Source organism: Ictalurus punctatus, chromosome 20, assembly GCF_001660625.3.
Source record: "Ictalurus punctatus breed USDA103 chromosome 20, Coco_2.0, whole genome shotgun sequence".
Classification (NCBI taxonomy): domain Eukaryota; kingdom Metazoa; phylum Chordata; class Actinopteri; order Siluriformes; family Ictaluridae; genus Ictalurus; species Ictalurus punctatus.
The window spans coordinates 11,548,652-11,620,740 of record NC_030435.2 but is presented as its reverse complement, the minus strand read 5'-3'; the positions used below and the strand labels follow the sequence as shown (position 1 = coordinate 11,620,740).

At 38.3% G+C, this 72,089-nt stretch overlaps 1 protein-coding gene and 1 long non-coding RNA gene across 5 annotated transcripts; one reads left to right on the top strand and one right to left on the bottom strand.

Annotated features, from left to right (window-relative positions):
* The first annotated feature begins 1,925 nt into the window (after positions 1-1,925).
* LOC108261054 (uncharacterized) lies at positions 1,926-3,674 on the top strand. Its single transcript, XR_001811312.3, has 3 exons — positions 1,926-2,599; positions 2,849-3,052; positions 3,338-3,674. It is a non-coding gene; the product is annotated as an uncharacterized LOC108261054 (long non-coding RNA).
* An 8,238-nt stretch (positions 3,675-11,912) lies between these two features.
* On the bottom strand, positions 11,913-58,852 carry lig1 (ligase I, DNA, ATP-dependent). Of its 4 annotated transcripts, XM_053673764.1 has the most exons (27): positions 58,694-58,851; positions 57,109-57,168; positions 56,672-56,846; positions 56,418-56,568; positions 56,084-56,218; positions 53,517-53,771; positions 53,318-53,432; positions 52,983-53,078; positions 51,158-51,214; positions 50,253-50,311; positions 44,012-44,125; positions 43,685-43,851; positions 42,232-42,308; positions 37,775-37,866; positions 34,339-34,438; positions 33,941-34,026; positions 31,018-31,133; positions 30,618-30,713; positions 30,110-30,220; positions 26,627-26,698; positions 25,561-25,705; positions 24,586-24,668; positions 21,084-21,236; positions 18,785-18,838; positions 18,436-18,579; positions 17,847-17,939; positions 11,913-12,168 (listed from the first exon to the last, which is right to left on the bottom strand). In XM_053673764.1, the coding sequence occupies exons 1-27, from the start codon at positions 58,708-58,710 to the stop codon at positions 12,094-12,096; spliced, it is 2,898 nt and encodes a 965-aa protein (XP_053529739.1). In that variant the 5' UTR covers positions 58,711-58,851; the 3' UTR covers positions 11,913-12,093. The 4 variants fall into 4 exon arrangements, 3 of the variants coding, with proteins under 3 accessions (XP_053529739.1, XP_053529740.1, XP_017317369.1); XM_053673765.1 differs by lacking the exon at positions 18,785-18,838 and having other exon boundaries at positions 58,694-58,852; XM_017461880.2 differs by lacking the exon at positions 51,158-51,214.
* Positions 58,853-72,089: the final 13,237 nt, after the last annotated feature.

Below are 72,089 nucleotides of genomic sequence, written 5' to 3'. Positions count from 1 at the left end.
TCACACAGCAGTTATTGCTACCAAAGAAATTATAATACACACAGTCACACCCGACTCACAGAAAGTCTGTACTAGATTCAAAACATTCAAAAAAATAATAAAAATCTCACAATGTTCTGTGTCACCCAGCTCAATCTGAAGAGCGCACACACACACACATTTTTTTTTCCTTCCACACAGACAGCAGGCCTGCCTGCACAGATAAGAACAGATAGGAACACACACACCACTCCTTTTTATAAACAACGCCCGCAAACTCACATACACATATTATATTCACACACTATTACACATATTTATTTTATTACATACACACAATTGTGGTCTCAGAGTATAAAGCGCCTTCACACCAGCTCCATATGTATGAAGCTTACAGTCATATAAATTAAATGCAACTTTCTCCAAAACTCATTTTTTTAAAGCTTATCCAACACACACACCTCCTTATGTATGTAGCTCATGTTCAGAACACTAATGAATACATTTTTCCCTGTCTCCAAACCTAAATTTCAGAGCTTATCGCACATGCATGCACGCTCTCACACCATACTCATATTATAAGCACACACATTTGTTATTACACATTCCATTCATACACCGGACACGCTGTTTTGCACGACCGGACCTGGGCCCAGGATTTATACCCCTCTCTATCCAGACCTGGACTGACTCAATCCAGTGGTATTAGGGGTCTCCCACCAATGCAGCCGCCACTTCTAGTCTAGTAGCCGGTATCTGGGGTTTGAGGCCTTATATCCACCTGCTTCCTATCCAGCCCTGGAATTTTTAACCAGCGGTATTGCAGGACTTTCACTCACACAACACATACAATTTCATTAAACAGTCTTATGAACCTTATTCATAGCCCCTATACAATTACACTTGGTTCACACTTCTCTTACCTCTTCTCACTCACCCAAGGTTCTTTTGGAGACGAACTTTATTCTTTCTTCCCACCCCGGGGCTTCCCAATCGTAACAACAGACCACTAAAACAGAGCTTTGAAATAACAGGTGTCTGCAATGCCTTCGTTCTACACGGCCTATCTGTTGCTTAGAGAGTGAAGTCCCACGGGAGAGATTACAGACATATAGATCTTAGCCCAGTCCCAATCAGAAGATTGAGGGTTCGAGTCCCATCTGGGTTGCCAAATGCTGGCTCAAATTTAGCCTATTACTCAAAAACACTTAAAATTCAACATAGAAGCAAATACTTACATCTATCTCCGAACCCAGTTGGAGATAGAAAAAAAAAAACACCAGCCATGAGTGAGAAGAAGCAAGGGTCCAGATTTATTGGTTCCGTTCCACCACACGAGATCCACACCCGGAGCTCAAGCTCCAGTATTTATACTGTATTTACACAGTAGATAACCAATATATTTCAGAAAGACTATGATATCAATACCAATAGGGTTAAAAAAGAGCTCATCTACATTACCATTAGGTTTTGAAAAGGGCTTATCAAATTTACCATTGGGCTCTTAAAAAGGATTTTCCAAGTTACCATTAGGTTTCTGAAAATGGACTTTCAAATTTACCATTAGGCTCTGAAAATGGGCTTTCCAAGTTACCATTAGGTTCAAAAGTGGAGAGACAAAACAATTTAGAGAGACCTTGGTCTCACTAATATCTCGCGGGGCGGGGGCAGCTTGACTCAGCTACCCTTATAAATGGCTCCTCATGGTTTTCTCTTAAAATTAAGGCCTTCCTTGCGAGACAAGAATCTTCACCATCTGAATTATGAGTAAGTTACATTTTTCTGTATTTCTAGTTTATAATTTATTTTCATATTTGCTCTATATCTCTATTTTATATATAGTTATACTGCTTACAAAATGGTTTACTGTACTTCCTACTTCATAATATCATTATATTACCCTTTTACTATCCTACATATCCTACTACTCTTTATTTTTATATTTTATTATTCTAAGATATTCCCCTTATAATATCTTAATACTCCTTTTTATTATTCTTATAAAGTTATAATGTTATGTGTGTGAGAGAGAGAGAGACAGAGAGTGTGTTTGTGTGTGTTATGTCTACATGCCCGCCCTTGACTGTACGAGAGTGTGTGTGTGTGTGTTAGCACTCCTCAGCTCTTATACTTCTTTTTGACTTTTTGACTAATAAACCATAGTGTGTTACTCTTAAAAGATCTTAAAGTGTGAATCCAATTCGTCAATAGCCGCTTAATACCGCTTCTGTGTGTCTAGGTGCCCGTCGTCATTTCTTCTTCTCCCCTTTACTGGATACTAGGTCTCCCTCATGTTTATTTCATGTCATTTTTATCCACAACAATACACAGGTGAAATCAACATATGTAAAGCACTCCTAACTACACAAAGCAACAGCAATGATCTGCCACAGGATGGAGTCTTAAGTACATCACCCGAAACGTGCAGCCAACCTATCCTATTGCACAAGGCAGGAGCAGGCGTGGACAAGATGTGATCATCCAGTGGCAAGTCGGAACGTGACACATGCAGGCCTAAAGAAGGAGGAGGAGACAAAAGACACCCATTCCACCACCGACATAGACACACGAATGGCACATAGAGCAAACAGAAATACACTGGAGAACGTAACACAGATATGTAATATTCAATCATTTTCCTTAATAAGCAAATGAAAGTATAATATTTTTGTCTCATTTATTTAAATGGGTTCTGTTTGTCTACTTTTAGGACTTCTGATGATGTTTTAGGTTATATTTATGAAGATGTACAGAAAATTCTAAAGGGTTCAGAAACTTTCAAGCACCAATGTATGTTGTTTGTCTGTACCACCTAACTTGTTTGCTGATATAGTCTTTTGTTTGTTCTTTTACTAATTCCTTTATTTAGGTTCCCCTAGCTGAGAGAAATATCTTCGCCCCAGTAGACACCTACCAGAGGTTAAACAGAGGAAGAATGATTACCTTTGCTCAGGAGCTTGTTGTTTTAGTCTTCTCAAGGAAACTCTGAAAGAATCCACTCTCAAAGGAAATTCTTTGCCAGATGACCCACCAAAAAAGCAACTGGATAAGGAAAAGGTACATGCCTTAACAGGTAAAGATGTGACCTTATTTGTATTTTCCATGTCTTCATTGCAGCAATACCAACATAGTTACAGTGAACATATATAATATGTGTAGCAAGGCACATACTGCTGAAACGCTTCCATTTCATAGCAGACTAAGATTTCTTAAGTATTAAGTACTCTTAAATGTTAGTATTTTAAGGATGTGATGAAATAATATTATAGATGTTGTGGCTTTCTTTTGTTCGTGCAAACCAAAGCAAATGTTGTCTGGGTGGTATGAACTGAAACCTCTCATTTGTTTTCGCTAACAGATGCCGTCATGACGGAATTTCTAGACACAACTCCAGCTGATGAGTGGAATTGCCTATGGCACAAATGTAACAACGGGCAATTTGCAAATAAAAGAAAGATTTAATTTATGGAATATTTACTATTTCAGTAACATTTTTTTTGTTGAAAATCTTCTGTTGACCTGTTGTGATTACTGTACATGTATTGGAGCACTGTATTGCTTGCATATTTAATGCATCTGCATATTTGTTGAGCCCATAAATGTTTGTTTTTTTTTTTATGGTGAATGTGAGTCATACAAAAAACTATTAGAATTCATAATCATAAAGTGAACTATTAAAATAATGACTACTGTTACCTTTTCAGTAATTTAAGCACATTTTGAAATGGTGAAAGAAATTATGAAAGAAATTTAAATACTAGGCACATTGACAGAAGTTTTATATTTTATTTTATTTAGTGTATTCCTAATACACTCCAGTGCACCTAATACACACTTCTCATTATGGGAAGACCACAAAGTAATCACAATCTTCTTTATGCTGCACCTGCATGGTGGTGCAGCGAGTAAAGAGAGTATATAACTGGCCAAGATTTGAATCCAGATGTTAATCATGTTTCTTGGATCCACAACAAATAATGTCTCACAGTTGTTCCCAAGAAAAGTGAATCACTGGTATACTAGGGGGTTTCTATGAAATGTCAGTGGAAAGCAAATGTTAAATTCTGTGTGTTGATCACTGAAAGTGGACTATAAATATGACAGAAATATAACATAAATATTAATATATTTCCAATGCTCTCAAGGTATTGAAAGAGCAGCCATAGCATGGATGAGGTGCATTTTAATGTCACTTGAAATTAAATAAAATTGCAACCTAAGCAGATTATTACTATATCATTAGTGAATTTTTAATGCCCTGACTTTGCAATTCTAAAGCAGTGCCAATATTCATAAAGGATATTTTATTGTTACTATAAGCAGGCAAGAATTATGCAATTAGCACACTTCAAGTGTAACTGGTATGCCATTGCAATATGAAAGACATTTATTTCAATGATACCTAAAATACAATAGAAGCTTGAGTTAAAGTTACTTCCTATATCATTGCAAGTAATTTGCAGTATGTCTTCAGCATACTATTTCTATATACCTAGTGCAGCTCTAACTCACTCAAAGTGATATTTAAATCAGTTAAAGCCAAAATGTGTTTTAATGTCACTATAAGTAAAAGGATAGTATAACATTACTGTATGTTCAACACTCTTACAGTGTAACTGAGTTGCAATTGTAATGTCACCAAAATACATTTGAAGTTCACATTGAGTAAATGTACATTGCAAAAAATTAAATACAAGTGTACTTATGTATGCTTGGAATAGTTCTATTTTAGCACAACCAAGTATACCTAACACATTTTTAGTTGAACCACAGCACTGCTTTCGGACAACTAAAGTGCATTAAGTACAAAATTATTTGTTCCAATTTAGCATTCTTTAGGTATGTCAGTTTATAGTGCGCCACCAATATATTTAAGTATAATGAAGAATCCAAGAATAAAGTGTGCTTAAGTATATTATTTTTTCACTAGGGTTAACATCCACAGTAAACCCATGGCGGCTCATAAAAGACCAATTATACACTCAGGTACTGTGGCACAATTCCATCAGTGCTTTATAAGTCAAAAGTAGTATTTTATAATCAGTGCAACCTTTTACTGTGAACCAGTGCAATATGGATAATATGGGGGTCATGTGGTCATATTTTCTGGTTCTGATAAGAACTCTAGCTGCTGCATTCTGGACTAACTGGAGCTTGTTTATGCGCCTACTGGAACATCCAGACAACAACGCATTACAATAATACAACCTAGCTAACAAAAGCATGAACTGGTTTTTCTGCATCATTTAGTTACATTATATTTCTTATCTTAGGTATATTTCTGAGATGAAAGAGGGATATCCTAGTAATATTATGTACATGAGCTTCAAATGACCGACTGGAGTCAATAATCACATCAAGGTCTTTTCCTGATGCACATGATGCCACTGAAAGGCCATCCAGAGTTACAATGTAATTAGAAAGTTACTCAGCACCTAGTTTCTAATGTCCTTTACACATTGCTCAACTTTATTAAGCTGGAGCTTCATTTATCAAGCATGCATATGCATAGTTTTGTGCATAAACTGTGCATGTTCCTATGCATTGAATGGGATTGATCAAGTTTATCTTATGAATGAGGATGTGCATATATTTCCCACTCATGTGCATATGTTTCACACTCATGAACATGCATATGCAAGAACCTAGTTGTAGAAAAGTGTAATAGCAGGCAACTGACTATGCAGAGCTTTTATATTGCGTACTGTCTTACAGTGCATCCGGAAAGTATTCACAGCGCTTCACTTTTTCCATATTTTGTTATGTTACAGCCTTATTCCAAAATGAATTAAATTAATTATTTTCCTCAAAATTCTACAAACAATACCCCATAATGACAACGTGAAAGAAGTTTGTTTGAAATCTTTACAAATTTATTAAAAATAAAAAACAAAAAAAGCACATTTACATAAGAATTCACAGCATTTGCTCAATACGAAGCACCTTTGGCACCATTTACAGCCTCAAGTCTTTTTGAGAATCATACTACAAGCTTGGCACACCTATTTTTGGGCAGTTTCTTCCATTCTTCTTTGCAGGACCTCTCAAGCTCCATCAGGTTGGATGGGGAGCGTCAGTGCACAGCCATTTTCAGATCTCTCCAGAGATGTTCAATTGGGTTCAAGTCTGGGCTCTGGCTGGGCCACTCAAGGACATTAAAAGAGTTGTCCTGTAGCCACTCCTTTGTTACCTTGGCTGTGTGCTTAGGGTCGTTGTCCTGTTGGAAGATGAACCTTTGCCCCGGTCTGAGGTCCAGTGTGCTCTGGAGCAGGTTTTCATCAAGGATGTCTCTGTACATTGCTGCATTCATCTTTCCCTCGATCCTGACTAGTCTCGCAGTTCCTGCCGCTGAAAAACATCCCCACAGAATGATGCTGCCACCACCATGCTTCACTGTAGGGATGGTATGTCAGAGTGACCATCAGGTTTTTGGTCACTTCCCTGACTAAGGCCCTTCTCCCCCGATCGCTCAGTTTGGCCGGGCGGCCAGCTCTAGGAAGAGTCCTGCTGTTTCCAAACTTCTTCCATTTACGGATAATGGAAGTCACTGTGCTCATTGGGACCTTCAATGCTGCAGAAATGTTTCTGTACCCTTCCCCAGATCTGTGCCTCAATACAATCCTGTCTCGGAGGTCTACAGACAGTTCCTTGGACTTCATGGCTTGGTTTGTTCTCTGACATGCATTGTTAACTGTGGGACCTTATATAGAAGGGTGTGTGCCTTTTCAAATTATGTCCAATCAACTGAATTTACCACAGGTAGACTCCAATCAAGTTGTAGAAACATCTCAAGGATGATCATTGGAAACAGGATGCACCTGAGCTCAATATTGAGTGTCATGGCAAAGGCTGTGAATACTTATGTAAATGTGCTTTTGTGGTTTTTTATTTTTAATAAATTTGCAAAGATTTCAAACAAAGTTCTTTCATGTTGTTATTATTGGGCATTGTTTGTAGAATTTTGAGGAAAATAATTAATTTAATCCATTTTGGAATAAGGCTGTAACATAAGGAAATGTGGAAAAAGTGAAGCGCTGTGAATACTTTCCGGATGCACTGTATCTTATCAACAAAACTGAGAGAGTGATTACTTATTTCAGTGTTCACAAGATGCAGACAGATTAATGTAAAGTAAAACTGCATTAAAAGAACATTTAATGATCTATTGGGATTATGCCTTGCTTGAAGATATGGCTCATGCAGTTTAGTGGAGGGAATGTGTTTTTAGTAGTGGTCAACCAATATATCGCCAATACCGATATATTGGCCAATATTTGGCATTTTTTAATGATCAGCATTGGCTGATATGTGAGAAGCCAAACATTTGACGCCATATAGCGCATAAGCAGATTCTTCCTTAATCTGGCTAAAAAACATCCACTTAGACGTGAAGCAAGTGTCTGACAGACAGTAAAATGACCAGTCATCATTCACTTTTTAACGTGATGTTACATGATGTTACACACAACAACACTTACACAAACATGCAACAAATTCTTATACAAACAGTACCGTAAGATGTCATATGCACAGCCTAGCAGTAGTGAACAAGCTCATGGTGAGACCCACAGGGACACAGACGTGCAATAAACAAATTCAAACAAAAATAAATACATTTTACCTCACAGTCACAAATCCCGTGACTGGTTCTTCTTCAGACACGTGCATTGTCATAGGCAACTTTAAACAAGACACTGTTTTAATCCGGACTCAAAAGCCTGTTTACCCCCAAAGAAAAGCTGGTTCGGGTGAGCTGGATGAGACCAGAACATTGTATGCAGTATAAGGACAGAAGTTTAAATTCATAGATTTTAAATCCATGTTCACTGTATTGAATTGCCCATAATTAAGGTAATATCATGTGTAGTGTACCTGTTCATGTGTTCTGGTATTTTTTGATGCTAAGCTACATGCTGCTAACTAAGCATGTAATGGTGAAAATATACAACTTTTGAATGCGGGCTTGTATTATTTTTCAAAGAGATAGACAAGCAAAACACAACAGGCATAAATCTTTATTATTCAAATAATGTTCCATAAAATACAATACATAAAAAACATGGAATTGCACATACTATTTTGTCTTTAATTAATGACCATTGGTCAGATTTGATCATTAAATATAAATGTTATCTATAACCTGCTACTGGATTAAAGCAACACTAATTATTTATATGATCGGAAAATCAAATTATACATAAGTTTTGAATTAAAATTGTTTTTTTTTTAATTCTGCACTTTTTAAATTTTAAAGCTGCACTTATTTGTTTTTATGTGTACAAATTTCTTCAGAGAGTATTACATAAATATTATGTATAATAAGTGTTAATTTAGCTTCACCAATTTTCTGAAAGTCTCATTTACTGTTATTAAATTTGTATTATATTGGCCTCATAGTGGCCAATTGGCATCCCTGCATTCTAGATATCAGTATATATATATATATATATATATATATATATATATATATATATATATATATATATATATATATATATATATATATATATATATATATAATATTAATGGGTATAGAAAACACTCCTTGAATTTGATGTGTAGAATTAAACAAAAAGGATGTGTACCAAAAAGGGTGTGACTGTCTGTGTGAGTGCTTTTCCTTTTAATTGTCGTGATGTCATTGATTTGTGTAATTTCTTGTTTTGGATCCTCCTCTTCCCTTTTGCATTATGGATGAATGGGAGAGGTAGGATTTTATTTAGCTCTGATTAATCTAATTTCATCTTTATTTAAATCATCATTTATATACTTATTTACTCATTTTAATTTGTATGTATATGGCTACTTTATTTATCTATGTGATTACTTTTGTTGTTTTACCATTTTTTTTAGTGATTTTTTTTATGTTTTGTTTCAACATGTGCTCCCCCCACCCTTTTGCATTATGGATGAATGGGAGAGAGAGAGGAATGGGAGGGAGAGAGAGAGAGAGAGAGAGAGAGAGAGAGAGAGAGAGAGAGAGAGTGGAGAGATTAAATGAGAAGTTGACCCAGTTGCCGTCTGCCTGTTTCTCTCTGGATTAAATAAAACACAACGCAGACTACAACCATTTACATATATATATGTATATATATATATATACATATACATACATATATATATATATATATATATATATATATATATATATATATATATATATATATATATAAATATAAATATGTATATATATATACATATATATACATATAAATATATGTGTGTGTGTGTGTATATATATATATATATATATATATATATATATATATATATATATAAATTTATTATTAGGCGAACTACTCATGAAAGTGCCGTTTTTGTTATCTTCTACTTCATGCAACAGTATCTTCTTTACTTCATTGTTGGGGAAGTTAATCATTTTGTCATTTTCCATGTCAGCTGTAACAAGCAGCACTGTGAGCATGCTTCTGTGCTTTTTACAGGGAAGCTGTTTACCGTATATGGTGATTTGAGGGTATTCTTGATGAGTGTGGCTGTGCAAGAGCACATCAATGTGTGGGATTTATCAATGACCACTGCGTACAGCTGTGTGTATTGTACACACACGTGATAATGACCAATTTTCATGTGCATATGGGTGGGTCTTATGCACAAATTTAATACTTGTTTTATGTATGTTTTGATAAATGAGACCCATCTGGCTTTGCTGAAACATATAACTTTGTGTAATCAGCATAACATTGGGTGTTAATACCATGTTTATGAAGAATTGTACCTATAAATGTTGATTTCATTGAACAGGGTTTGCAGTAATCAGGCTTGGTTCCATCTAGTCCAGCTGAACCCCATTTTGAATGCAATTTCATAGATTTGGGGGAATTAATAACTACATGGGCAAATACATTTTCACACAGGCCCAGATGGTATTGGATAACTTTCTTGCTTCAATACATAACATCATAATGTACTCAGGTTGCCATTTGTTTTAATCTTAGATCTTATTTTAATTTCTGAAACAATTTAGTATGATATACACAAAAACATAAGAAATCAGGATGGAGCAAATACTTTTTTTTTACAGCACTGTATTATTTGATGCAGTAGCATGGCACATATTATGACCAAGACACATTTTAAATGTCTAAATTTTAAATTTCAGACTGGGGTAGTGTGACTGTGTTTTCTAGATATAATCCAAATGTAGTATGAAATCAAGAGCGTGTCCACCATTATGAGTGGGTCCTATTAGGTTCTGATTAATCCCTACTAAATCTAGAAATCTGCAAATTCTTGAAGAAACTCAGAATACTGCTCTAGGATTATGTCAAAAATTAATTAGTGGAAACAAATGGGTAGCCTTGTTGTTTGTGAATACGTATGTTATAATAAAGAACTTCAAATGCATCAAATTCATGTCTGGGATTTTGAAACAGATGAAACACTTGTCAAGGTCGTCTTTTATGAATTTCGTTGAATGATTTGCACTTACTATTTCTATTTCATTTCAATGCATGAATTAACATGAAATCAGATTATACTGAATATACAGGCAGCACCTTTGATCTGAAGCCAAGACTGTTAAATATTAGATCTCTTACATCTAATCTAAAGTGCTTATTGTAAATGAACCTAATAATTGTTTTTGAGGCTTACCAGTGTTGTACGGCTTGTGGCAATCCCCCCTTGTTTAGTCTCGTGAGGCCTTCTCTTGATTGTTGACTCACAGATACACCTACTTCCTGGACGGTGTCCTTGATCTTGCCAACTGTTGTGAAGGTGTTTTTCTTCACCAGGAAAGGAATTCTACCACAGTTTTCCATGGCCTTGTTACTGAGCTCACTAATGCATTGTACCAAATGGAAGAATGTACCAAATGGATTCAGCCACCTGTAATTTTTGCTACATCACTGATGGGTTTTGCTTTGATTTTTCAGCCTAATGATGCTTTGCTTCACTGGAAATTACAGCTCTGGGGACTTTATATTGTTGAGTTAACAGCAACAGATTCCAAATTCAAATGCCACACTTGAAATGAACTTTTACCCGTAAGGAACATAATGAGGAAATTACACACTGGTGCTTGGAACAGCTGAGCAGCCAATTGTCCATTTACCTTTGGTCACTTAAAAATGGGACACAACATAAAAAGTATGTAATTTACATTTATTCATTTAGCAGACACTTTTATCCAAATGAGAGATTAAGAGCAAAGCGATATATCAAGCAATACAAGTAGTGCTACCATACAAGATCTCTTAATTGAGTGCTAGAAGTCTCAGAGTAAGTTGTTTTTTTTTTGTTTTTGTTTTTTTAAATGGGTTGGTTACATGTTCATGGAAGAGGTGGGTCTTTAGCTGTTTCTTGTAGACGGTGACCGATTCTGTGGTCCAGGTTAATGTTGGAAGTTCATTCCACCACTGAGGGACAGATAGTGTGAAGGTTCTATTAAGGGACCTTAAGCCACGCCGAATAAGCACTACTAAGCATTGGTCATTGATTGATCACAGACTGTGTGAGGGAATGTAAGCCTTCAGGAGAGGGATTTACAACAATTACGATGAATTACAACACTGTTCACCTGATTTGGATGCAAATACCTTCAAATTAAAAAAAGTCTGCACTTTGAGCACAAATTATTTTATTTCAAATCCAATACACACTGTGGTAGACAGCAAAAATAACCATAACTTTGTCAATGTCCAAATATTTACAGTCCTGACTGTAGATGCCTTATCGAAGCCCTTAATTAAGTAAACTCATTTTGCACCCAGACCATAAGCATGATAAATCATTTACTCTACTTGTACTTTTAATTTAACTTTTTTTATTCTTCACTTGTCATGTAAAGATTTCCATATCTTCAAAAATATTTAGCTTATCATATTAAACCAATTATTTTTTAGTAAAAGAACATTTGCTATGCAGAGAACTGCATAATGTCACAGCTCAAAAAGACCACAGAATAAGGGAAAGCAGTTTATAAAAGTTTTATTTCAGATCTTCATTTTAAACATTATGTCCCTATGTACAATTCTGATTTGTACTTTCATTTAAAATAATTACAGAAACAGAAAAAGGAATCATTAAATGATAGTCTACATTTTGAACAGCTACACAAATCTGAGACTGCAGGAGACAATCAGAAGGCAGGGATCAGTAGTAATCCTCTAGATCAGCCTTATCTCCTTGATTCTGAATCTGCTGCTGCTTTCTGTAGAGATCAGCTATCTGTGTGTGTGTGAGAGAGAGAGAGAGAGAGAGAGAGAGAGAGAGAGAGAGAGAGAGAGAGAGAGAGAGAGAGAGAGAGAGAGAGAGAGAACACAACCGCCAACTGCTGTGACCCAGAAAAACATGGAAATTTTGTTTTGTACTACTGACTGTTAGATACAAAATACAATTGATATATCTCAATTTGAATCAATTATGAAACTGCAAATATTTATAGAGTCTGCTGTTTATTTAGAGTCTTAATGCATTTGCAATGTAAACATTAAAGATGCAAGCAGCGATGAACGTGCCCTTGCACCCGAGTACACGTTGGGGCTGCTCTGCCAGGGGAACGCCATTCCATTTTTTTAAGCATTTATATGTTGTTAGGAGTGTATTAAGACGTAAAACATGTAATTTCCTGTTGCCAGCAGGTGGCGCTATGACTATAACTGAACATTGGCATGTAAATGTACTCAGTTCAGGATTCGCATCAAACGTGAAGTTTGGTACAGATTGAACATTGTATGCTTGCGCAAGAAAAACTTCCTGTTTCATGACATTTATAGCATGCTTTAGCACTTAGCTAAGTGTTGCTAGCACGGTGTAACATGTTTCAAGCATATTGCTAGCATATTTACCATTTGCTGACATATGTTGCTAGAAATACATCAGTGTAAAACATGTTGCCAACGGGTGGTGTTATAATGATAAATGAATATAGGTATGTAGATGTCTTCATGGCAGGATTCATATAAAATATATGAAGTTTGGTGCAGATTGAACATTGTATGTTTGACTTATAACAACTTCCTGTTTCATGGCAAAACAATTTTGTGAGACCGCCACGCCCTGCAGCAAAAACTCAAAGGCTGTGCAATGCCACATCGTCAAGGCCTTTAGATGAGACTGACAGAATATGAGGTAAATCCAATGAAATCTCTAGGAGGAGTTCATCAAAGTACGAGGCCTGGAAATGGCAAAATCTGAACAAAAATTTAAGAGAAAAATCAAAACATCTGACTACCTGTTGAATTTAGGGCATGGGTTCAAGAGACATTTTTGTACATACTGGCAGATTACACGTTTACCGAACTTCGTACATATCTGTGAAACATGGTGTAAGGCGCAAATCATTGAAATTTTGAAGGTGGCGCTATCGAGCCATTTTGCCACGGTCAATTCTGGAATCTCTATCAAATGTAAATTTTCACCAGTTCTGACACGTCTGCAAAGTTTTGTGAGTTTTCGGGTATGTTCAGGCTCTCAAAAATGCGATTCATTTGAGAAAATAATAATAATAATAATTAAAGGTGCAAGCAGCAATAAACGGGCCCTCGCACCCGGGTGCATGTTGGGGTTGCTCTGCCAGGGCAATGCCATTCCATTTTTTAGACTTGTTTTTGAAAATTTTCTTTTGCCACAGATGAATATGAATATTACTATGAATATAACTAAACATTGGCATGTAGATGTCCTCAGGCCAGGATTCTTATCAAATATGTAAAGTTTGTTAGGAGTGTATCACCATGTAAAAAAATTAATTTCTTGTTGACAGCAGGTGGTGCTATGACTATAACTGAATTCTGGCATGTAGATGTCTTCAGGCTATGATTCGATCAAACATGCAGTTTTGGGAAGATTAGGCATTATATGCTTGAGTTATAACAACTTCCTGTTTAATAGCACTTAGCCAAGTGTTGCCATCATGTTTTACCATGTGTCTAGCATGTTTAGAATTTGCTTGCTCATTTGTATGTTGCTAAGAATACATCAGTGTAAAACATGTCACTTTGTGTTGGCAGCAGGTGGCGTTATGACTATAACCAAATATAGGCACGTGGATGTATTTGAAGTTTGGTGCAGATTGAACACTGCATATGTGAGTTAACAACTTCCTGTTTCCTGGCACTAATAGCATGCTTTAGCACTTAGCTAAGTTTTGCTGGCATAGTGTAACATGTTGCTAGCATATTTTAATATGTTGATAGGAGTGTTACATAAGCGTACATGTAGGTGAGAAGTTGCGCAAGGCGTACATCGTTGGAATTTTGTAGGTGGCGTTATTGAGCCATTTTGCCGCACTCAATTCTGGAATCCCTATCAGATGTAAATTTTCAAAGGTTCAGACGTGTGCAAAGTTTCATGAGTTTTGGAGTATGTTTATGCCCTCCAAAATGTGATTCAAATAACGAAGAACAAAGCAGAAGAAAAACAAAGAACAATGCAGAAGAACAACAAGAACAAAAAAAAGAATAACAACCACAAGAACAAAGAAGCAGAAGAAGAAGAAGAAGAACAACAACAACAACAACAACAACAACCAATAGGGCCTCACACATGCGGTACTTGGGCCCTAATAATAATTAAATGCGATGAGCGGGCCCTCGCACCCTGGTGCACATAGGGGCTGCTCTGCCAGGGGAAAGCCATTCAATTATATATTGAATTATATTATATTATGTTTATATTTATATATATATATATATATATATATATGCTTTTGAAATATTTTCCTGGTGCCAGTAGGTGCTGCTATGACTATAATTGAATATTGGCATGTAAAGGAGATGGTAATGTTAACATGCCACAATATAACAAGTAGGCACGAGAAAATTTGAGCTGGACAATTATGACAGAATTTAGGAACACTGTGTGAGCCTAGACACAACAATTTAGTTTCTGATAAACTTCATTTACTATTTTCAGTTAATTTTACAGGTTGTATGCAAAAACAACAACCGTTAACTTTTTCCATGTTGTAAACAGATACAAAAAACCTCAATGTTCTCTCTTTGAAGTCTGTTCCTCTTAAATACATTTAAAAGCTACACTATTCGCCATTTTCCAAATTCTCCAAAGCCAATTCTCAAACTGCGCTGCATATATATCTGAATAATCTCATATAGGATGTGATTGGGTGAGTTAATTTACCTGCCAGATGCAAATCACTTTAGTTTAATAGTGTTCATTAGAGATGCTGCAATCAGGATTTTTACAGCCGATACCGATTTCTTGTCATTTTGATCGACCGATACCAATCCAGATACCAATCTTTTTTTGTTTAAGCTTTAATCAGGAGATCTGTCAAACAGTTAAAAGTAAGCTCTCTGCTCATGGAACTAAAATAATAGAAATAAGAATTATAGCAATGACAATTACTGTTGGTTAATTGATAAACAAGCATAAAATATTTATTTTAAATATCTTAAACAATAAAGAGTCCTAGTTAAAAGTAGACTAATGTAAATATGATCCATAATAGGAAAAAGAAGGCTAAAAGCCTTACAAATAGCCTAAGAAATTCAGATATTTATATTTATTATAATGTCTATTTTTTATATTAAATGATTTATTTATAACTAAGCACATTTTATTTCTTTACATTTTATTGTTTTTTTTTTTGTTGGTTTGTTTATCAGTTGTTCCTTTTAGATCAGTTCCCCCAGTACAGTGTTGCCATGTTTGCTGATAATATTGTTTTTTGGAGACTTAAATCAAAACATGAAAACTGGAGTTTACATTTCTTGTGATATCTGGGAACTGTGAGCTTAAATGAAGTGAATGCACTGTCTAGTAGACTTGGTGAAGAGAGAGCGGCAGCGTACGTTATGTTTAGAGACTGAACAGTTACTGCTCTTGATTATGATTGGTGAGGAATTATTTAATAAAGAAGTTTTAATTACACCCACCTTGTAGCGTTAGCAATATTATTAATTTACTCCACCCTACACTGCTCTGGTTACACAAGCATGTCACAGTTGCAGGTACAGGTCATTTTGGGTGATCAATAAAAGATGGCGCTTTGTGAGATTGGCAAGTTGAGAGAAGCATATGATGTACAGTGTTACTCTTCATCATAATGGCTTCTGTGCAGTATTTGCACACTTGTTTGGTCGATTGAGGTGATGAAAAGCAGTATGAAAGTAACTTTTGTGCAATTTGGACTTCCTGTAGTTTTAATTCCGATTGTATTATACAACTCCGAACAGGTCACTCGCACCAGTGCACCAAAATATTTTTTTCACAGCCGCACAAAGTACTTCTCAGTCACAAATGCAAGGGAAATGGTCCCACTGTAGAGCCCTGATATGTCCTCAGGTCAGGATTCGTATCAAAAATGTGAAGTTTGGTGCAGATTGAATATTGTAAGTTTGAGTCACAACTTCCTGTTTCGTAGCATTAATAGCATGCGTAGCAGTTGTTTGCATGGTGTAACACGTTCCTATAACATGTTTAATATGTGGATAGTAGTGTATCACAGTATAAAACGTGTCAATTCCTGTTGCCAGAAGAGGCCATGATGACTATAACGGAATATCGGCATGTAGATGTTTTCAGGCCCGGACTGTTATCAAACATGTGAAGTTAGGGGCAGATGGGACATTGTATGTTTAATGGCGAAACACTGAAATTTGTGGGACCGCCACGCTCAAGCCGTGGAGCGAAAACTCAATGTCTTCGCAATTGAACATTGCTAAGGCCTTTAGATTAGACTGACCAAATATGATGTCAATCTGAAGAAATCTCTAGGAGTTCGTTAAAGTACCTTGAAATGGCAAAAAGAGAGCAAAAATTGAAGAAAAAATCTAAATAGCTGACTTCATGTTGAGTTTTGGGCATGGGTTCAAGAGACTTTTTTTTAGTAAGTATTGGAATGTTATAAGTGTACCGAATTTCATACATGCAGGGGAAACGTAGTGCAAGGCACATATTGTTGAAATTTTGTAGGTGGCGCTATTCAGCCATTTTGCCATGCTCAATTCTGGAAGCCCTATCAGATAAAATTTTCACCAGATCTGATGTGTGCAAAGTTTTGAGTTATCAGGAATGCTTAGGCCCTCAAAAATGTGATTAATTTCAGAATAGAAGAAGAAGAAACGGAACAGATCCAATAGGGCCTTACACCAACGGTGCTTGGGCCCAAATAATAATAATAATCCTTAGGAAAACAATAAACAAAAAATAAACGGAGCAGATCCAATAGGACCTCGCACCATCAGTGCTCAAGCCCTAATAAAAGACGACAAACCATAAGAAAACATCCAATGTGTGACATGAAGCAGAAACAGATGCACTCAAACGTCTTCCACTAAACATGCTAACAGTTCTGTCAAAGTGCTCAACAACAGTTCATAGAAAAAAACCCCTGTATTTTCAACCTGAAAACATAATGCATCTGTACTTTGGGAGTGTCTTAAGCAGAGTTCACACTGTTCGATTTTGGCCACGATTTGATCGTCTGAGACAAATTTTGAGAATTCTAAAAGATTCCTATAATCCTAGGCCAAAATCTGTGGTCTTTGATTGCTAGTTTGACGTTCAACGTTTGACGCTGCGATCAAAATTTTCCTCTGATTAAATTCTGGCAGTGTCAGAAGATTTGAGGCACAGTCCTGTAGTGTGGCTTCTCCTACTCTGTACGAGTCTTCTTGTTTGCGTCGTTTTTCGCATCTTGACTGTTGTACACTCTGACATTCATGACAACCAAGATCCTACAGTATAACATTGTGTACAGCGGGGATCATGTTTGTACAGTTTGACAAGCAATAGTCACAAAGGACTATTAAAAATAGCAGTGTGCACATGGCTTTAGGGACAGTTTTTTAACCATGTTATGCTGCCCAAAGGGCTCATTACACCAAAATATTTCTGGAATGACTGGAATCCAAATTGTGTTCCAGTGCATTTTCTATTACCTGCGCTCCTGTAGTAGCATCCTCTGGTTTCTTGTCATCTCTGATGCGAAGGAATCGAGGAAAGCGAAGGGAAATCCCTTTATCTGGGTCCACCTAGTGGACAAAATGAGAAATTCAAGTCAATTCTTATTAATACTTGCAATAAAAAAAACACTACAGTGTCAAAAATCGGCTTTGCAAAGATGAAACTGGACACTCGGTTCTCCTCTGGCTAAGTAGGATGACTTGGACAAAAGTACAGACTCTCAGAATTAGGACAGCAAAATATGGACAAAATAGCACATTGTAATATACCTAGGAGTTTATTTAAAATACATGGGTGAACCCTTTAAATGACAAGGTAAAAGTCTGACTTGCATAATATTGAATAAACATTCATGTAGAAGATTTAATATGTAGGATGCTCACAATTTTTTTTGCAAATGAGAATGCAAATTTGCATACTGTAGCAAATTGTAACAATGTATTGTGCAGCCTTGCTAAATCTTTAAATTCTATACTACTAGAGGCTAAAATGCCCTTATAAGTAGTATATACATAAATAAGTAGTAGGTACAGAGTAAGAACACAACTCGTAAGTGAAACTGACCAATCCCATTGCTGCCTTGTAAACCGGAGACAATGACAAATCAGCACATTTCACTTCCCACACTTGCGCAGCATCCAGCCAAACATCTGGCTCTGCTGACTGGTCCACTCTGTAGTAGGGGCGAGGCTTAGGAAGGACGTGCTCCTGAGAAATACACTACTTTATAAGATTGCACTTTTATTACAAATGAACTTTAACTAAGTGGCATTAATAACTGAAGGGTAGTAGCAAATATGTAAATTTGAGATATCTATTAACTTCTCTATTACTTTTATTATGAAGAAAAATTTCTAATTTATGTACAAAAATAAGTTTAGTAAAACAGAAACTGCTGTGAATACTACTGCACCTTTAAGAAATTGTAATGCTGCTCCAGATCTTCATCTTTGAAACCTGTACCTATCTACAAAACCAAAGTTTGTTTAAGACTCCTTAAACACACACACACACCCCTTTCGGATACTTGGAGTGACAGCTTAAAAATTTGGTTAAGTTGACAGTCCCTACAGTCCCCTCTGAAAGTATTGGAGCAGCAAGGCAAATTCTATTCTTTTCACTATACATTGAAGACCTTTTGGTTTGAGATCAAAAGACAACTGATACGATAGATCAGAATTTCAGCTTTCATTTCCTCACATTTACATCTTGATGTGTTAAACTTAGACCATGGCACCTTTTGTTTGAACCTACCCAATGTTTCAAGTGACCAAAAATGCTGATAGGAGTTTCTTGCTGCCAAGGTGTGCCCTGTTAAATTGACTGTTTAAAGAATTAATAGCTCTGAATGTCTACTCTTGGTTTGAGCCATAGGTTTTGCTGTGAAGACTTTATTTGTTCACAAAAGGAGGGTGTGGGGGGGGATCTAACAGAGCCATTGCACAAGCATTGGGCATAGCCAAAACAATTTGGAATGTCCTGAAAAAGAAAAACTACTGGGGTACTACCAACCAGACATGGAACAAGTGGGCTGTGGAAAATAGCAGAAGTCAATGACAAACATTGTTGTTTTGGGGTTTTTCCTTCACAGATGCACAACCGTTAGAGTTAACAACAACCTACGCAGGGCAGTGGTGAAGGTATCACAATCCACCAATCAAAGAGGACTTCAAGTGCAAACATTAGCAGCAAGAATCAGTAGGCCAGATTGGAATTCGCAAAAAGAGCAACCCCTACCAAAGTGATGGTGTAAAGAAAGAATGGATCTGCTCATGAAGCAAAACATAGAAGCTCGATTAAACATGGTGGAGGTAGTGTCATTGCTTGGGATTGCATGGCTGCTTCTGGAATGGGCAAACAAATCTTTACTGATGATGTAACTCATGATGGTAGAAGCAGAATGATTTCAGGATTCTAAAGAAACAATCTGCCGTCCAATTTACTGAGAAACACATACAATCTAATTGTGAGGAACTTCATCAAGCAGCAAGACAGTGACCCAAAAAACACTGCCAACACAACAAAGACTTCATCAGGGGGAAAAACTGGAAGGTTTCAGACTGACCAAGTCAATCTCCAGATTTTAACCCAGTTGAGCATTCAATTCACCTCCTGAAGAGGAGACTGAAGGAAGAACACCCCCCCCCCAAAAAAAAAAAAAAAAAAACACAAACCAAAAAAAAAAAAACAACAACAAAAAGACCACAAAAAAAAAAACAAAAAAAAAACACCACAACAAAAAACAACAACAACAACAACAACAACAAAAAAAAAAAACACTGAAAGAAGCTGCAGTACAATCCTAGAAAAAGAACAATTCAACAGTTTGGTGACATTAGTGGATCACCAGCATGGTGCAGTTATTGCAAGTAAGGGATATGCAATCAAATACTAAGTGTTATTTACTTTAAGACTATCTATTCTTATAATTTTGCTCACCTAAAAATTGGTGCCATGTTTTAAGTTAACACATCTAGATGACAATATCAGGAAATGAAAGCTGAAATTCTTCTCATTCATCTTTTGATATCAATCCCAATTGTCTTCAATGTATAACAAAAGCAATAGAATTGACCTTGCTGTTCCAGTACTTTTGGATGGGACTGTATTTACCAGCACTGACATTAAGGTTTATGCTCAACAGAATGAAGACATAAGATTTACTAATTTGGTTCTAATTTGTTACAAATTCACCTGAAAACTTGACTAGTATAGCCAGATTAAGAGATAATTGTGTTAGGCCATTAACTGCTAAGTGGAAAAGGAAGATATACTGAGACTTTGAAATTATGATCAGTGATCCATTAATGACTGGAACAGAACGTTGAGGTTTTTCTGTCCTGTGCACAACAAAGTAAATCATGCAATATTTAGTTCAGTTAATATGGCAACAAGTTCAGCTAAATCAGTGTTTCTCACCCAGGGGTCTGTGGGATTGTTTCTAAAAATACTTATGTATTATAAATTTATGTATTATATTAATGCATTATGTAAAAACGGGATGTTTGTTAAATATTTCAAAATATACTGTAAATACATTTTTAGGCCCATTAAATTTCAGGACCAGTCAGAATATGCTAGAATTCTACAGCTACAAAAATGTTTGAGAAACACTGTACTAAATCAAAGTCCGGAAATCAGTGCTTGAGCCTTTGCATTAATTGGTTCAATAAATTAATCTCCTCGTAGTTTAGCTGACCAAGTTCTCCTACCTTACAGACAGACTGAAACTCCTCATTCTCATCATCATAGCAGCCAAGCAGGAAACCCCCATAGCTACCGGCTCTCTTGCCCTTCCCTAGATATGCACCAATCACACACAGATCCACTGTGTCCCCGACACCTTCCAGATAATCCTTCTTAAGCTGTACAGAGAAGCAGAGAAAAGAGAACAAAGGAGAAAACAAGAAAGATGAAAGAGAATTTAGACACTAGCTGACTAATTTGTAGTAGCCTGGGAAAACCCTTAAAAAAGGGTTTTAAAATGTGTAAAATATAAATATAACGATTTCCAATAATGTATAAAGGATGTTTGAAGTTAATAAAAATAAATAATATTGCTATTAAACAAGGAATGCCTACCAGGTGGACTTTAGAGTGGCCGAATAGCCTGTGGGCTATAAATAAAGACTGCTATAAAGATATACAGTCAGGACCATTATTATTTGGACATCGACAGTAATTATTTTAGCTACCTACCACATTATATGTATTGGAGTTTAAATTAAAAGTATATATTAATCGCACAGGTAGGTGTTGGCCTGCTATGGCATTACTGTCTCCGGTGCCCACAGGATTTTCCCGCTCATCCTTGAGGCTTGCCAACATGCCTAACGCAACCAAAACTATACAGACCTCCCCAGTGACTAAGGCTGTAGTGAGCCACACTAGCACAGTTAATGGATGCTCAGTGCCACTGGTTCCAAATAGTTTCCTTCAGTTACATGTAATACCACTCTGGCATGTTTGCCTAACCCAACCAGAGCCATACAGACCTTTCCAGTGACTAAGGTTGTGACAAGCCCCACCGGAACCATTAATGCATGCTCAGTGCCACTGGTTCTGTATGGCATAGGTCAGCTTCAGGGTTGTCAGCCGGGCATAGGTGGAGCAGTGGCAGGGACTGCCACCCCCTGCAAACTAGACCTCGGGTTAGGTGTTACTACCAACACTTCTCCTTTCTCCTCACCCAGAGCCAAAAGCTCTTCTCTGCTTCTTCAGCCAGTTCTTTCAGAGCCTTCTGCTGGTTTGCTCCAGTTACTCAAGTAACCTTCAGGAGGCAAACAGTTTATGCTCCAACAGAGCCACGGCATCAAACTTCTACCAGGTAAATGGTGGTTTCCAGCCAGCCTCCTTGCACTCAGTGACGAGATCAGAGTATTTCAGCATCTTCCTCTCAAAGGCAACTTCTACTCCCTCCTCCCATGGGACAGTTGACTGAAGAGCGCTTTGCTTTTTCCGATCATGGGTTGTTTCTTGTGTGACACCTTGGTAACGAAAAGCCTTTTTATAGACCATCAATTTACTAACCCAGCTGATATTAATTTGCACAGATAAGAAGTATAATTACTTACGGATTTCAGCTGGTTCCTTGCCTTACCTCGGAGAACTGCATTTTCTTAGCGTGTTCAATACTTTTTTTTTCTTTGTGTCATTCCACTCTAATACACAACTTTTATTTATGGACTTTAACGTCATGAAATCTTTATATTTGCAGATTTCTTGAGTTAATACTGATGTCTGGTGAAAATTTCATGTGAATAACCCGATTGAAAATATATTTACTGTTGACACGTTCAATACTTATTTTCCCCACTGTATTTATTTTGGGTACTTGTTACTTTTCAATAAATAGTTTATTCATAAACTTTTATTTGACTAGTTTATTACTGAACCTGCACTGTCACACGCATCGCCAACCACCACAAGTAAATTCTCTAAACACTGCTCTTTCAGCACATTCTTCCCCATGTAAATGTCAGAAAACTCAGCCATGTATGGTCCCCCAAGGCTTCTGATGGATTGCTCAAACAGCAGTGTGATTTTCTCTCCACCCACGAGAAAGACGGTGCTGTCATTCCTCACCCCATTCCTGAGTGAGAGACTTCAGGACTTAGCAGGCTTGATCTTAATCCTTGCCCAGGACATCAGTTCATCCTCCCTTTTCAGCAGCCTAGCTGTACATGGTGCTGTCGGCAGGAGGCTTGTAACATCATCCATGCAGCTTCTCAGGTGGGGCAGTTTCTGTCCAGATGGCAAACTGAGTCCTCCCACCATTTGTCTTGCTCTGATGAGCATTACCTCGAAGGTGGCCATAAACAAGATGGGGGAGATTGAGCATCTCATGGCGATTCCTACCTCCAATGGCTGCCACCCGGTAGTGAAATTCTGGAGAACAAAAGCACATTTGCAGGTGCTAGAAGTAATTTGAGACAAGGCTCCTGATGCTGTCTGACATTTGGAAGAACTCCGTGGCATAGTTGATAAGCTGATGTGGCACTTATCCATATGCGTTCGTGAAGTCAAGCCAAAGGATGTGAAGATCTTTCTTTTCAAGCTTGGCCAGTTAGATCTGCTCCCAAATCACAGATGAATGCTCCACACACCATGGGAAGCCTGGGACCCCTACTTTTTGGCAGCTGGTGTCAATATAGCTATTCTCGGTGATGTAGTTGGATATTTTCCATGCCAACAACTAGAACATCTTTCCTTCAATGTTGCACAAGCCAGTGCTCCTGAATTGGCTGATAAACTGGGATACAGGTAGGGCTAATGAGGCACATACCCTGGCGAGACTAATGGCTCATTTCTTGAGTCGCTATATTGCCTTCCGATATATTCTTCCAGCTTCTCCCTGGTCATTTCCAGCTTCCCACTCTTTGCCTCCTCTAACAGCTGCCTGGTGTGTTTGAAGGGGTTCTTGTAGAAGTTGGTGGATTTGTAGTGGACTGAATGTGGTCATCTTTCTCCACCCGCTCCCACATATCCGCAGGCCCCATTTGTTATCCATATGAATTCCTGTGGTTTCTGGAGGATCCGTCCAATTAGGCCCATCTATCACCGCGCCTGTCAGAGGGCCTACGGGTTGTCCACTCTTCATCAACTTCGTGGTAAATACTAGGTGTCTCTCAGAGACTAGTGGGTTGGGTTATCAGCCAACCACTCGTGGTGGTCTTTCCTGCCATCATCCAGTCTTCCCTGGACCCCAACTGCTCTATTCAGAGTAGGCAATGGGTTACCAGGAAGAATAAGATTTTTTATTGTATTTTAACGTGCAGACTTTCATTTTTAAGGGTAGTTACATTCAAATCAGATGAACAGTGTAGGAATTACAGCACTTTTAAATGTCACTGCTGTTTTTCCCTCAAGTTAATACACTAGCATGCTAACAAGAAGGAATTTTAACATTTATTAATTTAGAAGCTTTTATCCAAAGCGACTTACAAATGAGGAAATATAAGCAAAATAACGTTAAATTAAGTTAACATTTATTACACATCACATTATATAAGTGCTACCTTGTTTTATGAATAGCCTGCTTTAGTAGGCAGTCTGTTGAATATAACGTTCAATCCAATTGAGCGTCTCTTATTGAATGAAACAATATATTGTATCCTTATGGCCCTAGTTAGTAGTAAAGGTCAAAATTTCACCAGTTAGATTGGCCTTCCCTGGCCACTACAGGTCAAAAGGGCAAGTGTGCATCATTAATACCTTAAGCCAGTTATGAGAGCGTTTGGCAATTTCGTAAGTGGCATCTTTCTCCAAGGTCTTCACCATCAAGCCTTCGCAAGAGTCTGTGCATAAAATTGATCAATGTTAGAACTTACATCCATGTCAGTTCAATTAAATCAATGTCAGTTCTAGCGTGATAAATGCCTGTAGGTTCTTGAGCAAACTCCTTTCATAATGCATAAAACTTTCAGCATGGCATTTTTAAATAAGGACAATATAGAGTGGTGCTTGAAAGTTTGTAAACCTGTTAGAATGTTCTACATTTCTACAATAACAGCAACTAAACATTTCTGGTAACTGTTGATCAGTCTTGCACATCAGCTTGGAGGAATTTTAGCCCATTCTTCAGAACAGCTTCAACACAAGGATGTTGTCTTTCCAGGTCTTTCCACATTTCTATTGAAGCAAAGTCAGGTCTTTAAAAAGCATTTTTTAAGGGTTTTATTTTTCTTTAACCATTCTTTCGTAGAACAACTTGTGAATTTAGGGTCGTTGTCTTGCTGCATGACTCACTTTCTCTCGAGATTCAGTTCATGGACAGATGTCCTGACATTTTCCTTTAGAATTCACTGGTATAATTCAGAATTCATTGTCCCATCAACACTGGCAAGCCATTCAGGCTCAGATGCAACAAAACGGGCCCAAACCATGATAAAACCACCACCACCACCACGTTTCACAGATTGGATAAGGTTCTTATGCTGGAATGGTGTTTTCTCCATAGGATATTAATAGGTTGAAAAAAATAGGTTCAAAAAAAGGATAGAAAAATAAAAATATATTTAATGTGTTTTCACTTAATACTTCATACTTGATGGATGGATATTTGTCTTTTAGGTTTTTTTGTAACTGTTGGACTCAACATAAGTTTCAAGTAAAAGTTTTTCCTTTATTTAACCTAACCCTTTGTGCTTGAATCCAGTGTCTCTCTTGCTCTCTCCCTCACACACATACCTCGTATGGACTGCTCCAGGAACTCCGCTATAGTTTCAGTGTTATCAGAGTCAAGCGAACGAGCAAAGACAAATTCTCCCTCCTTCTCCGTGAAACTCTGCCTCAACAAAGCTCGCCGCTTACTCAATGGCTCCCGTACCAGAGACTGAAGAAAGAAGAAAAAAACAAGGAGAAAAGAGGCATAAACAACTATACAATAAGCATTAGAAAATACATAGTTCGATTATTATGGACATAAAATGTACTAGTACAAGTCTATGTATTTCTATACCAGGTGCCAAAGGTCATCCATAAAGGGTTGATGTAGAACCTGATGGTCTATCAGAGGCCAAGATCAACTGATTAAACAGATGGAATCAGGTGTGACTCATGAACGGAATTGTAACCACACCTACTCTTTGCAGATATCCCTGGTGTAGAGTATTAACCTTTTGTACAAAACACCACACATTGATTTCACAGCAATGTGTCTACATATACTGAAAGGAAATTCTCTTATATCATGTACTCTCATATTATGAACCGTATTAAGACACCTTGGATACGGGAATACTGGGTTATAGTTTCTGTTTGTGTGTCTCTGTGCTATCAAATACCAATGATGAATGTATTATTTAATTACCTCTTTGCATAAGCTGATCAACTGCCATCTTTCTTATAGCTGACACATGTATTGTTTATATCTTGAAATGATTTATTTTCGTAGTGTGCTGTGTGTTTTGTCTATCTGTCTGGCACCTGCACCAGTAGAAATGGTCCACGCACTGCTTCTTATCTATATATATAAATACTCTTGTTTTGCATGAATAAACTGGGATGTCTCTGTGAGCATGCATGTGTCAGTGTGTGTTCATTTTAGACCCCCCCAGGCCTGAACGTTATACAGTAAACCACAATTTCTAGATCATAGCAGCACAGAACTAAGAGTAAAAGTTAATAGACGTAATTGTAAAACAGGCTGAAAGGGCTGACAGAGATCTGAAGACATAATCTGAGATTCCTGAGATACTTGGAAAACTAACATACTTTTCTATTTAATAATGCACTAAGCATGTTTCTCACTCACCTCTCCATTTAAGTACAGCAGGTCAAAGGCATACACACAAACCTGCACCTTAATCTCAGATGCATCCACATCCTGAAACACAGAAATGCATATGTTAAAATAGAAATCTTCCCACTCCCTCTCTCCCCCCACACCATGTGACAAATTTTCCAAGAGGTGAGAAAGACGCTTCTTTTTTCTCACCTGTTCCATACCTATCTGCCTGATTCCTCTCTCATTTATACTTTTACCTTTGTTTAATAATTGACCTCTCAACCTTTTTGCTCTCCATCAATTATATGAGTTTACAGTTAATAAGAATGAATGCTTTCAGCCAGGGTATGAAATTAGCACCTGCCATCTGCCAAACATGGGTGAATTTTCAGCAGTGGCGTGTAAAACTGTCTGGTCATCCGACACTTTGGCGGGTACATTTCTCACACAAGTATGGCTTACAAAAATAGATATGTAAATTTGTGTAATTTGGTTGTACCTGGTCCTCCCTCAATGTTTGTGATTACCACTGGCTGTACAAACATTAAACGTCACTTTGAAAGTGGAAGCAAAGAAAAAGCAAAAACCTGTAAATGTGAAATTGGCTAATTGTCTTTTGCATTCATAAATGAACTCCCTCCTATCGGCTTGTGAAAACATGTAAAGAGAAAGGATTGATGTGTTCTTACGCATGATTGAATGAGTGTTTTAAACTTATTTAAATTTAATGAATGCCTGAGTGTAGGGGAGTAACAATTCCCAGGATCGGGGTAGGGAATGAGGAAGCTGGAGGCATGCTTGGAACAACACAAAAGGCACTTTATTCTTTATCTTTTACTTTCGCTTTCCAGCAGTTTTAATTTTTACACGCACAGACACATTGCTCTGTGCTGGTTGTCTTTCTCTCTCTCTCCCTTCTACGGGGAGGCAGATGAAAGCACAAAGAGATGCAAACAAATCAAATTTCACTTATTACACGCAGGTCAGAATCATCACGTGTTACCTGCCAGCTCGACCTGCCTATGCTCTGCCGGTTCCACAGCCTACACACGACCACGCCCCCGCTGCCACAATGACTTTGATTACTTTAAAAGAAAAAAAAAAAAAAGAATAATTTGTTTATATCAATTATATAATTTAAAACAAGATTCTGAGAGGCCGATTAAAAAATAAATAAACAAAAATAAATTACCAGCCATTGTGGCAGGTGGAGGAAAAAGTTATACCATGGTGTTTCTGCACTACTCCCCACATTAACACAACAAACAGGGTGGGATTAAGATAATGCTGGACAGTATACGAGCATAAATGAGGCAACAAATAAATCTATGATAGAAAGTGAGGTACATGATACTGTTTACTTATTGTGATACTGTTTCCATTGTGGATGAGCGAACTACAAAGCTGACTGGTGTATTGGCAATAAAATACTACTTGTTTGACTTAATTTCTTAACACTGTAGCAGTTGGTGCCTTAAAGTTATATGGACCTGCTGGATTTTAGATAATAAACAAAGCTCAGACAACACTTGTTTGCAAAATATGCAAAAGGGAGGAACAAACTTGTTTAACCTAGAGGAAAGCACCCCAAAGATTGTAATAAAAACGCACATGAATAGCACTGCAACCAGAAACTGTGGTGAAAAACAAATGTACTTGAAAAAGCATTTCTTATGAGGAAAAAAATAAGCACTGGAAAGTCATCACCGCGTGATGTTTTACCTAATCAAGATTATAAAGACCCATCAAAATAGTCATAGATTGGTGTTTGATCTTCATTAGGACATACACAATGGCAAATATTTTTTCTAACACCACTATTGCTCAGCTGTTGATAGAATGCCAAGAGAAGTGCAATAAAAATGCATAAAAATGAAATAAATCATTTGTGTTAAAATGTTAAACCATATTTAAAGGGAAAAAAAAAAAATAAAAAATAAAAATAAAAAAAATCACTCCGCTGTCCACCCTCCACTGCACTTTTAAACACCAAAGACAATAGCAGAAGTGATTTACATTCTTTACTCAACATTTTGTTAAATACTGTATCCATGCTTGCTATCAGTTTAGATACAATTGTTTAGATTTTGTTGTTTGAAAAGATACTTTGGCCCAAGTGGTCTCTTAAGGTTGCTTCCTTGTATATATTTTCCTCAATAGGGAAATTAGTTTGGTTGCTCTGTTACTCTCTCAACTGAATTTCTTTGACTACTGTTTTAAAATGAATTGTATTGTGTCTTGAATAAACCATTTCCATGTTTCCGGTTGCTCTAATGTATGACATAGCCGGCTCCTATCTCTTGGCTCTGAGCATGTTACTACTGTGTATTAGCCGCGCACTAATTTTTACATGCGGCTAGTCTAACCTATCTTACCCACATTGGGATTAGGATTTGACAAGGAATAGTTTATACCAGTTCAACAACACAACAGTTATGCATTTAACATCTGTCATACATATTAATGTGCAACTAATGATATTAATAAGCATTACTAGCCTACTTATATTAACATATGGTAAGCTAATTAGTTACCTAAACTAGCCACATTGTTACTCAACAGATGCTGATTAACCAGAGTAGTTTACTTTAAAAATGTACACAGTTTAACATTAATAGTGCATTTTTGTCCACATTCCTTAGGTCTTTATTTTACTTTTCGTCTGCTGGCATGCTGACTGTCGCATCAGGCCTTAGTAAAAATTGCTGCATTGCTGAGAGTAAATGGGTGGCACACTCAAAACACAGCTTACCGTTGCCATGGGAATCAGTGGAGAAGATGGCATTTGAATCTCCATCACTGACCAACATGTTTCTATTTAAAGAAAGGGGGGGGGGGGGGGGGAAGGAAAAAAAAAAAACCCCCACCAGTCTCACCTTCCTAACCACAATTTTACATTGACCAGTTATTTTATATATTTTACAAGAGGTAAGCATAAATAGATAAGCATAAACAGATGAGTAGCAGCTTCCCAGAATTTAGAACTGGGCTCTGACTGGTCCATTCCCAAATGTTGAAAAAAGTTATTCCTTTTTTTTTTTTAATTTGTATGTGCTGGAATTACAAATTTTCATTCAGCTTCGGCTGTCTAACAGAGGCTGGCAGGTTTTGTGCCAAAACAGATCGATTTGAAGCTATACATAATTCCCCCTATCCTGACTATTGCATGATGCTGCCACCACCATGCTTCACTGTGGGTATGGCAATCTTTGGGTAACATGCTATTTTTAAGCTGTCTTGTTTTTGCACCAAACATATATTTTAGAATTATACCCAAAAAGTTCTGCCTTGATCTCATAAGACCCCAACAGATTTAAATGCGCAAGTATTAAGGTTGGATAATATGAGTCATTTGAATTGATGGAGTCTAAATGTATAAGGCAATATCAATAAAGAAACTTTATTGGTGTTCAAACTGGCCTTTGTACAGCTGCCAGGCTTTTAAAATGTACATAAATCTCTACATCATATTATAAACCATTAAGAGGTAAAGAATCACCACGGTCTCACCTTCCTTTTGCGTGTGGTCAGAACTTGAAACGGCTGAATCTGCTTTTTCTCTCTGTCCCATGCAACCACCTCCGAGTCCAACACAAAGCTACGCACAGATTCCTTCTTTACCTGAAAAGTAAAAATAAAATTCAGTACATAAACTTCAGTTTATGTGTATAGACTCAATGATAAGGTCTAGACAAGCTGATCCTGTATTTCTATGCAAGTGTGTATGTGAGAGACAGACTGACGGGGTGAAGAAGAGGAGAGGGAGGGAGATGGAGGTGGAAAAACATAATACAAAAACAAAGGAAAGAAGAAAGAACAAGGGAACTAAATAGAGATAGACAGTGCATCAGTTAGAATGCAGCACAAAGAATTTAATGTGTACAGGCTTGCTGATAAGGACAAAAGCAGGACTGTGTGAGATGAACAGAGAGCACAAGGTCCTTGTGTTGAGGACTAGAAATTGTGGGCTCTAGAAATGTATTACTTTAACAGCTGCATGCATACGTGGCTGTGAGACCTGTGGCATCCGTGAAATGATGTCAGGGTACTTGCTGGTGTTATCCTCTTGGTTTCGGCTGAAGATACGAACCTCACCACTATAAAGAATGTGAATCTATCCAACAGAATCCAATGAGCATAAATGTGAAACCAAACAGAACAACCTATTTTCATTTTATATTCTAGCTGCATATTTTAAATGCTTATTAAGAGAACATAGCTGTCCCTAGACCTGCATTATAAATAATTTTTTTATTAATAATTCTATTTTCTCAGTTGCAACGTGGTAATTGCTCATATGCTACAAATGTGATGGACTGCAATTAAGCTGAAAAAAAGATTACAGTAATGCTTATTTAAAAAAAATTAAACTGTAAGATGGAGACAAATCTCACTATATACACCCAAAGCACACACACCTGTGCTCTCTCCCCATCATACTTGTATTCACAGGTGAAAGCAGTTTCATCAAATCTTTTCATCACCTCCCCTACTCCTTTAGTTGGGTGGGCCAGCATGGGGCGCAGTGGCACACCTGGAAAAAACAAACGCACACAGGCACACGTGTGGGAAAATCTGTCACTGTGGCTCAATTCTGGCAAACATATGAAAAATCATGCATTTCACCAAAAATGGTGTGGTACTGCTTTTATTTATTTATTTCTAGGCTTTCTGCAAGCATCATTTTGAGTAAGGAGCCAGTTTAACAAATGCTGCAGTAAAAACACTCAGTCTGCCTATGATGTCTAAAACCTTGCTAATTAAAGTGTGCTTTCCTCACACACTTTGATAAAGTTTTTGGCCATTGCGAAACAAACACACATACACACAACCAGTTCAATTTGTAGTCAGATATAAGCTGACAAAATTTCCATGATGCACCTGTGCAATTAAATCATCAAAACAAAGAAAAGCACTTGCATACACTGTACAAAAGAGAGCAGGTTAAATTACCTGATAAAAATAAGGAAAATTTAAGAATAACTCACAGAATTAATAAATGATTATTTGAGCACAAAATGCAAGGAGCAGAAAGTGAAGAGTTGCAAGAAGAGTGATGAAGTTCCTGTTCAAATGCCATGAGTGTAATAAGACTAGTATTGTGGATAATGCTGATCAAAATGATTATACATTTCCACATTGTAAACTTACAATTTTTCATAAAGGGTAGCTAATTTTATTGTTCCAATCTCAAAGTAGATTTGCTTAAAATTTTAGAGATAGGAGGGGCTTGTGACAGGCGGATAAACTCATTTATCTCAAGTGCCATTATCTACCACTGAAATAGGTTACAATAATTCCTAATAATGCACAGATGGAGTTGCACTTCAATACAAAATAATGCACTTGTTTTGCCTTTTTATATAAAATAAACAATATTATGCAAGGAACAAAACATGATGAGGCATGCTGCTCTAAGAAAATAATCTACACCAAAGGTCATTTTATATTAGTAACATCATGCTTTATAACCATTTATACAACAGTTAGTTCCAGCCCTTTAATTTGATTGGACGAGCAGTGTTCTATGAGTGCATATATTTAGTATAAATGCACTGGGATGTTTCACTGTATCACTCCACTCATCTGTGTTCACCACAAAAATTTCCACTTCCGAGTTCTAAACGGTTACTACAGTAGTGTTAGTGATCAGCAGCCGTTATGGCAAACAAAACTTTTCAGGAATATAACTTTTGACTTAAAATATGAAAGCTTGACAGATGAAACTCAAGAAGAGATGCCAATTTCAGCAGAAGCACCTTTTAACTGGACTGTACAAAATTAATGTGAGCTAGCCAGTATACTAGCCTAATTAAAAAAGTCTAACAGCAACACTAAGTAAAACATCACTGTGGTATATTACACATGGAATAACTTTTTATATAAAAAATATGCTATTACACTGACACGGTTCTCCAGTTACCACCCACCAACCAAATCATGAACGCAGGTCGACTGGCTAAGCTAAATTGCCCCTAGGTGTGAATGGGTGTGCGCGCATGGTGCCCTGCAATAGACTTGCATCCCATTTAAGGTGTGTCGATGCCTCGTGCCCAGTGTTCCTGGGATAAACTCCAGATCCACTGCAACCCTGACCAGGATAAAGCATTTACCAAAGAGGACTGGATGAATGAACAAATAAATAATGAAGGCTGTATTTGCAGGGCTCCTGAACAGATTGTCAGTCTGTAGGCAATAAATAAAGGCTGCTATAAAGATCGATAGATAGTTTTCATTGTCATATTTATCATTTGTCAACTTATTTTGTGACATATTAAATGCATATTAAATTTTCGTTTAGACATTCTGCACTTTTGATGGAGTTAGAATGTTTAAATACAATTTTCTCCCCTTTTCACTTTTGGGGTTAACCAGTCAGTATGTTTACATGGACGGCAATAATCCACTATTAACCCGATTAAGACAATACTCTGATTAAAAAACTACCATGTAAACAGCAATTTTTAATTACCTTAATCCGATTAAGGTCATACTCGAAGTAAACAAATCGAATTAAGACATGTGGAGTACTCCTGTTTTAGTAGAATTATCGATGTGCATTACAGACATGTATACACCTTAATCACACTATTAACGTATTTTTCGAGTTTTCACCGCATTTTGCGACAGGACACGATCACACACAGCAGTGCTCAACCATTTTACGGCAAAAAAAAAAAAAAAAAAAGAGAAAAAAAAAAGAGCGCACAGCTGCGTCCCAAACCGCATACTTGAGCCTGTAGTAGGAGAAATACATGTATCTCGGCTACTATATAGACGGTAAGTACACGGTTTGGGACGCAGCCCACGGCTAAGTAGTTGTCTATTTGCACGTACAGCATGACAAATAATTAACCACACTTGAAGCGTTTGTAAAAAAATAAAAAATAAATAAAAACACCCCAAACTTTATACGGTACCATAACTAAGACAAACTGTATGTTGATACGTGAAATTCTGGAGGGACGTCGGACGGTGTGGCACGGTGACATAATGACGCGTGCTGTTAATCGAACTATGTTCTATAACATGAGAAACGGGTACACGACTGGAGTACTCTAAAAGCGACTCATGTAAACACCTTAATCATAATATTGTCTTGCTCAGAGTAAGGTCAATAATTAGATTACTGCTGTCCATGTAAACATAGTCAGTGAAATTATCAAATTTTACTTGTGAGATATATGCCAAAAAAAAAAGGTCTGTAGTATTCAGAACTATATGTAGCAGAAATGGTCAAAATTTCACTACAAGAAGGGTTTTCCCATGCCACGTACAAATAAGGGACAAAGAGGACATTAATTATTAAATGGCAGAGGAGCATTAGATGGGGTTGATTACCTGGAGTAAGTTTGCAGTGATTAGGCAGTTCATCTATGCCCAACTTCAACATGACGGGGATTATGGCATCGTAATTCGGCATTTCACTAGATAGAACACAGCAAAAGCTGGTAACTTTCATGCAAGGTATGAACTGGGTTTTAGACAAATTGTTTATTTCAATGCCCCTATGCTAGGTTAACATTTTAAATTTGTGTAGTTGAAATTATATGATAACAGCCAAAACTCTAAGTCAATCAAAAGCAATGTTACAGAATTATTTGTCAAACCTTTAACATTAAAAAAAAAAAAAAAAATTAAATGCATCTTGCAGAGGAAAGAAAAAAAAAAGAAAAAAAAAGTCAGTCACTATGTCAGCTTTTGTGTTAGAGACAGCGAGAGAATGTTTGGATGCGTACCAGTAAGTCTGCTTAAGAATGAGTCCTTTTTTCTCAAGCCATGCTCTCTTGCTCTCTGCACTCATCCCCTTTCCTGCATCAATCACAGCTGGTGGGAAATCTGAACATACACACAGATGGAAAGGTATACACAGAGACACACTCACCATCTACTTTATAAGGAACACCTATACACCCACATATTCATGCAGTTAACTAATCAGCCAATCATGTGACAACAGGGCAATGCAAAAAATCATGCAGATACAGGTCAAGAGCTTCAGGTAATGTTCACATTAAACATCAGAATGAAGAAAAAGTCTGATCTCTTTGACTTTGATCTGGACATGGATGTTGATATCAAAAGGGCTAGTTTGAATATTTAAAAACTTTGAGTCCAGTTTGAGCTAGGGCTGCAAAATTAATCGAACATCGATCACAATTCTGACTGCCTACGATTACATGAACATGATCGACTGCGATACTGAAGTTTAAAGTTCGTCAACGCTCATAGAAAACTCCACTGCATATCAAATCAAGCGCTTCCTAAACTTACCAATCACCATAGAGTGGGGTAGGGATGAAGTTATTTTGTATGCCGAAACCCAGAAACGAGTTAGCATTTTAGCGCTCGAGCTGCCAGCTTCGCTTCGAGCTCCAGCGCTTGCACCAGGGGAAATCATGACACCAACATGTTGCTAAATGGGTCTATAGATGTTGTTGGTGACATTAAACGTCATTACGCCGAAAAGGAAAAGTCTTTGAAGATAAATTGGTTCAGGTATGTTGTGCACACTTCCCAAAAACAAAACGTGGATGAAGATTCATCCACAGAGTAAATCCGTATTATGGAAAATGTTTTTAAATCAAGTATGGAAAAGTTCTTGGAAGCTTGGTGATGGTGACATTGCAGTCGAGCGACCGTGGTGCAGTTCGTTTATAGCATACGGTTAGCTGTTTATTTCTGGCAATTGTATTTAGTCTTCAAACTTCATAAAAAGTTGTGTTAATTTGTGAAAATTATCTTGATGCACAAAACGTGTTAGTATTGTAAACTTTTGTTGATCACAATGCTTATTTTTTGCATAATCCAAAAGCCTGTGGGAAAATCCTATTGGGTTTTTGTCGAGGGAACCAGCGTGATGCTAACTTGCAGGTTCCAGTACAAAATGACATGTCACTCTATTGGGCAATTTGGCTGTGTCTCTTCTCCTGTAAACACTGTTATTGCCTTTTCTGCATAGGCCTGAATTGTTTTCATTTGGTTGCATATTGCTATATTTGATTTCCTATTTTCATTTGGTTGATGGCATTTTTATTTATCCTATATTTTGGGTACAATTTTATTTATACTTTGCTTCTACGAGATGATGCACTTTAAGGACCACTCTAATTTGACGCAAAAATTTGTACATTAGCACGAATGTAGCACAACATGGAGGTGAAAGAAGTGGTCTGTTTATTTAAATGTGAAAGTGCAATAAAATATGTTGTCCCTAATATCAATGAATATTCGTGATAAATAATGGAGATCTCAATATTATTCAAAATAATCATGATTATCATTTTGGCCATAATCGTGCAGCCCTAGTTTGAGCCAGTCACCCCATTCTGAGTAAACTTTAGAGACTGTTGAGTGTGAAAATCCGAGGACATCAGTAGTTCCTGAAATACTCAAACCAGCCCTTTTGATACCAACATCCATGTCCAGACCAAAGTCACAGAGATCAGACTTTTTCTACATTCTGCTGACCTGTATCTGCATGAGTTTATGCATTGTACTGCTGCCACATGATAAGCTGATGATATAAATGCATGAACATGCAGGTGTTCCTAATAAAGTGGAGGTTTGTGGAAAAATGAACCACAAAAACTTAAGAGTCAGGTTCAGATTGTTCAAGTTTAACAAAGTTCATTTTTAAAGCGGTCTACAAGCGTATATTGTTATTGAAATTATATAATAAGAGCTCAGAGTGAAGACTAAGTGTTAATATAAAAGGTATTTGCATCCACATCTGATGAATGGTATCATTACGGCACATATTATATTAGGTCCTGCCCTTTGTAAGGGACAATTGGCTGCTCAGCTGTTCCATGGCCAGGTGTGTGTTACTCCCTCATTATTTCACTTACAAATTAGCAGATAAAAGGGATAGAGTTGGTTAAGGATGGCATTTACATTTGGAATATGTTGCTGTTAACTCAAAAGGAAGTCCAAAGAGCTGTCACAGCAAGCCTTCATATAAACAAATCCATTAGAGTGATCACTACATTCTTTAAAAGAAAGAATGCACTGTTGAGCAAGAACAGCAAAAAGGCCTGTGATGGATGGCAGAAGAATTTCACAATTGGCCATATCAAGAACACCCTCCAGGGGGTATGCATATCTGTGTTAAAGTCAACAATCAAGAGAAGGCTTCAACAGAGTAAATACAGAGGGTTTACCACAAGATGTAAACCATTGGTAAGCCTCAAAGACAAGACCAGATTAGAGTTTGCCAAAAACATTTTTTTAAATCCTGTACAATTCTCGAAGAAATCCTGTGGACAGATGACAGAAAGATCAACTTGTACCAGAATGACAAGAAGAGAAGAATGTGAAGAAGGGAATACTGATAATGTGACTGATAATGTGACTGCTGACCAAAGAAGCAGGATGTATCCTGAAGTGTATAGGGCCATGTTATCTGCTCAGATTCAAACAAATGCTTCTAAATGTTTTGGACAGTGCTTCACAGTGCAGATGGACAATGATCTGAAACATACTTTGAAGTAGAGCTGCAACAACTAATCGATAAAATCGATAATCGATTATGAAAATCGTTGTCAACGAATCTCATATGCTGTGTAGACATGATGATACAGAGTGTAGCGCAAGGAAGATCTGTAATGTCTAATTAAAACACTATGATAAAAGTTAAATAATATGTCTAAAGGCAACGAGTAACAGAAACCACAAGGTTTCCAAAAGTGAAAGTGAGTTTTTATTATTAATTTAGGACTGTAGTGCTTTTTGTGCATACATAAAAAATAATGCTATCTATCTATCTTATTTAGTTAGTTTATATTTATATTATATATAAGTACTTATGCATTATTTTTTTTTATGTATTCGCAAAAAGCACTGAATTAAACTACAGTCCTAAATTAATAATATATATTCAGTTGTATTCAAACAGTTGTGTAAAGTTTTAGTCTGAATTTATATTTGTAACACTCAGGATTTTATTTTAAATAAACAAAAACAAAAAAAAAGGCACTGAAAGTTTGCCCCACCTCATCTGATTAATCGGAAAAAAAAAAAAAAAAAAAAAAAAAAAAAATCGGCCAATTAATCAATTATGAAAATAATTGTTGGTTGCAGCCCTATTTTGAAGGCAACCCAAGACTTTATGACAAAGAAGTGGACTATTCTACAATGGCCAATTGATATGTGTCAATTGTATGTGTTGTTTACCTTGGCCTGGTGGACTCAGACATACAGCTTGACTAAGAGCTGCTAAAACACTCTGCTCAGCCAATCCAATCCTCAGTTTGCCTGCCAGTGACCTGTCAACCAAAACCAAGCACTCAGTCACAGTACACACAGGGTTAACTCGGTACATATTTAATATCACTGATATGCTGAAAATTGTCATCTAACCTTTAACACAAATGGTGTCTAATACGGTGTCTAAAATGGTTTTATAGACCCCAGCAACACTACTGAGATCATTAATCATACAAAGCACACACCTTTAGCATGACATTACCATGTCAGTTTCACTGCTATGCAGACTGTCCCATAAGCAAATTTATGGGATAAATTTATGTCTGGATTCAAAAGGGAAATGAGAGGGGTTTCTTTCATTTATAGCAGGACTGATTTCATGTAGTTTGTTCTGAATGTACTGGTCCCATTCCATTTGCCACTTTTTTGAGATGTACAAGTTTATTATTGGTTTGAGATCTGATGGTGGGATTTGACAATCTGTAATTCTCAGTTTGAGGGCTTCCTTTCATTTCCAGACAGCCCAATATGATCTGAAATCCAACAAAAATTTAACTGCTGAATATTTAAAGATCGAACTCTCCAGGTGCTAGGAGGGAGGACTGAGTCTGTGCAGATTAAAAAGTGCCATTTTTGTGTACTCTCTGTCTGCTCTAGGTCTAGGACAAAGCACGGGCCTCAACTGTGAAAATTGAGCTTTATCCAGGAATGTGAAAATTAGGTGTTGTTCACCAAACGCTACTGTTGCAGACACAATTGTCCCTCCTAGATCCATCTGTATATATGGATTTATGAAGTGGGAAATGGCATCCCATATCTAAGAATTGTTGTTTTTACACATTTGGGTGGGTCACAGTGTTCTTATGTTGGATCAGATCCATTAGAGTGTTTGGTTTCTTTAAATCCCAGGGAGGTATAGGGCATGTATTTGCCTGTACCAAGTTAATAACCCTATTTATTTTTGGGATCTGCATAAAACCCCATCTAAAGAACAAAGTACGTTGGACTGGGTTCACACAATTGTAGATATTGAGGGGTGAAAACTGGTTAATATGCTAGATTATTTTGGTCTGCCTTTAACTTGGCTGCATAGTGAAGGGCCAGTTTCAAGTGCCTATTTTGAAGTGACGAGTCCCTTGCTTTGGCATAAAAACTTGGTGCGTTAAGGACTTCCAGTTCAAAGGGAGAGTCTCGGATTCAGTATACCACCTAGGTTTAACGTTTTGATGTAGGATTTCCTGGCAGCAGCATAAACTACACTTCCATAGTCCATCAGGGATTGTACAAGCATTCTGTAGAGAAGTAAAAGAGATGTAAAAGAGATGTATGGTCTGCACTAGGGATGTCACAATACCAAAAATCTAGTAGTTGGTACCGATACTACCAAAAGGCCATTTATGTCACTCAAAATTCAGTGCATGAGCAAGAGGATCCACCATTCTTATCCATAGAGATGACCCTAATTGGCAGTATGTCATTATTACTGGCAGACAGACATGCCAGTTATTTTAGTGACTGTATATACCCCAAATTGAGACGTCGATAAGTTCATCTCACAAAAATTTATTCTCAAAAAAAGTCTCACCAAAAGTACAAGATACTCGATACCATGGTGTGATATAAAAATAAAATGTAAAAAATTTAATTAAAAACTCTCCTGGAGGATATCCTCCTCTGGCTGATAGTGGCAGAGAGAGAGAAAGAGAGAGAGAGAGAGAGAGAGAGAGAGAGAGAGAGAGAGAGAGAGAGAGAGAGAGAGAGAGAGAGAAAAAGAAAGAGGGGGGGGCAGTATTTTAGTTATCAATCACTGTCTGAAAATAACTAATAAAACAGTGGAGGCTACACGTGCTAAGGTGCACTCCTAAACATGCGCGCGCACACACCCACACCCCTTATACTCTGAATGTAAGCATTAGTTTAAATTCCCTGATATAGTGGCAGGCCAAAAAGATTTATTAAAACCATTAACATTTCAATAATTGTGACAATAGGCTACATTTTGCTGACAGGACACAGGCTGAATGGTGATGCATGGTGGCCCATAAGGAGGTAATTCATAATATTGCAATGCGTTAGCGTCGTTAACAAATAACTGGCTATTTACTGCAAATTACATTTAGCATAAGTTAGCTGGTTTCACGGCCACGATGCCAGCTGCCTCAAACAGATATTATATAGGACACGTCTTTCAGGTGCTTTGCCAAATTCGAGGCGTTTCCTCTCTTTGTTTGGAATGAACGATAGCATCGGTTGCACACCGGCTTCAGAGCATCAATTATGTTTGTTATCATCTGCCTTGAATGTGAAGTATTTCCATATTCGACTCTTACCATCTTTCCTCTCAACGAGTCGGGGCGGAGCTAAATTTCTGTAGTTCTTCCTGTGTGCTTGTAGGCTTTGTTCTTCTTCTTTACCACTTGTGGACCGACTAAAACACTTACGTGTATTTGCTTTCCCCATCAGTTCCGGAAGAATTGCAACCTCGGTACCTTTATTACCAACGCTAACTACACTACTGCAGAAAAACAAGTACAGTCACGTTTTAAGAATGTTGGTACCGATTTGGTACTGAAGTATCGGTTCTCGTGACATCCCTAGACTGCACCCCATCGATTGTGTTGCTCCGTTCTATTGTGTGAATGAATCTGATGAAACTTGATGCTTTTTAAAGGGTCATGAAACCCCTCTCTTTCAGCTCAATTCTACCTCTCAATGTTTTTGAAAAATGCAGCTTAAATAGGTGTGGATGGCTGTGTGAAGAAGGCAGGGGGAGAAGAGGGGGCGAGCCATTAGAAGACTCCCCCCCCAAAAAGGCAGAGGACTCCTCTCCTCCTGAATCCCCAGCTAAACGGAGACACAGTAGATAGCAGTGCAGGTCCTAAGCCCTGTCTATTTGAATCATTAGCCCCTGGGGTGACTATGGAGGAAAACAAAACCCGGAGGCAGCACGGATGAGAGAAATGTCAGAATAGAAGTTACCTAATAGGCTTGAGCTTTTCATGAATAAAAGGCGAAGGCTCTTCCCTACAACGTGGACTCTCGTTGTATAGTTTTGCATGCGACGGCCTGCGGAGCTTTAAGTGGCTTTAAACTGTCATGGTTAAAATTAGACACATACCTTATTTTAAGAGATAGAAAAGTCCTAGTGACTGAGTACCGCATCATAGTGTAGATGCAAACTGCTTTCATGAGCAAGTCCGAAGTCCACCGTTCTCCAATTCTCATAGCTCTCCAGAATAAACACACTCAAACTCTTACAACACTAAAACACTTGCGATCCGTTTGAACGGCTCTCTCATCTCCTACATCTGTAGGAAAGCACCACGTGCTGTCATGAATAATTAAGCGACAGCATCTTATCATAGCATAAAAACATTCAGGCTCATGAATAATTATAAGACACAGACACATATAGAGGGGGAAAGAAGTATTGAACGAGTCAACATTTTTTTCAGTAAATATATTTCCAATAAGGCTAGTCACATGAAATTTTCACCAGACTTTGGTATTAACTCATGAAATCCAGAAATATAAAGAATTCACAACATTAAAGCCATTAATTAATTAATTAATTAATTAAAACATTATATAAATAAAATTATGTCTAATAAAGTGGAATGACACAGGAAAAAATTATTGAACACGCTAAGAAAAAGCAGTTCTCCAAGGCAACGTAAGACAAGGAACCAGCTGAAATCCATAAGTAATTATACCTCCTATCTGTGCAAATTAATATCAGCTGGGTTTGTAAATTGATAGTCCATAAAATGGCTTTTCATTATCAAAGGTGTCACACAAGAAACACATCATGATGGTTAAAAGCAAAGAGCTCTCCCAAGACCTTCACAACCTTATTGTGAAACATATTGATGGAATCGGATACAGAAATATTTCAAATCCAGTAAGCACAATTGGGGCCATTATCCGCAAGTGGAAGCAGCATCACTCCATCAACCAGCCACGCACAGGAGCTCCTTGCAAAATTTCTGACTAGGGAGTCAGAGGAATAGTCAGAAGAGTAGCCCAAGAGCAAAGAACCACTCAGAAAGAGCCCCAGAAACTCTTGGAGGCAGCAGGTGCCATCGTCAAAGAGAAACAATAGGCAATGCACTAAACTGCTCACGCTCACCCAAAGATGATGTCTGATGTGATGTGAAACACTGATGTCTGGTGATATTTCATGTGAATAGCCTCATTGGAAATATATTTACTGAAACAAAAATGTTGACACATTCAATGCTTATTTCCCCCCACTGTATTCTACTATGGGTCCCCACGAGGGGAATGTAAATATAAGGACATACATCTGTATACCTAATAAATGTGCAAAGTGTAATCAAGTTAGACTGCCAAAGCCTAGATGCATACTTTATTGTAATGATTATAAAGACGTTACATGAATAAAGTTCAAAGGTGTCACTGACCGTACAATGTATCTGGCCTCTGAGAAACGACAAGCCACAAACAGACCCTTAATGATGTCAATTTTCTTACTCATTGCCTGCAGAAAGAGGACAAGTGAATGGAAGTAGAAGATAAATAAGAGCAGGGATGGTCAGAAAAAGACCTATGGGTTACAGCAGAGGTTCCCAAACTTTTTCCAATTGATCCCCTCATGCTAATTGAAAAAAAGTGTGGGCATTAAAGTCAGTCAGACCAACAGGGAAAGAAAAAAAAAAAAAAAATTATAAATCTGCCCCCCACCCACCCACCCACCCACCCCTGAAACTGAAAAAATAGGACGCTTGTTTTTTTTTGTTGTTTTTTTTTTGGGGGGGTGGGGGGGTTCATTCCGGTGTACTCTAATGTTAAAATGCAGAGTTGCCATGCAAAATGCAAAGTTGGCAGGTCTGATTAATCATTAAACATATACTTTTATAGTACTTTTCATCCTCACCCACCCCACTGCAATTCCTTCACATCTCACCAGGAAGTAGAACTACAACAATTAATCAATAAAAATCAATAATAATCGATTATGAAAATCATTGTCAATGAATCTCATTATCGATTAGTTGGTCTGCGCGTGGCATAGGGTGCATTTACTCAAAACGTTACTTCTGTTCCGAAAACATGCATCAGAGAGTGAATACTAAAGTTGTGTCCCAAATGACATACTATACACTTACACTGTGTATGAATTTTAGAAAGGTAGTATTGTCTCAAAATGAACTCTAGCGGTTTTTTTTACTAACCAGAAGTATAAGCCACTTCCTATTCGACAGCACATGACGTCATATGCATGTAATGTGACGCCGCTAGCTTTAGCAGATACCCAGAGACACCAAAATGACCTTCAGTTCACTGTTTATGTCAACATTACCTTTTCTAAAAAGTAATGCATAAATACTATTATATATTATAAACATATACATACTTATAAACATATAAACATATATATATATATATATATATATATATATATACACTAATGTAAGTAAGTATGCATTATTTTTTTATGGAAGCACAAAAACACCGAATTAAACTACAGTTCTGATTTAATAATATATATTCTGGTGAGTGTATTGGGTTCTTTTCAGTCTTATATAATTGGACAAGCAGTTGTGTAAAGTTTAGTCTGAAGTTTATATTTGTAACACTCAGTTTGTGGATTTTATTTTAAATAAACGGAAGAAGAAAGAAAAAAAAAAAAGAAAAAAAAAAGAAAAAAAAAAAAAGAAGAAAAAAAAGCAGCACTGAAAGTTTGCCCCCCACCCCAATCAGATTAATCGGAGAAGAGAGGCGGGGGGGGGGGGGGGGGGGGGGGGGGGAGTCGCCCAACGAATCGATTATGAAAATAATTCTTAGGTGCAGCCCTACTAGGAAGCTTCACCAGACAGTTGGAATACCTCTGCTCTAATTCATGATTGTACTCACGGAGTTTCCACTCATGTTGCCAATCTCCTTGAGTTTGCTGAACACACCCATTGCAGTCAGATTCGCTGGTGCAAACATCATTCTCTGGTTACTACGGGAACTCTCGGCTACTAATCCCAGGTCACCTTTTTCCTGGGCCTCAGTCTTGATTTTGTCCAGCTGACGCCCTGGTAACAATGAACAAAATTTGGAATGAAATTCAGTTGGTGCAGTTAAGCAATCGAGGCATCAAAAAATGCCTGAAAAAAAGTGAAACTAGCTGGTCAAATAACAATGGTTTTTATCCTTTATCTAAGATTTCTTTGTGCGTCTGTGCCTTCTGCTTACCAGTTGCCTGGGCAACAGCCTTCATCAGTACTGTTTCCCCTATGCCTAGCTCTAGCCCCTGGTAGGAGGGGCCAAGCTGATTCAGACACAGGTACACACAGCACAAGAGGTCATCTGCAAACAAATGAAACACAGATATTCCCCAAAGTATGATGATAAAATCCAACCCTTATTGAAACAGCCTCCCTTAAAGTAGCCAGGCGGGTGATTCCATGCTCAGTGCATTCAATAACAAATTGCTGCCACATTCAAGTCCTATATTTAACAAAGGTTTATCCAAAAAAAAATAAATAAAAAAAACCTATGTTGTGTTTGCAATTGTTTGATATCCATGAGAGCAGAGTATTTTTGTCAAATTTTTTTAACAAAAGATCGAAAGGTTAAAACAATAAAGACTATTTTTCACAGCCGCTTTTGCCCATATTTACCAAGGGTGCCAATATTAGTGGAGTGCACAGTATATCACATTGACCGTGAAAAAAGATCTGACATGATTTATCATGGTTTCATTTCTTTTTTTATATCACAAAAACCTGCAATTTTCAGAGGTGTGTAGACTTCTAATAACCACCGTATTTGTCTTTAAACAAAGTTAAGATGGTATTACCTATAACGTGTTCAATAATTCCACTGATATGGATTTAGAAGCACCATGAGTGGAGTGAAACACAAATTGGTCAATGTTAAAAGTAAATATACTGTACATTTCAGATTGGTGAATGCAAATCTACTTGAACACTTACGTAAAGAAAGATCGCAGAAACCAACTGCAAATTTTAGCAACCAAAAGAGAACCTGCAGAAGGCTTGCTGCGATAGTCTGTGTTACCAGTGTTAAACGGTGTTTTGGCCGAACACAAATTACATCACCTACCCACCACGGCACCGTCACCACTGTCATTTTGCTTTTTTGTAGTATTAATCATTTAGTTCAGTTAGACAACAGACGCTACAATTAAAAACTGAACGCGTCTGCCCAATTCAGGAGGAGCCGAACGAGTCAGGGTCACAGCACAGATCAGAAAGAGTCAGACTTCATTTATCATGGGACGAGAGAGGGGCGAACTGACCGAAAAGAAGAGTAGGGAGAGCTGACCGATAAGACCATGGTGGAAGATCTGGCTTCAAAGCGAAAATATACAAGCGCCTATTTGGCAATATTTTGGATTATTTGTTGTGTTTTTCATTAAGAATAATAGCGAACCTACCATTCAAGCAATTGTCGCCCCCGAATTGGCGATAATTCGAAAGCGAAAGTGAAATGTGCACGGTTGCATGGGTATTCATAAGCGATTTACAAGTGAGGGGGAAAAAGAGGAAAAAGCGCCAACGACAACAGCCTAGATGACCTTAGGGCCTGGATGACCCTGCAATAATTGAGGAGACCATGAATTCGGAACTGTACTGTGGCATTTTACAGGAGAAAGTCAAGGCGACATCCTTGAACTTGAGGTTAAGAAATGCAACAAGATAATGACCAAAAGAAAAGTCGTGTTTAGGAAAAGCCATGACAGAGCCCTGTCCTTATTCCAATTTAGATGCTGTGGTATGACTGGAATCCATATTGACTGGAACCCATATTGATGAGGTTTGTTGAAATGGCCCAAAATTGCTCTTCATTGTTGTGCCAGTCTTATAAGCAGCTAAAGGAAATGTTTGGTGGAGATTTTTGTTGCTAAAGGAGGATCTACGAGTTACTGAATTCAAAAGGTTCACTTACAGACTTTTTCTTGTTGTAACTGTAAATAACTTAACTGCAATAACTGGAGTATGTTGACCGCTTAGGGGAATTAGCAGAACAAAAGTAGATTACATACCTGTGATACAAGCTGTAAATGGCAGGGATGGTATGGTCATGAAATGATCCTGGACCCAGAACCCTTAAAGCACTAAGCTAAACTAAACTTTTTATAGCTCACAGTTTGGCCAATTTAGATCACCTGTTTACAGTTACATTTTAAGTCTAGTGGCTTTTAAATCTTAATATTCAAGTATTTAAAAATGGCTTATATACCAGTAGCATGCAGGTTTCTTTTTAGTTACAAATGATATATATCCCCAATAAAGCTTTTTAGGCAAAAAAAAAAAAAAAAAAAAAAATACATAACGCCCTAAAAGATGTGCGAGTTTGGTTGCAATTTACTGGACACCTTGGAAGGTGGCTATTTTAGCCCGGTGAAAGTACATTATGCAGCTTGAACTGATCAAGCTAAGCTAAGCTTCAACATTAGCTTGTCATGGAACAGGTATGTTCGTAAACTCCTTCAAGTTTTAAATAAAACACTGTTGATTATGAAAAACTGAATCACAAAAATCTAGTTTTTGTTAATGAAATGAAGGGTTACTACTTTTAGCTCAGTGGTCTGGCCCGCAGGATGATTTGAAGTATAATATAAAATAATAAAAATTCAAGTCAATTATATTCATTACAACATTTTTTAAAAATTTAAAGCGGAACTCGTTGCTCATTTATTTGTGCTGCTTTTATACCACAGAACATCCAACACATGTGCATTATAAAGCAGCACCAAAATCTCCAACGCATTATTGATAATAGATGTTTGAAACTGATGCTTTTGTGGCAAGCTACTTGTGATCAAGGATATGTCCAAAAAAAGAAAAATTGACCACGAAGGGCAGATATTTCAAGAGAAATGGAAAATAATGTTTTTTTTGTGAGGTCAACAGCCGACCGGTATGTTTAATCTGCTCACAACCCATGGCTGTGGTGAAAGAGTACAATATTAAATGACACTATGAGACCTACACGGATAAATATGATAAGTACATGGGACAACTTAGGACAGAAAAAGTAAACGAGCTAGCATCAGCTTAAAAAAAAAATAAATAAATAAAAAAATAAAAAAACACAGCAATCACTGTTTAACAAAGAGCCGTAAAGACCAGCCGTTTTCAGAGGGAGAATTTGTCAAGAAATACTGTGGCGGAGAGAATTGGGGAACTTGCATGAGATTTGAACCAACAACTGAAAGACAAAGTGAAGTCATTAATTGCTTTCTCTATAGCATTGGATGAGAGCATGGATGTAAGCAATGTAGCACAAATAGGAGTATTTATTCGTGGTGTTGATGGAACTTTGGTACCAGCTCAACAAATTCTTCGGTGACTGATAGACACAACTACTTCCAACGACACTTACTTCAGCCTCATTGGTGCCCTGAATAGACTGGAGGTTGACTGGAGTCGCGCTGTAAGCATGGTAATGGATGGTGCACCATCCATGGTCAGGAAAAAAGCAGGCGTTATGAAATTAAGAGAAAATTCAGAAAGTGATTTCAACGTAAAAATTGTTGAATTTTCACTGAATATTACATCAAGAAGTGCTGTGTAGCAAAAGCCTGAAAACAGACAATATCACGAGTGTAGTGATAAAAACAGTTACTTTCATTAGAGCAAAGGGACTCAACCATTGGCAATTTGATGTTTTTATTTTAATCTGAAAAAAGTATTGATCACAGTCTGCCCCACCACACCGAAGTCCGCTGGTTGAGCCGAGGAGCCGTGCTCAGATACTTCATTAATTTGCGCTCAGAAAGCAATCATTACATGAAAGAAAAAGAGAAACCAGTGGTTGAGCTGGATGACCCTGAGTGGGTTCGTGATCTTGCTTTTATGGTGGACGTAACCAAGCACTTAAACGTGCTCAAACACGCATAAACGTGCTGAAAATTCAAGGCCACAACAAAGTCATTACTGAATACTACCAATGCATTCGCGCATTTTATATGAAACTAGATCTGTAGGTGATAGTTGTCCCAAGGTAACCCAGCTCATTTCCCCCACTTTAAAATCTGTGCACACTGCTCATGACAAAGACAGGATGGACAGATACAAAGAAAAATACTAGGACTGTAGGGATGTCACGAGAACCGATACCTCAGTACCAACATTCTTAAAACATGACTGTACTTGTTTTTCTGGAGTAGCGTTGGAACCGGTTCTAATGGAGGTACCGAGGTTGCAACTCTTCTGGACCTGATGGGGACAGCAAATACGCGCAAGTGTTATAGTCGGTCCAACAAGTGATGAAGAACAACTACAAGCACACAGGAAAATCTACAGAAGTTTAGCTCCACCGCGACTTGCTGAGAGGAAAGGTGGTATGGAATATGGAAATACCTCGCATTCGAGGCAGATGACAAACATAATTGATGCTGTGAAGCCGGTGTGCAACCGATGCTATCGTTCATTTCAAACAAAGCAAGAAAACACCAGGAATTTGGTGAAGCACCTGAAAGACGGTCCCTATATTATGTTTGTTTGAGGTAGCTGGCATTGTAGCCATGAAACCAGGAAATGTTATGCTCCATGTAATGTTTTCGATAACCAGTTATTTGTTAACGACGCTAACACATTGCAGTGTTATAAACTACCTCCTAATGGGCCAAAATGCATCGCCATTCAGCCCGTGTCATGTCAGCAAAATGTAGCCTAATGTCACTAAATTATTGAACTGTTAATGGTTTTAATAAATCTTTTTGGCCTGCCACCATATCAGTGAATTTAAACTTATGCTTGCATTCAGAGTATAAGGAGTGTGTGTGTGTGTGTGTTTGTGTGCACGCGCGTCTGTGAGCGTGTGTGCACACGCGCACTTAGGAGTGCTGCACCTCCACTGCAGCCTCCACTCATTGTCAGACAGTGTTTGATAACTAAAATCCCCGTCTCTCGCGCTCTCCCTCTCTTTTTGCCAGTATCAGCCAGAGGAGGATGTCCTCCAGGAGAGTTTTTAATTAAATTTTTTTTATTTTATACCACACTGTGGTATCGACTTTGGTATCGAGTATCATGTACTTTTGGTGGTATCGGTACAGACTACTAGATTTTTGGTATCGTTACATCCCTATAGGACTGCATAATGAATTTCAGAATCGCTTCCAGGTCTTCAATGAACTTGAAAAGGAATTCTCACTCTTCCACTCACTGTTTACTGCGGGTGCATCAGATATACCAGAGGAACTCCAAATGGAACAAATCGAACTACAGTGCAACACACCTTTGAAAGATACATTTTCAACAGTCAGTGTGGATTTATTCTACCAACACCTAGAACTGATGCTCCTCAAAATGACAGCTTTTGCCTCCAAAATCCTTAGCATGCATATCTGTGTGAGCAGGCTTTTCTCACAATGAACATTAACAAGTCCAACCTGCGCTCCCGAGTCACACACAGACATCTAAATGACATTATGAAAATAGCAGCTACCCAAAAACTATTCGCTGATGTTGATGCACTGGTTGAAAGAGATGTCAGTGAGCAGGATTTAAAAGCAAAATGTCTGTGTTTCATGACATCAAACTCCATTATGAATATTGGGTAATGCATTACAACTGCAATCAATTTGCTTTTCTTAGCTATCTGACTATACTCATTACTAGTGTTAAAAAAAAATTTGATCTTCATATGCAAAGGAAAGTAAATGGTTTTCATTGACGTTATTTGGACATAATTTTTTCATAAGGCATAACTGTTAACGTTTAATTTCAGAACACTAAAAAAAGTATTATATGCAGTTTTTCCACTTAAGAGCAGTGTATTTTTCTAGTTTTCTTGTAAATTGTAATGTATGGTTAATATTAACGTAATTATAAGTACACCAAGGTTTAACAAAAGGTAATTCAAGGGGACATTTTTTCCAATCCAGCCCTCAACCCAAAATTAGTTTGACACCCGTTTTAGACTCTTCCGTATAAGAGAAATAATCAAACATAATATTAACCTACATCTTACAGTGAAATGGGCTGGGTATAAAGCTTCAAAATTAACTTCAGAATTTCCCTATTCACATCAACTTACTTGAGCAACAGAAATCTAATTATTTTTAATGTTTACCCTGATCTGGTGGCAGCTTATTTGTACCACCTCATTAAAAGACAACAGGGAATTTACTCGTCAAATTAAAGCCAGGCATCTATGAAAGTCATTAGACAAAATATGTATGTTGAAGCAGCAAACAGCAAAAAAAAAAACTCTTAAAATGGCACCATCATCCTCGACTTACTGATTCAGACAGAAAGAAAAAGATGAATGTCCAAATCCCTTCACTATCTACTCTAGTCTCCCTATATCAATCCTAAAATAAAAAAATTGCAATCTCTTTATGTGCAATGATATTCATCAAACTACCCATCTGTCAAATTGGAAAAGGGAAACACAAAGTGTTTCAAATATACATAAAGTGCAGACACATGCAACCAGACAATTACATGTAAATACACACCTGGAGTGAGTAGGATAACAGACCGCAGAAGGTTGGACAGAGTCTCAATGTTTCTCAACCTAATAAGACACAAACAAAATGCTAAACAAAAATATACCACTATCTGCCCGAAACATACAAACTCTCATAACTAATTAGATGCTCATTCACACCCACTATCCAGGCACCAAACACATGTCCACACCTGCATACTGGGGCTGCACATTAACGATTATTTTTGATAAACGATTAATCTGTCGAATATTTCTTCAAATTCTTTCATTGTTTCTTCAATTATTTCTTAATATAAAACAAACACTCATGTTTTGGACAACTTGGATCATACACATTTCCCGCAGCAGCTCACTTTATGACCTCCGCTGTTTTTCAGATGCGTTTTATTCATAGAAATGCATTTTTCACCATAGTGAAGACCCAACTAATCGATAATGAAATTCACTGTCGATTATTTTAATTATCAATTATTGATTAGTTGATGCAGTCCTACTTCATACAACTCCTTTTATCTACACTCTGAAAGTTTTCTATTTCTCTGAAATATACAAACAATAAACAAAAAAGTTTTTTTTTTAAAGAAAAAAAACAAACAAAAAAAAAGTTCACATCACTGATTTTCTCAGCAAAAAAGGGCCTTGGCCAGTGACTGGACTGAGTGCATATCCCCCTTGAGAAAACTCCTTAACCTACAGCTTAATTTAAAGCTTACACAGTAATTGGGTCATATACTGCTTCAATTCTAAGCCACTTTATATAAGCATGTGTCTTACAGTAAATTAAAAGAAAATATTATATATATATATATATATATATATATATATATATATATATATATATATATATATATATATATATATATATATATATATATATATATATATATATATATATTTTCCCTTAAATCGCACCTGCCAGAATCTTCCTCAATCTTCTCAAATGTCCGAGCAACAGCCAGATATGGCACTCTGCAGAGACATGGACAGAAAAATTTTATTTTATATATATATATATATATATATATATATATATATATATATATATACACACACACACACGGTGCATCCGGGAAAGTATTCACAGCGCTTCACTTTTTCCACATTTTGTTATGTTACAGCCTTACTCCAAAATGGATTAAATTAATTATTTTCCTCAAAATTCTACAAACAATACCCCATGATGACACTGTGAAAGAAGTTTGTTGGTAATCTTTGCAAATTTATTGAAAATAAAAAACAAAAAAGCACATGTACATAAGTATTCACAGCCTTTGCTCAATACTTTGTTGAAACACCATTGGCACCCATTACAGCCTCAAGTCTTTTTGAGTATGATGCTACAAGCTTGGTACACCTATTTTTGGGCAGTTTCTCCCAATCTTCTTTGCAAGACCTTTCAAGCTCCATCAGGGGAGCATCGGTGCACAGCCATTTTCAGATCTCTCCAGAGATGTTCAATCGGGTTCAAGTCTGGGCTCTAGCTGGGCCACTCAAGGACATTCACAGAGTTGTCCTGTAGCCACTCCTTTGTTATCTTGGCTGTGTGCTTAGGGTCGTTGTCCTGTTGGAAGATGAACCTTCGCCCCAGTCTGAGGTCCAGAGCGCTCTGGAGCAGGTTTTCATCAAGGATGTCTCTGTACATTGCTGCATTCATCTTTCCCTCGATCCTGACTAGTCTCCCAGTTCCTGCTGCTGAAAAACATCCCCATAGCATGATGCTGCCACCACCATGCTTCACTATAGGGATGGTATTGGCCAGGTGATGACTAGCGCCTGGTTTTCTCCAGACATGGCGTTTGCCATTCAGGCCAAACAGTTCAATCTTTGTTTCACCAGACCAGAGAATTTTGTTTCTCATGGTCTGAGAGTCATCCAGGCAGGCTGTCATGTGCCTTTTACTGGGGAGTGGTTTCCACCTGGCCACTCTACCATACATGCCTGATTGGTGGAGTACTGCAGAGATGGTTGTTCTTCTGGAAGGTTCTCCTCTCTCCACGGAGACACGCTGGAGCTCTGTCAGAGTGACCATTGGGTTTCGGTCACCTCCTTGATTAAGGCCCTTCGACCCGATCGCTCAGTTTGGCCAGGGTCCAGCTCTAGGAAGAGTTCTGGTGTTTCCAAACTGCTTCCATTTATGGATGATGGAGGCCACTGTGCTCATTGGGATGTACATTGCTGCGGAAATGTTTCTGTACCCTTCGCCAAATCTGTGGCGCAATACAATCCTGTCTCGGAGGTGGCTTAGTTTGTGCTCTGACATGCATTGTTAACTGTGGGACCTTATGTAGACAGATGTGTGCCTTTCCAAATCATGTCCAATCAACTGAATTTACCACAGGTGGACTCCAATCAAGTTGTAGAAACATCTCAAGGATGATCAGTGGAAACAGGATGCACCTGAGCTCAATTCTGAGTGTCATGGCAAAGGCTGTGAATACTTATGTACATGTGCTTTTTTTGTTTTTTATTTTTAATAAATTTGCAAAGTTTTCAAACAAACTTCTTTCACGTTGTCATTATGGGGTATTGTTTGTGGAATTTTGAGGAAAATAATTAAATGAATCCATTCTGGAAAAAGGCCGTCACATAACAAAATGTGGAAAAAGTGAAGCGTGTGAATACTTTATACACACACACGTTTTATATTATATTATATTATATATAGCAAAGTAAAGTGTAAAGTGCAGCAGATGCGAAAATCTAAAATACTGAACATGAAATAGTGGATGTGTTTTACCTCTGCCTCTTCTTCCAGCAAGCATCATCAATGGGATGGTAGTGAGCTTTAGATGGATCATATTGGCTCTGGTTTGAAGGTTCCAGATCCTTCTCACTGTCACACATAAAATTTATAATCTCATAACACAGAATAAGGCTTCACCACAAGAAAGCACTGCACAGAATGTTCTATACCATGACAAACAAGAATTCAATTCAACATCTTGGCAAAGTTACTTTTAGTGCCCTTACCACACAGCATTTGCATTATTGTTATTTTTCTTGTTCAGCTCTACATACTATAGCTTATTGTGATTTTTCATTTTTGGCTCTATATTCTTCCTGTAATCATACCCCTTCTTTTCTTTCTCCTCAGAAGCAGTATCAGCTGCAGCATTCGCACCATCCTTCTTCTCTACATCACTTTTCTCTTCTGATTTTTCAAGGTTCACTGCAGCTTTTCTGGGTGCTTCACAGATGATAAGGGCATTGATTCATTATGGAGATGTTAATGTTGTAAATAAACAGATAAGTGAAAATATTAATAGCTCACCAAAGAAACAGTTGATGGATTTTTTCTTAGCAGATCCCTCTCTCTTTTCCTCCTCTGCTTCCTTCTTTCTCTTCATAACTCTTTCAGGACTGCATTTTTCCTCCTTTGTTACTTTTTTCATTTCTTTATTCTTCCCATTCACTTCATACTTCTCATTAGTCACATTCATGTTTCCCTCATCCTTTGCTTTCAGTAGTTCTTTCTCCACTGTATTTCTGTTCTTTTGCTCCACCTCCATAGCCTCTTCACCATTCTCTGTTTTTAATAAAATAAAGGAGGGAAGCTAAAGATAAAGAGTAGGGGCCTCAATTATAAAGCCATGCTTGGAATAATCCTAAACGGGATTTACATCGTTAGATTCATCCCCTCTGCGGCCTGTTCATTAATTGGATTAACTACTCTATGTGTCGCATTTTGTTAGGGTCTTGTCACAACCTCAAATACTGCTGGAAATGCCATATAGGTTCCTTAATGAGCTGTGCTTATTCAGAAACCACGTCTCAACAGAATTTTGCTTGAATACATATTTGCACAAGTATACGTAGGGCTGCACAATAAATCGCATATCGATCGCGATTACGATTTTGACTGCACACAATTACATAAACATGATCGACTGAGATACTGACGTTTAAAATTCATTCTCCGCTCATAGAAACCTCCTCTGCAGATCAAGTCAAGCGTTTCCTAAACTTGCAGCCAGTTATCATAAAGTGGCGCAGGGATGATGTCATTTAGTAATGCCAAAACCCGGAAACGAGTTAGCAGTTTAGCGCTCGAGCAACCCAGCTTCCCTTGCCTAAGGGGAAATCATGACACTAACATGTTGCTAAATGGAACTACAGAGGTTGTCGGGGACATTAAACCTCCACGACGAACAGGAAAAAAACTTTGCAGATAAACTCAGGGCTCTACAGTGCGACCATTTCACTCACATCTGAAAAGTACTTTGTGCAACTGTGAATAAATATTTAGGTGCACCAGTGCAAGTGACCTGTTCGGAGTTGTATAATACAATCGGAATAAAAACTACAGGAAGTCCAAAATGCATCTACACCGAGCAACAGTTACTTTCACACTGCTTTTCATCTCCTCAGTCAACCGAACAAATGTGTAAATACTGCGGAGAAGCCATTATGTTGACACGAGTAACACTGTACATCAACTGCTTCTCTCAACTTGCCGATCTCACAAACAGCCATCTTTTATTGATCCCGCAAAATGATCTGAACCTGCGACCGTGACATGCTCGTGTAGACACAGCGGCATCGAGCAGAGTAAATTAATAATAATGCTAACGCTACAAGGTGGGTTTTAATTCAGATTTCTTTATTAAATTATTCCACACCAATCATAATCAAGAATAGCAACTGTTCAGTCTGTAAACATCTGCCACTCTCCCTTCACCAACTCTAATAGACCTAGCATTCACTTCATTTAAGCTCACGGTTGCCAGATATTACTAGAAAAGGAAACTGGAGTTGACATGTTCTGATATAATCCCAAAAAAAACACAATATTATCAGCAGACATGGCAACACTGTACAGGGGGAACAATCTGAAAGGAACAACTGATAAACAAAAATAAAACAACTAAAATGTAAAGACAGAAAATGTGCTTAGTTATGAATTAAATCATTTAATATAAAAATTGATATAACTTCATAAAATGTAAATAAAATGAGAAAGGAAATAATGTTTAATTACTATGGGTTGCATTTAATATCAATTTGACATTAAGCTTAGAAGGCTATTAGCCTTTTTCCTAATATAGATCATGGTGTAGTTCGTTTATAGCATATGGTTAGCTGTTTAATTCTGGCGATTGTATTTAGGCTTCAAACTTCATAAAAGTTGTGTTCATTTGTGAAAATTATCTTGATGCACAAAACATGTTAGTATTGAAAACTTTTGTTGATCACAATGCTTTTTTTTTTTTTGGAAATTCTTATAGTCCAAAATCCTATGGGAAAATCCTATTGGGTTTTAGTCGAGGGAACCAGTGTGATGTAAACCAGGTTCCAGTACAAAATGACATCACCCCTGCACCTCTCTATTTGGTGATTTGGCTGCGGCTCTCCTCCTGTAAACACTGTTATTGACTTTTCTGTATAGGCCTGAACTGTTTTCATTTGGTTACATATGGTCATATTTGATTGCATGTTTTCATTTGGTTGATGGTATTTTTACTTATCCTATATTTTGGGTACAATATTATTTATATTTTGCTTCTACGATATGATACACTTTAACGATCAGTCTAATTTGATGCAAAGATTTGTACATTAGCAGGAATGTAGCACAACATGGAGGTGAAAGCTGCGGTCTGTTTATTTAAATGTGAAAGTGCAATAAAAATGTTGTCCCTAAAATCAATGAATAATCGTGATCTCAATATTGATCAAAATAATCGTGATTATCATTTTGGACATAATTGTGCGTCCCTAAGTATACACCAACTCTGATTCTCACATACTTCCTCAATTGCAAAATCGTTGTCTGTAAACACTTGCTGTTTGGAGTTTGACACACAAAAAGCCACAAAGAACAGTTTTGACCAGTCTCACCCATCTTTTCAGAAGATTCTTCTATTTTTGCTCGTTTACGCTCCTTTCCTCCCTCTGTCTTGTTTCCTTCCACCTCCTTTTCTCTCTCTCCATCACTCCTGCTGTCCAATTTCCTCTTGGGAAACTGCTTACGGGCTGAGAGGGAGAGAGAGAGATGAAAAGGAAATTTTTATGTTTTTTTAAATCACAAAGTGAAAAGACGGGCCAAATAAATAAACTGTTGGTAGGTACAGTTGAAAGATGAATATGCAAATGACTGAAACTTCATGAATAAACAAAATGACTGATGCACTACATAGACATTTTACTAGTTACAGGGTGGATAAATACTAACCAGTCTTGCGTTTTGGGATGCTGGAAGGTGAAGTGGAACTTGGGGTAACAGTTGTTTCAGGGATGCCATAAGTTACTGAAACAGCAGAGGTTGTCTGGGTAACAAGGGGCTTTGGTGAGAGTGGACTGACTGTATCCTTAACAAGACCAACCTATGAGAGAGCACTATAATTATATCTTCTTTAAAATTAAAATTGTATTTTGCTATTCTGTTGATCACACTGTGTGAAATGAGGCATACAAGACATTCTGTACCTTCTCTTTGCCTAGTATGGCTGTTTGCCTTCCATTTTGTTTGGAAACCTCTTCTTTTACCATCTGCTGCTCTTCATCATCACTGTCTATGATTGCTCGGCTCCACTTACTCATCTTCATTGGTGAATCACATTCCTGATCAATGTTCTGAGGCTTGAGGGGGCTTTTAACTGACCTTGAGTGAAGATATAATAAGGAACGCTAATGAATGATAACTCTCCATTCAATTACATGCCAGTTCAATTACAACCATTACGTGTGGACAGTGCTTAATGCAGGAATATCCACCAGAATGTTACATAAAAGATCAGAATTTTGAAAAGAAAATCATATTGCCCAATTGTGTTATCAGGTTTCCATAGGGTTATTTGACAATGTTCACTCATGCTGTATGTTCTTACCGTTAGCCTTAAATATGTGAAAAAGAGTTCACTCACTCAGATTTCTCCTTGGGCATGCCATCCTTCTCCTTACACTTCATTGGCTGAAAGAAGGACCTGTGAAAAAAAAAAATCAGGTTAAAATGCAGAGAGCATTATTAAAACATGTAATAACCAAGTCAGTTAGCTGGCCAGTCAACCATGTACTTTACTGGTAATACAATGAGGTGAGTCAAGCACAAGGCTGAAGTTGGTTTCTCATTTGGAGATTCGTATTCAATATCACTGTTCCAACTTAAATCACTGTAGAGAAGATGTGCCTGTACAGAGCACTCATTCTTTTTTTTACAAACTGAGGTGCTGTGGCCAATTCTAGCAATTACACAAATGTGTTTTACCTGCTTTAAATTTTTGTTGTTAGCACAAATTGGGAATTTCTCTTTGGGTGAAGGGTGATGCTCTTCCCCCATCAATCATAGGTAACACTACCCAATTGTTGGTGTCTGTGAGAACACAATAGATAGCACTTTCATCTGAGGATGGTATGCTGGCCTGTGATGCAACATGAGCAGCAGTTTGACAAGATAAAATAGGCTGGCTTAATGGGTCTTGGAAAAAGCATGTGTTAGCCTTCACCCTGGTTGGTAGGTGTTGACAAGGGATCAAGGAAAGTCTACTTCATCCTCAAAAGTATCCCAACATCTTACAAAATGCCCAATTTTACTACATAAAACATTAAATATTCTGAGGTTTTCATTCCATACATTCAATCATTTGTCACTCAATGGCCTTTATTCAATTAAAGCTGGTTACAATCAAATCTGGTCCTCAAATAAGCATACCCAAATAGCACCAATAATTTCATATTTTAATCTTGTAATATCGGATACCTTTTCATTTGGCTAAATGATTAAGGCTGAATAAAGCAGCGGTGTGAACATTGGTTCATGTAGGAAAATGTAACATTAAATGCAACCTATTAGGTTACTTGAAGAGTGAAGAATATTTTTGTGAGAGGCTGGAGACACATTCCACTATTTTAGATAGCCTCGTTCGTGCAGACTGTTGTCAATTTTTGGTGAACCAATTTGTGCTTACAACCAATATAAAAGCAAGTAAAACACATTTGTGCAAGTTATCTAATTGGTCGACTCAAATGTAGTTTCACACTCCACAATGAATTAAAATGAGTCTAAGTGACCTGTACAGTTGCAATGTTGCATCTGTAATCATATAACAAGGTGGAACAACGACTTCGAATAAGAATGAGAAACAAATGTGAACCTCGTAAGCCAAACTACTGTAGTTAAACTGACTTTTTGAACAAACCTATTCAAGTCAACGACTTGGTTTGTTTTGATTAACAGGGATAACGTACATTAACTGACTTGTTTACCAGATTTACTAGCTTCCTAAATAGCTAGCAAGATGGTGAAGCCTTTTCAAAACATTTAATGGTTTGTAGAGCAAATATAACCTATATAAGTAATTAAATGATTAATGTTGCGTAGCAGCTATACAAGAAACGGAGCTTTTGACAAAGGCTCAAAACATAGTGCTACTAGTGACGTTATATCAAACGTTCAAACGAAAATACATGCTTGCAATTAAGATAAGAAAATATAATGTGTAATCTACTTACGATATACTTCGCTGCATCTTTAATACAAAGAAAAATTCCTACAGAATATGAAACTTTATGCAAAAATATCACCGTATAATATTATCATTCGCGGAAGTGGAAGAAATTCGCGCTCAAGGGCGAGCAATTCGGCGCCAAAGTGGCGTCACGTGAAACGTCGCGCGTACTACAGTGAAGAGAGCCACCTGCTGGACTGGGGGAGAAATAGCCAACTTCCTCTTTCTGTACTTTTGGTACAATTGTCCAGGGGCCTCGTTTATAAAACTTTGCGGAGTGAAAGTGTGCTTACGTACAAACCCCGGGAAATTGCGTGCGTACACAAACATCTGAGCTATAAATTCTTACGTACGCTTTATGAACCACAGTCTTCTTGAAAATATGCGCATGTGAAAAAGTCTCTTCACCCGCCCAGTTACCGCCTACAAATAGCCATAAATAGCCTATGCAAAACACCTCATACATATTTAAAAATTGGATGTCCCGTTCATTTGAGAGAAAACAGCCCTTGAGAGAGAGAGTTGAGCCAACAGAATTTCAAAACGCTTAATCGTCACGTGACTCATGTAGCCTTCAGATAGTTCCAGGAAGTTATTTGTGGGCTCTTTGAATACATATAGTTAGAGAGACCGAACTGCGATTTTTGGTCATTAGTAGCCAAAAATGCATTGATTTAGAATATTTATATAACACACCGACATGTGTATGTAGTATGTATATATAGTTACATAAATGCTGTTTAAAAATTAACAAAATCCACTTATATTTGAGGATCAGTGTGGTCAATTAGCGTTACCTCTCTTGTTAACACACTATGGTTAAAGACCGTGTTGCTGTTGTTTTCAATTGTTTTTTTTATGTTCTTAAACTTGTAAGTTAGTCAAGGGCAATCACTAATGTCATCTTTATAGCTTTCAGATAGGACAAGAGACAGGATACTATCAGTGATTGTCAACTCTGCTCAATGGGTTAATGGACTAGCAGCAGCAGCATAAGTGTGTTGTCTTAAAAAATCCATTGCAAATATGTGAAATTAAATTAATCAGTAATGTTTACAATTCTTATGCACCCCTGCACTTATTTAAATATACATTAATAAATAATATATTAAACTTTAAAACAACTTAAAACATATGTTCATACACAATCATATATTTATGTATTTTGACTTTTGCTATACATTTATTTACAGCAATGGATTTATAAATACATTTCTAATAAACTGAAAAGCATGTCAAGCTTTGTCTGTCCTTTCCTGCATATTACCCCTATATAGTGTCCACCATGGTTTGCTGTGTTACATGGGGATGCTCCAATCGCTCTGAGAAAGGAGTATGAATGCATGGTTTCCCCACTAACATGGAGAGGAGGAAAAATGGTTGGCTCAAAGGAGCAGGGGCAATCTAAATATAAGAAAACATTACAACACCAAAAATATTTGTGAGTTAATCATACTTAAATATACTTGTATTTTCTCACAAAGAACACACCGTGGGAAAGTTTAATGTTAGGTTTATTTAAAAATAAGGAACAACAAAAGTCTTGCGGAAGCCAGGGAGCTGAGACTCATGGTGAGTGTGCTCTCTCATTGCAGAGAGTCTTCAGGCTGTTGTCACATGTTTTTAGTTGTCTTTTAACTATGTATAAAGTGTTCCCTATTATTGTGCATTTAACTACTATGGGATACGTACAGTATGTGGATAGACAAAAAGGAGTGGTGTGTGGGAAGTAAATTCAAGTCATGCTGGAAGCACATTTTGAGGCAGACCAGTTTGTCAGGTCCAAAAAGGCCAAGGCTAGGCTAAGACCAGATGTTATTCACACCTTGTGCATCGTCCTGTGGTCAGAAAGAGGGGGCCCCTGCACCACAATGGACTGCTGGACCTATAATTATAGAGCGCACTGCTGCTGATCACAGCTATAGTGTTACAGGTGACACAGTTATAATAAGTATGAAGTCTTATTAATTGTAGTAATATGTCTTATTTTGAAGTGATATATTTTTTTCAATATTTATAAATTAGCAGTACCATGTCTTCTGCCTATATGAGTTTCCAAGATTGAGAAAGAAGGGATGAGGACACTGAAGTATATATTAATAGGATACAACGTAAAAAATAGCTCTCTTCCTACAACAAGGAATTTTATTCCTTATTACATGTGTAATAAGGAATAAAATGTATATCCTCATTTTACCACTTCCACCCACCACTATCACATGCCCCAATGTTATATTTAACTAATATTTAACTAAAAAAAATAAAAGGGATTATGTCCAACATACCAGTAACATCAAAAAAAAGAAAAAGCTTTGTAAAAACATATAGGCCTACCTGTGCACTGGTTTCAGCTATTCGTAGTGGACACTTGACGTCCTCAGGCAGTCTAACAGTGTGAAGATTACACTTGTCTGGTGGGTAGCAATATGAATTGCTTAGGGGAAATGAGGATCAGGTGCCCATTCTGCTGTGGTGTGTTGTGTAGCACAGCACATGACCTCCCAATTCACCATTTATTTTATTTATTTATTTATTTTACAGATTGTCAGTATTTTTAGTCTCAATTTCATTATGTATATACAGCACATTGGGCAATTATTGTTTTAAATGTGATTAAAATAATACTTACTCACTGTTTCTAGTATGTATAGCAGTCTCTAACCTGGTAATTTAGGAAACTGGACATTGCAGCAAATTGAGCAATGTTGACCTCTTCACTCACTATGTAAAGGTGCATTCACACATACAGCGACTCACAGCGACAAAGCGATCAGAGACCATTTATTTTTAAGCTGGTGACTTCCAGGGACATGAGCAACAGCAACCATTGGTGACTAGATGCGGTCATGTCCAGCGACTTTGAAAGTTGAGTAAATTTTAAACTTATGCAAATTTGGAGCAACTTGGTGCAGCAACTACCAATGGGTATGAAGACAGTAGAGTGCACGTGATCCTTAGCCAACTGTACTCAATAGCAGAAGCAGCGCCATTGTGGCAGTAGCCAATAATCTTAGCTTAGGATCTTAGTGGGTTTAAAGCAAAAATATATATGTAATGATAATAAAAGAAATAATAATGAAGCACACTCACTTTTTGTTGTAATCAAGCAAAATCCCAGTCTAGCTCCTATCTTGGGTGAAGTGTCTGTCTTGTCACTGTTTAGGCTCCCAGGAACGAGCAGCACCAAGCCGGACACTTCACCCAGGAAATACAGAGGCCACAGCTGACGAGCTGCAGTCAGGCTTCCGGTTGCCATCGAACATATAGAAAATGATGCCCTGATGGTGACGCTTACTTACTGAGATAGGAGCTACTTCATTTTCATTATTTTGCTTTAAAGCACTAAGGCCATAAGCTAAGCTAAGTCACTTGTGCTTTTGCCCCAGTGAGATGGCCGCAATGGCAAAGAGCACACACTGCTTTTCCTTCATCTCGTAGGATATTATGCATATATAGATTGGTGAATTTTATACAAGATCGCTCTCCCTTCCGAATGTTTCATTTTAGCGGCAAGAAAACTGGCTTGTTGTCAAAAGTGGAATGCTAGTTGCGTCACCCATGTTACTATGGCAACCAGTAATAGGAACACCCACTGGTGACTTGCAGTGATAAAATCGTTGTATTCATGAACGTACCTTAAGGAACTCTGGTGTACCAACTTGTCAATTTAATTATGCCAACCGATATGCCTGATATGATGGAGCTTAAATATGGCTGGGCTATCCCCAATCTATCCAAGGGTTGTTTAGACCTTTAAGTGTACAGGTATTGTACACTGGTCTCTCTAAACCTGGGACCAACATAGCACATAGTTACAAGATAATGGTTTTTGGAAATTTAAATCTGCTCATTAGCTAGTCACTAAGCTTGGTTGTTCGTAAGTGTCTAAAAACACATTCTTGCCATTGTTCAGTTGGTGTGGTCTTCCAACCATACCATAAATGGCACTGTGCCATAATCAATACTTCATTCTCTAGTCTATTTGTATCATTATGTAGCCTATTAATAGATCTCTGAGTCTGTGATATTACTTCACAGCTGTTTGCGGCCTGTAATTGCCCACAATTAATACCAATACCTAACAATTGACTATTTTGTTAGGAGAGGGGATTAAACAAACTGTAGACTGCAAATAGTTAATTGGAGCAATTACTATCAGTGCACAGGCTAATTGACCAGTGTACACAAATAAATAAATAAACAAATACATAAATAAATAAACTCAAAAATGCTTTTATGCTTTAATACTTCTCCTGTCCAAGTAGCCTATATGCAGTTATTATGGAGTTGAATGATTTGATATGAATGATTTGAGTTGAATGAGTGTAATATGTGAGAGTGGTGATTTGAGTGCTCTAATTCTCTATGTATGCACAGGGGGCCGATGGTTCTAATGCGTTGTGGCTGGCTCCACGCTTGGGTCAAAGCTTCCATAATATATGTCCAATTTCCCTAAACCCAGCCTATTACAGTCGGGGAAATAAGTATTGAACGCGTTAACATTTTTTTCAGTAAATATATATAATCCTATAAGGTTATTCACATGAAATTTTCACCAGACTTGTACTAACTGGTACTAACTCAAGAAATGCACACATATAAAGAAATCTAAACATTAAAGTCCATAAATGAAGTTATGTGTAATAAAGTGGAATGACACAGGAAAAAAAGTATTTAAACCCGCTAACTGAAATGTATACTTAGCGGAGAAGCCTTTGTTTTTAATGACAGCTTCAAGATGCTTCCTGCATTAAGAAATTAATCAGCCGCAGTATACAGTTGTAATTTTGGCCCATTCTTCTAAACATATTGTCTTTAAATCTTGTTCAACTGGATTCAAGTCAGGTGATTGACTGGGCCATTCTAACACCTTGATTCTTCTCAAGAACCTCCGGTAAAGGGCTCCATTCATCGATCCTTCAATTATATGAAGTCTGCCAGTACCATGTGACGAAAAACAGCCCCACACCATGATGCTTCCAGCTCCAAACTTCACTGTTGGTATAGTGTTTTAAGTGTGATGTGCAGTGCCATTTCTTCTCCAAATCTGGTGTGTAGTATGACAGCCAAAAAGTTACATTTTGCTCTCGTCTGACCAGACTACACCCTCCCAGTATTTCATAGGCTTGTCCAAATGAGTTGTAGCAAACTTTATATGAGCTTCGACATGCCTTTTCTTTAGTAATGGAGTCTTGCAGGGTGAGCGTGAGCAGTGGAGTGCCTATTGTTTTCTCTGTGACGATCTCACCTGCTGCCTTCAAGTGTTTCTGGAGCTCTTTTTCCGAGTGGTCCTTGGCTCTTGGGCTACTCTTCTGACTATTCTTCTGACTCCCTGGTCAGAAATCTTGCAAGGAGCTCCTCTGTGTGGCCGGTTAACAATAAAGTTGCGAAGGTCTTGGGAGAGCTCTTTGCTTTTACCCATCATAAGATGTTTCTTGTGTGATACCTTTGGTAAAAAGCCTTTTTATAGACCATCAGTTTACTAATCCAGCTGATATTAATTTGCACAGAGAGGAGGTGTCATGGCACAACAAACCAGTGAGTACGTTCCATATCCTGCACTTCGGCCAACAAACATGGACTACACTTCCCACACACACACACACACACACACACACACACACACACACACACACACACACACGTTCACTTTCACCTTCTCTGGAATTCACACACACCTGTTGCCAATCTCACACTCACTCACTCCATGTTGTAAAAGAGACTTTTTGAACACCATGACTTTGCATAGTATTGCGTGTTATCATCATACCAAGCTATTATACCTTGTTCCTCATTTTGTTTCATGTTCCTTGACCTCGTTTCTTGTTTCTCGTTCTTGATTCTAGCCTTGCCCAGTTTATGCCTGTTTGCCAATTGCCTGACCCATTGCCTGTTTCTTGATCTTGCTATTGTCTCCTGTTTTGGATTTGTCTGCCTGTCTCTCTCTAAATAAACTCTTATCTGCACTTGCATCCGTCCTAACATTTATTACGTGATATACGTGACAGAATACTACGCCTCACCATGGATGCAGCAGGAAGAAGGAGACATCATGCCAAGGTAATAAGGAACCCCTTTCAAAGACTCAAACTCTGTCTGTATTTTCTCCTTGACTCTCCAAGCCTGACCAGGGGCAGTGGCTAGGGTTCATACTCTCCCGGCTCGTTGGCCAATCCTGCCAGTGGGTGGAGCGTCTGGCCTGTACAGATTCCAAGGGTATGCACAATGTTACTCAGTTTGTGGGACTATTAATAAAGGAGTTATTAATAAAGGAGTTATTGCAGAGTACGCCCACAATTTGGAGGAGTGTTTGGGGAAGGCCTGCCTCATAGATAAACCTGACTTGCCGTTCACCACCTATTATGAGCAGACAAACTGGGTGACCTCCTCCCCAAAGCTCCTGCCTAAAACCCACTATGTGGTCTCAGCAGCCGAGCTCCAGCCGGACATCAACGTAGCGACCTCTTCCCCAGAGCTCCAACCTGAGACCCATTAGGTGGTCTCACCTGCTGAGCTCCAGTTGGAGGTCAACGTGGCGACCTCATCTCCAGAGCCCCAGTCGGAGGTCAACGTGGCGACCTCCTCCCCAGAGCTCCAGCAGGAGACCCATGAGGCGGTCTCATCCCCGACCTCTCCAGCCAAGTTGATGTCTGAGGTCGACGAGAAGACCTCCCAAGCCACGTTCCCGTCCGAGGTCGACAAGGCAACATCCCAAGCCACATTCCCGTTTGAGGTCAACGATGTGACCTCTCAAGCCCAGTTTCTGTCTGAGGTCGAAGGGATGACTTCTCAAGCCCAGTTCCTGTCTGAGGTCGAAAAGACAACCTCTCAAGCCCACTTCCTGTCTGAGGTCGAAGATACGACCTCTCAAGCCCAGCTCCTCTCTGAGGTCGAAAAGACGACCTCTCAAGCCCACTTCCTGTCTGAGGGTGAAGATACGACCTCCCAAGCCCAGTTCCTTTCCATGGTCGAAGAGACGGCCTCCCAAGCCAAGTTCATGTCTGAGGTCGACAAGACGACCTCCCAAGCCAAGTTCCTGGACGAGTTTGAAGAGACAGCCTCCCAGGACACGGTCCTGTCCGAGATCGACCTCCCACACCAAGTTCCAGCTAGAGATGGAAGATGTGACCTTCCACAGCAAGTTCCAGTCTGAGATCGACGATGTGACCTCCCACACCAAGTTCCAGTCTGAGATCGACGATATGACCTTCCGCAAGTTCCAGTCTGAAACAAGTTCCAGTCATGACCAACCAGGTTCTGCTCACGCCTGAAACCGGCATCACGACCAACCAAGTTATGCTCACACCAGAGCCTATTGACGCGATCAACCAAGTGCTCCTCATGCCTGAAATCAACATCACGACCAACAAGGTTCTGCTCACGCCTGAAACCAACGTCACAACCAACCAGGTTCTGCTCATGCCTGAAACCGACGTCACAACCAACCAAGATCTCCTCATGCCTGAAACCGACGTCACGACCAACCAAGTTCTGCTCACGCCCAAGTCTGCTGACACGGCCAACCAAGTTCTGCTCACGCCCGAGTCTGCTGACCAACCAAGTTATGCTCATGCTCAAAACTGATAACCCCAGCGCACCAGCCCAAGCCCCATGTCTGCTCCTCGAGGAACCTGCTACTTGTCGGACAATACCTGCATTTGAACCTGAGGGTCTGTGAAGACATTTTGCCCAGAGGGCCAGGACAGCCGGGGGAGGGATCTGTCATGTCACAACAAACCAGTGGCTATATTTCCCATCCTGCATTGCGGCCTACAAATGTGGCCGCCAGTGAGAACACTTCCCACACACACATTCACCTTCTCTGGAATTCTAATCACACACACCTGTTGCCAATCTCACACTCACTCACTCCATGCTATAAAAGAGACTTTTTGAACACCATGACTTTGCATAGTATTGCGTGTTATCATCATACCAAGCTATTATACCTTGTTCCTCATTTTGTTCCATGTTCCTTGACCTCGTTTCTTGTTTCTCGTTCTTGATTCTAGCCTTGCCCAGTTTATGCCTGTTTGCCAATCGCCTGACCCATTGCCTGTTTCTTGATCTTGCTATTGTCTCCTGTTTTGGATTTGTCTGCCTGTCTCTCTCTAAATAAACTCTTATCTGCACTTGCATCCATCCTAACCTTCATTACGTGATATATGTGACAGGAGGTATAATTACTTTCAGTTGTTTCCTTGCCTTACCTTGACTTGGAGAACTTCTTTTTCTTAACGTGTTCAATACTTTTTTCCTTAATTTTGTGAATTTTGTGGTCATTGGTTAGATGAGAGAAGAAGAGACCTTAGAGATTTGTAATAAGTACATTGAAGCTCTAAATAAAAATATAAAAGAAGTTAAGTGTTTTTAATGTAATAAAGCACAAGTCCATGTATTCCATTCAAATCAATTTTATTTGTATAGCTGAAATCGGATTTGCCCCTGACCTGTATTTTACAATAGACATTGTCTCAAAGCAGCTTTACAGAAACATATAAGCATGGTATAAAGATTTAAAATGTGCTCATTTATCCCAATTGAGCAAGCCGGTGGTGACGGTGGCAAGGAAAAACTCCCTAGGATGTTAAGAGGAAGAAACCTTGAGAGGAACCAGACTCAGAAGGGAACCCATCCTCATCTGGGTAACAACAGATAGTGTAAAAAAGTTCATTATGGTTTTATATGAAGTCTGTTTGGCCTTAGATGCAACTATAATCCCAGCAATCTGGAATTGGAGTTGATAAGAGCTCCAACCAGAGGTAGGGCATCAGAAACGGATCAGGCAGGTCCGGAGAGCAGAAAGGATCAGGATCTCTAGTATCTCCATAAAATCGTGTGTGGCTCGACAGAAGGAGAGCAGGAGATAAGAGATTGTTAAGACTGTGCTTAGCTTAACAGAAAGTCTATTCATGGTAGGCTTGAGTAAACAAATACATTTAAAGCCTAGACTTAAGCACTGAGACTGTGTCTGAGTCCCAAATACTAATTGGAAGGCTATTCCATAACTGTGGGGCTCTATAAGAGAAAGCTCTTCCCCCTGCTGTAGCCTTTGTTATTTGAGCTACCATCAAATAGCCTGCATCTTTTGATCTATGTAGGCATGGCAGATCATAGAAAACCAATAGTTCGCTTAAATACTGTGGCGCGAGACCAAGTAGACGAAGAGAGAAGTATTCAATCTCAATAACACTCAAATAAATTATAAGAACCCCAAAATAATAAATAAGTATAGTAACCAAGTACAGTTAATCAAGTATTTTCCACCCTTGCAATTTTCCAACAATGTCCTCAGCCCGGTGATGCCTGTCAGATCACAACCTCTCACGGTCTCAACTTCCCAGCAAGCACTGTGGCCTACAAATATGGCCCCCACAAACTCCAATACCCAGTACACTCTCACACTTCCCCGTTCGCAATCAGCCAGATTCTAATTGTGCACAGCTGCATCCAAACATACACACACACACACACTCTCACATGCACCCTTTATATAGAGACATTCATTCACCAGAAGTTTATGAAGTATACACTTAGTTGACTTAGTATTACCTTGTGTTCTGTTGTTACCAAGCTCTGAATATATCATGTTTGCCTTTCACTGTTTTGACCCCTGCTTTCGCCCTTTGATACTGTTTTGTTCAATGCCTAGTTTAGCCTGATTGTTCATCACCTGACCATGGCTTGTTCATTGTTTACGAGTCTGATTTTCCCTTTGGATTTTTCTGCTTGGATTATTTAATAAACACTGTTTAACCTGTGATTGCATCCGTCTCATCTCACAAACATGACAATGCCTCTCTTGGCAATAATTCAAGTGTTTCTTGTTACTAATTTGTATGCCTCAAATACCCTTATAATATACACAAATCAGCCATAACATTAAAACCACCTGCCTAATATTATGTAGGTTCACCTTGTGCCACCAAAACAGCTCTCTCTTGCCAAGGCATGGACTCCACAAGACCTCTGCAGATGTGCTGTGGTATATGGCACAAAGAAGTTAGCAACAGATCCTTTGGGTTAAACTTTGTGGAAGTGGGGGTGTGCCCAAGTGTTGGTTTGTGAATGGAGGGCAGGGCCAGACAAGGAGAGTGGTGCAGAATGCAAACCTAGGGGGAATTCTATTAATGAATGTTCTGTGTTGCAGTGAGAAGATGTGAGGATAAAAGTGGGAGAGATGAGCTCAGAGAGAATGTGAGCGAGAGAGACACGGAGAGAGAGAAAGAGAGAGTGAGTGGGCGAGAGAGAGAGCAATCAGCATAAAGTCATGTGTGTGCACGTGTGTGAAAGTTTAAAGTGAAAGAAATATAAACTGCCTTTTTGAATTGTCTCAAGCCTGCCTATGGCTTCCTCATTTTAGCAGAGAATGCAAAGCCTGTAACAGACTTGTTTATCCAGCACATTCCACAGATACTTGGTCAATCAGATTGAGATCTGGGGAATTTGGAGGCCAAGTCAACACCTTGAACTCCTTGTCATGTTCCTCAAAAAGATTCCTGAAAATGTTTTGCATTGTGGCAGGAAGCATTATCCTGGTGAAAGAAACCATTGCCATTAGGGAATACTGTTGCCATGAAGGGGTGTACTTGGTAAGCAACAATGTTTAGGTAGGTGGTACTTGTCAAAGTAACATCCACATTAATGCCAGGACCCAAGGTTTCCCAGAAGAACATTGCCCAGAGCATCACACTGTCTCTGCCGGCTTACCTTCTTTCCATAGTGCATCCTGGTGCTATCTCTTCCACAGATAAGCGACGCACACGCACCCGCCGATCCACATGATGCAAAAGAAAACGTGATTCATCAGACCATGCCACTTTCTTCCATTGCTCCATGGTCCAGTTATGATGCTTACATGCCCATTGTAGGTGTTTTTGGTGGTGGACAGGGGTCAGCATGGGCACTCTGACCAATCTGTGGCTATGCAGCCCCATACGCAGCATGCTGCAATGCACTGTGCATTCTGACACCTTTCTATCCAGCATTAACTTTTTCATCAATTTATGCTACAGTAGCTGTTCTTTGGGATCAGACCAGATGGGCTAGCCTTTGTTCACCACACGCATCAATGAGCCTTGGGTACCCATGACCCTGTTGCTGGTTCAATGGTTGGTTGTCCTTCCTTGGACCACTTTTGGTAGGTACTAACCACTGTATTCCGGGAACACCCCACAAGCCCTGCCGTTTTGGAGATGCTCTGACCCAGTTGTCTAGCCATTACAATTTTTGTCCGTCAAAGTCATTCAGATCCTTAAGCTTGCAAATTTTTCCTGCTTCCAACACATCAACTTTGAGAACTGACAGTTCAGTTGCCATATATGTCCCACCACTTGACAGGTGCCTTTGCAACAAATTAAATAGGGGCACTGGTGGCTTGGTGATTAAGGCTCTGAGTTACTGATCAGAAGGTTTGGGGTTCAAGCCCCAGCACTGCCAAGCTGCCATTGTTGGGCCCTTGAGCAAGGCCCTTAACCCTCTGTGCTCCAGGGGTGCTGTATCATGGCTGACCCTGTGCTGTGACCCCAGTTTCCTGACATGCTGGGGTATGTGAAGAAAAGAATTTCACTGTGCTGTGTATATGTGATCAATAAAGACTCATCATAAATCAATGTTATTCACTTAACCTGTAAATGGCTTTAATGTTATGGATGAGTGTAATAGCATGTGAACTGATTATAGGAAGCCTCCATTCCACTTATTGTCATTCATATCAGCATACATGAGAGAGTAAGTACTAATTTTGGTGCTTACAAGATGCAGACAGATGACATAGAAGGAATGTAAATTAAAATCATATAAAAGGAACATTTAAAGATCTATGGGGATTATATCTTGTTTGAAGATTTGGCTCAAACATCTTTGTGTAGGGAATGTGTTCTTAGCACTGCTGGAAACTCTATGCTGAGAGTGAGGAGTGGATCATCAGTCTATTTTGTTTGCCCAGTGCAATTTTAGTTGATCTCTATTAAGCTACAGTCATATTTCTTATAGACATTGGGCATGGTATTGGCATTTCCCAACCAACTACGAATTAAATAATGACATCTTACCTTAATTCATTCATTCACACTGCTGCTAGTTTTGGAAATGTAATGTATTGCACAGGGCGCACAGTGGCTTAGTGGTTAGCACATTCGCAGCACACCTCCAGGGTCGGGAGTTCGATTCCCATCGTGTGTGTGCGGAGTTTGCATGTTCTCCCTGTGCTGCAGGGCTTTCCTCCTGGTACTCCGGTTTCCTCCCCCAGTCCAAAGACATGGTAGGCTGATTGGCATGTCCAAAGTGTCCGTAGTGTATGAATGGGTGTGTGAATGTATATGTGATTGTGCTCTGCGATGGATTGGCACCCCATCCAGGGTGTACCCTGCCTTGTGCCCAATGCTCCCTGGGATAGGTTCCCCGTGACCCGGAAAGGATAAGCGGTATAGAAGATGGATGGATTCTCTGTAGGTTATTTTTTTTTTGTAACCAAAAACTAACCTTCCCAGAATGTTGCAAGTTTTTTTTTTTTTTTTTTTTTGCAACAACCTAAAGAAAACCTATAAAGAAGATTCTCTAATGGTTATTGTTAGTTCAATTTAGAGAATTGACATTTCCTTCAAGCACTGACTGATGAGACCAGTCTGAATGGGACCAGAGGGGCTCCAGCTGAAATCGGATTTGCCCCTGACCTGTCAATCATCTCTCATCTACGTAAGAGCACTCCATCAGCTGAGTCGGTTTGTTTGAAATTCAACTCGCTTAACCGTTTCTTTTTACCACATCTCGAAATGGCAGTTGTATGGCAGGTGCATTTTTATTGTCCACTTAAGCTTCAATGGTAAGTACTTATTCAACACTTTAACTTTAACGTCTAAAAGGACATTAATGTTGCCGTCACTTAATGTCTTTGTCTAACATTTGGACACTAGCTAGCTACAACAGACTAGTTTATTAGCTAGTTACCTAGGTTTAGCAATGTTGGACGGTAGCTAGCTAATTAGATAGGTTTCACACATTAGTTCACAGTTGCACAGTTCAGGGAAGTAAAATATAGAGGCTAATATAAAGCCACATAAAGCCTATAATGTTTGGTCATTCCACACAGATACAGTTATTAATTGTTTAAATAAAACTAATGCTGTGTCCGAAATCGCGTACTACCCCACTACACAGTAGGTGAAAAGTAGTACGCCAGAGGGGTAGTATGTCCGAATTCTCAGTAGTTAGAAACAGTAGGTGAGAAATACTCAGATGGCGTACTGCTTCCGGTGAGATTTTGCAGTATGCAACTGATGGACACTATGCCAGTGCCGTTCAAAAATCCCATAATGCAACGGGACTGGTGCATACGAACTCAGAAAAAAAATCGCGGAAGACAGAGAATCGGTTCTTTTTAAGTATTAAACCTTGGTTAA

Bases quoted from the DNA above. Each gene is read 5' to 3' on its own strand.
- lig1 (XM_053673764.1), bottom strand. The intron at 51,215-52,982 runs GTAAAACACATC...ATGTCTCTGCAG, and splicing joins TGCTGGAAGAAGAGGCAGAG to AGTGCCATATCTGGCTGTTG. The intron at 18,839-21,083 runs GTAGGAGAACTT...TTGGTTTTGTAG, and splicing joins AGTTTCAGTCTGTCTGTAAG to ATAGGTACAGGTTTCAAAGA.